The sequence below is a fragment of the Jaculus jaculus genome, chromosome 8 (assembly GCF_020740685.1).
Source record: "Jaculus jaculus isolate mJacJac1 chromosome 8, mJacJac1.mat.Y.cur, whole genome shotgun sequence".
Taxonomy (NCBI): Eukaryota; Metazoa; Chordata; class Mammalia; order Rodentia; family Dipodidae; genus Jaculus; species Jaculus jaculus.
The window spans coordinates 68,609,222-68,681,310 of record NC_059109.1 but is presented as its reverse complement, the minus strand read 5'-3'; the positions used below and the strand labels follow the sequence as shown (position 1 = coordinate 68,681,310).

Sequence of the window (72,089 nt, the reverse complement as noted above, 5' to 3'; positions counted from 1 at the left end):
ATTTCCATTTTCTAGGAATACCATTTTCCAACCTTTTACTCTGAGGAGGTGTCTCTTTAGTGGTGAGGTAGGCTTCATGAAGACAGCAGATAGAAGGGTCCAGTTTTTGATCCACCTTGATAACCTATATCTTTTGATGTGTGAGTTAAGTCCATTAATATTTAAGGTTACTATTGTGAGGATTAAGTTAATCCCTGACATGATTAGGTGTTTTATAGGGCTTGGTGCTTTTTTGTGTGTTTTATACTATTTTGAGCCTTGTCTATTTTGGTTATTGTATTCTTGTTGGCTTTTAAGATTGGTTGTTTGACTCTTCTGTGTGGAGTATTCCCTCAAGTATTCTCTATGTTTGGGTTTGTGCTTATATAATCATAGAATTGACTTTTTTCACTCAGAGAGCAGTTGGTTTCTCCCAGGGCAGACATGCCACTATTGCACTCATTTAGTCATTTGGCCTGTCTGGCCAAACTTAAGGCTTCCAGTGTCCACTGTTTTCACCTCTGATGACACAGTCTCATTGGTTGTTGTGCTTTCATTTTTGGAACAAATTTCTCTATGATTTCATTACATGCTTCCATGGTAGGACTAGGCATCTTTGTTCCAGATCTCTGTTTTCTGACTTTCATTGGCTTTTTTTTTTTTTTTAAGAAAGTATTTTTTTTTATTTTTATTTATTTGAGAGCAACAGACACAGAGAGAAAGACAGATAGAGGGAGAGAGAGAGAATGGGCGCTCCAGGGCTTCCAGCCACTGCAAACAAACTCCAGACGCGTGCGCCCCCTTGTGCATCTGGCTAACGTGGGACCTGGGGAACCGAGCCTCGAACCGGGGTCCTTAGGCTTCACAGGCAAGCGCTTAACCGCTGAGCCATCTCTCCAGCCCTGGCTTTTTTTTTGTGTGTGTGTGTTGTTGTACACCCATTTTAGGGAGACTCTATTTTTGTGAGAAGGAAGCAAGTTTTTGTCTTTGGCCCATTTACCCTCTGACTCAGGTAAACAGTTATGTTGATAACCAGTGGTCAGTCAGAATACCAGAGCAAGAGGCCCATTTTCACAGTTCACTCCTGGAGCAGACATCCCCAAACAAGGCACAATGGGACCTACAAGTAACAGGGGATTGGGAGGAGCTGGGAGGAACCAGGAGACAGGGGTCTGGCCTATTCACTCCAAAACACTATGCCCACCCACGCACACAGAGTCTGTACAGGCAACCAAGAGCAGTGTGCTGGGAGGAGCTGGGGAACAAGGGTATGGCCTGCTCACTTCAGACCACTATGCCCACTGCATGCCGTCCACGTAGCGAACCCAGAACGGTGCAGGGAGCACAATCATTAGTTTCAATGGATGCACTATTCAAGATCAAAATGGCATTCCCAGTGACTCCACATATCCCTATCAATTATTATAATGTATATTTTCAATTTTAATCTATAGAATGTTCAATATTCTCTTATTTAAAGCTTTTTTATTAATGCTATTAGAGTCAGTGCTTATGGCACAGTTTTAGTACATGCTAACAATTTTCATTGTTACTAAATCATATATTTTTCTATAACTAACATCTGTTGTAGAGGTTAGAATTAATAATTTTAGCATGTGTCACTTCTACAATAGTACTTATTTTTATACTCAAAGGTAAGTTTTATGCTCATATTTCATAGGTGTTTGGTTTTTGCTACATCGTTTAACTTTTTATTTATGTTATGTGATTTTCTGAGGTAATGTGTCAATTAAGCTCAGGCTGACCTGGAATTTACTGTGTATTCTCAGAGTAGCTTTGAACTCACAACAATCTTCCTACCTTCAACTCCTGTGTGCTGGGATTAAAGGTGTGCACCACCACCCCAGGTATACATTGTTTATCTTATTAACTTGGCATACTAAGGTATATTATATATGCTATTATAATTTTACCTACTCCAAATATTTTTATCAATTTAAGACTACAAGCAATGTGGTAGTTTCATTGAGATGTCCCCCATAAACTTAGGTGTTCTGAGTGCTAGGGTCTCAACTGATGGAGATTTGGGAATTAACACCTCCAGGAGGCAGTGTACTGTTGGGGGTGGATTTTATGGGTGCTATAGCCATCTTCCCCTTTCCAGTGTTTGGCACATTCTCCTCTTCCTGTTTTCCACTTTATGTTGGCCAGAGGGTGATGTCCACCCTCTGCTCATGCCATCATTTTCCCTTGCCAATGTGGAGATTCCCCTCGAACCTGTAAGCCAAAATAAACCTCTTTTTCCCACAAGCTGCTCTTGGTTGGGTTATTTCTTTCTTTTCTTTCTTTCTTTTTTTTTTTAGCCTCTACTTTTTCTTTCTTTTTTAAAAAAATTTTATTAGCATTTTCCATGATTATAAAAAAAATCCCATGTTAATTCCCTCCTCCCCCACACTTTCCCCTTTGAAATTCCACTCTCCATCATATTACCTCTCCATCACAATCATTGTACTTACATACATACAATACCAACCTATTAAGTACCCTTCTCCAGTTGGGTTATTTCTATCAACAATGTGAACCTGATGCAAAAGGATCTCCATCAACATCGAATTCTGTTCCTATAAATCAACCACAGTTCACACTGTAGCCATTAATTTAGATGAAAACATCTATATTGGTTTTCTTATTTACCCAAACTCCTTGGCCAATTTGACTAATATTTTTTACTCAGTAAGAGTAAATTGAATAACACATTTACTGATATTTTTGGATGTAAAAATATTTGCAATATCATATTTGCTCATCATATCAATGCCATCTTTGAAAAAGGATCCTTGTGGCTCATGGCTATAATGCCAGCATTTGGGAGAGTAAGGCAGGAAGTGTTCTATAAGCCTCAGGACAGGCTCAGTTATGCAGTGAATTTTAGGCCAGTATGTCTAAGGAACACAGATATGCAACTCCTTAATAAAATAGTGAATTTGGGCTGGAGAGATGGCTTAGCGGTTAAGCGCTTGCCTGTGAAGCCTAAGGACCCCGGTTCGAGGCTCGGTTCCCCAGGTCCCACGTTAGCCAGATGCACAAGGGGGCGCACGCGTCTGGAGTTTGTTTGCAGAGGCTGGAAGCCCTGGCGCGCCCATTCTCTCTCTCTTCCCCTATCTGTCTTTCTCTCTGTGTCTGTCGCTCTCAAATAAATAAATAAATAAAAATTTTAAAATAGTGAATTAAAAATGAATTTAAAGCTGGGTGTGGTGTTACATACCTTTAATCTCAGCACTCTGGAGGCTGAGGTAGAAATTTGACTCTACTCTGTGAGTAAAACTGTGAGTTTGAGGCCACCCTGAGACTACACAGTGAATTCTAGGTCAGCTTGGGCTAGAGAGAAACCCAATCTCAAAAATTTTTAAAAATGGTATAAAATAATTATAAACCGTGACCATATTTTGTTTATTCCAAGAGTATGTGACTTTTTCAGCATGGCAAATAATCAATGTAACCTATGACACAAACTAGTAATTAAAATTTACATTAATGTATACCTAGATTCAAGAGACATGATGAAGTCCAAAACCAACACATAATAAAAATGCTTAAGAAGCTAGAAATGGAATAGAGTACCCCACCTTGATAAAGACCATAAAAATTCTATGAGTTATATCAATTTGATAGTAAGAAACCAAATACTTTCTTCCTAAAGTAAGGAACAAGGTAAGGATGTTCACTCTCATCACTGTATTAAACATTGTATTAGGGGTCCTGACCATTATAAAATCATAAAAGAAAAAAAAGTAATCTATCTCTGTTTGCAGATGACATGGTCACTGTCCAGAATGTGCATTAACAATTTTTATCCCAAGGGATATGGGACTGCTATTACTTCTCAGGAATAATAAGTTTTACAAAATCTAAATTCTGGTATTTAAGAGAAATTTGAGTAATGTATAAAATACAAGCATCCAATAATACCTGCTATAGTATTATTTCATAATGTTATAAATAATATGCTAAATGAAAACCCTGTGTGATCAAAAACTGAACTTGTGCTAATAACTAACTTTCTTCTTCTTCTTTTTTTTTTTTTTTTTTTTTTTTTCGAGTGAGGCCTCACTCCCTCAAAATTAGGCAGACATAGAATTCATTATGGAGTCTCAGGGTGGCCTCAAACTCATGGTGATCCTCCTAGCCTTCAGAGTGCTGGGATTAAAGGCATGCACCACTAAGCCTGGCTTCATAAGTAACTTTTTTGTTTGTTTGTTTGTTTGTTTGTTTTGGTTTTTCAAGGTAGGGTCTCATTCTAGTCCAAGCTGACCTGGAATTCACTATGCAGTCTCAGAGTGGCCTTGAACTCATGGTGATCCTCCTACTTCTGCCTCCCAAGTGCTGAGATTAAAGGCATATGCCACCACATCCAGCTTCATAACTAACTTCTTTATTTAGAAAATATTTTTTTTTGTGACAGACATCATTCCTTGATGAAAAATTAATCTGTCACTTCCATATGGTAGTAATAAAAATCTTTCACATATTCTTTACATAGTCATTATTTGGGAAGAAAGCTAATAGGATGGCTCTGGGCAAGTGAAATGTGGATAACAAATAATTTCTTCTATCTTATAAAAGATGTATATATGAAATCTTTTATATGATAGAAGAAATTGGGTCTCTCTCTCTCTCTCTCTCTCTCTCTCTCTATATATATATATATATATATATATAAAATTGAACACTTATTCTATACATTTAATTTTTATAATAAGTATCTTATAGTTTCACTGCCTCAGAGAATTTAGGTAACTTGTTAACAAGTTAGTCAAAGAAGAATTTGGAAGAAATAATAGTAATCATTTTAAATGAATTAACAGAAGAATACAGCATAGCAATATTAGTGGGATGCAATGAGAACCATGCTTAAGAAGCAATTTATGCCATATGTCTACACAGGAAACAATATATATATATATATATATATATATGCGTAATAAATTACACATTGTAAAACTATAAAAGAAAACAAATGTAAATCCCAAGCAATGTAAAGAAAATAAAATTTGCCGGGTGTGGTGGCGCATGCCTTTAATCCCAGCACTTGGGAGGCAGAGGTAGGATGATCGCTGTGAGTTCAAGGCCACCCTGAGACTCCATAGTGAATTCCAGGTCAGCCTGGGCTAGAGTGAGACCCTACCTCGAAAAACCAAAAAAAAAAAAAAAAGAAAAGAAAATTTAAACAGGAATTAATAAGTTAGATAACACAAAATCAGAAGTAAAAAAAAAAAAAATCAACAGCCAAAGAATTTTGGGGACAGTTAAAATATATGTTCTATTTAGAAGACATGACATTAACAAGAATGACAAAAATATAGGATCACCATTCTATGATTGCTCAATTTTGCTTTTTTCATTCTAAGAATATTATCTTTTTCTGAGAATGGGAGCTACCTGGTCACAGTTACACACTTAAATCAAGTATCCACACTTGGCCAGAGATCTCACTCATATGTTAAGTTTAACATTTTCCCAGTTCTACTTGTAAGTCTCTCATTTACCTTGATGCTTAAGAATTGTACAGGCTTATTTTAAGCTTTTTTTTTCTTTTTTGGTGTTTTGAGATTGGGTCTCACTGAATCCCAGGCTTATCTAGAACTCACTTTGTAACTCTAGGTTGATCCCAAATTCATGCTGATCCTTCTCCCTCAGCCTCTCAAGTACTGGCATCAAAGGCATGTGTCACCATATTCTGAAATAAATTATAGAATTTCCGAAGAGTAGAGGTATTCTGGTCAATGATCAAAGCAGTGTGGCCAAATGAAAATCAACATTAAGAATGCAATCCACAAAAAGAATAATATTTTTTCTCAACAAAGTGGCTAGCCATTATTCAAGATTTATCATTTCTAGTTCAAAAACAGCATGGTGCTAGCATAAAAACAAAAGCATAGACCAATGGAACAATATTAAAGACCCAGACTTTAAGTCAAGTAACTACAGCTACTTGAACTTTGATAAAGGTGCCAACAATGTACACTGGAGAAAAGACAGCATCTTCAGCAAATCATATTGGATAAATTGGATAACCATATGTAGAAAAATGAAATAAGACCCACTCATTTCACCATATACAAAAATCAAGTCCAAATGTGTTATAGACTTCAATATAAGTCCTTAAACTGTTCAACTACTAGATGAAAATATAGGAGGCATGCTCCACAATATGTGAGTGGGAAAAGACTTCCTGAACAAAACCTCTGTAGCCCAGGAAATTAAACAAGCACTTTGTCAATGGGATCTCATGAATCTAAAATGCTTTTGCACAGGCAAACATACCATAAGCTGAGCCAATAGGTTACCCACTGAATGGGAGAAAAATCTGTGCCACCTATACCACTGACAGAAGCCCAATATCTAGAATCTACAAACAACTCAAAAAGCTGCACTATTTAAAAAAATCAAAGAATTACTAATGGCTAACACACACTAATAAAATGTTCAACATCCAGGCTGGAGGGGTGGCTTAGCAGTTAAGGCATTTGACTGCAAAGCTGAAGGACCCAGCTTTGATATTCCCGGACCCACAGTAGCCAGCTGCATAAGGGGGCATACACATCTGGAGTTTGTTTGCAGTGGCTGGAGGCCCTGGCATGCCCATTCTCTGAATTTCTCTCCCACTTTCTCTGTACAATAAATAAATAAAAATAAAGTAATTAAAAAAGAGAGAAAAAAATGTTTAACATCTCTAACCATTAGGGAAACGCAAATTAAAACTACTATGAGATTCCATCTTATTCAAGTAAGGACAGCAAATATTTAAAAGTCAAATGAAAACAAATGTTGTCAAAGATGTGGAAAATTGGAACATTCACTACTGGTTGAAATGTAAGCAGATACAACCACTATGGAAATCAATATGGAAACTCCTGAAAAGGATGCACATAGAGTTACCAACAAACCTTACTCTCCACTAAACTCCCTAAACTTTCCACACCTCAGTTCAGAGGTATTTGCTCAACAATGTTTATAGCTATTCAACTCATAATAGCTAAGAACTGGAATCAACCCAGGTGCCCATCATTGGACAAATGCATAACCAGGATGTGATATATGTACACTATGAAATTCTACTCACCAGTAAGAAAAAAAATGACACAATGAAATTTGTAGAAAACTGGTCAATGGTCAAACTTGGAACAGATCACACTAAGCAAACTCACACAGTCACAGAAAGACAATTGTTGCATGGTCTCACTCCTCTGTGGTTCCTAACCTGGATCAGCCTGAGTTGGTGACCTACCTGAATGGCATCTGGAGCCTTGGAAAATAGGGATGGTATGGTTGGGGGAAGGAGAAGGGTGGAGGGAGACACAAAACTAAACCCAAATTGAACATAGAAACCTATATCCTGAACATTATACTAAAAAGGTTGAACCATCAACAAGACCTTGGGGGAGCACCAGAATCAAAGGGCTCTGGAGGGCTGGAGAGATGGCTTAGCCGTTAAGTACTTGCCTATGAAGCCTAAGGACCCCGGTTCGAAGCTCGGTTCCCCAGGCCCCACGTTAGCCAAATGCACAAGGGGGTGCATGCATCTGGAGTTCGTTTGCAGTGGCTGGAGGCCCTGGCTCGCCCGTTCTCTCTCTCTCTATGTGCCTCTCTCTCTCTCTCTCTCTCTGTTGCTCTCAAATAAATTAAAAAAAAAATTCAAAAAAATAAAAAAAAATAAAAAGGGCTCTGGAGAGGGTAAGATGAAGCCTAACCTTAAATACCTTAAATTTCTCTTTTTTCTGTCTGTTTTATTTTCCCTTGGTGCTGGTCTGTAATTCCCTTTAACAGGATATGGTTCACATGTACAATAATAGATTTACAATCTCTCCCAAAACAAACAAAACAGACTTCTGTCAGAACACTTTATTACCTACCAGAGGTTAATGATAAGACCCTACTGTTGAAGACATCCTACACTGTTGGCATGGACCAGGAAAGACTGGGTTGGAATCTGGAAGACAGCCAGTCCCCAAAAAATCAGCCCATCTGGTGCTGGAAGGTGCTGCAAGAGCTACTGAGAGAAAGTGGCCAACATCTGTCCAAGCAACTCAAAAGCTACATGACTCAAAAGCAAACAACCTGACATGATGCTCATACAAGTGTAATAGTGGTGGACAGCCATGGTGGGTAACCAACTTCTCTTGGATTGGCCAATAGATCTGCTCAGTGGAAAGGAAACCATATCTGGAACTGGGAAATAAGTCAAAATAATATCTAGATAACAATTTTACCTTCCAATGTCAAGCTCCCACTAATCTTGGTTTATAAGAGAGTCTACACCCTTTAAATTATTTCTAATTAATAACGGTTATCCCATTTAGCCAGTGCTAACTTCACTCTCTGTTGGAGAATTGGCTTCACTTTTTCAGATGGGAGCAGGAACTGATGAGATAACCAACACATAGCACTTCACTCCAGCCCCATCTGAACCCACAGAGGAAATGGGGAAATGAGCAAGAGTGCTGCTTTGTTAGTGAGGATGAAGGAGATGGACACTGAGGACACTGATCACCTACCAAACCAGAGATCCAGAGGCTCCTGTGAGCCCATTACTGTATTAGAGATAAAACAATCCCAACATGTCTCAGGGTATTTTGCAGGAGAGGGCAGAAAGATTGTAAGAGCCACAAGTTGGGACATTATGCACAGAGATACTACCTCTCGCTCATAACTTACTGTTGCCCTCATAGTGCATGATCTAGAATCCTCATGGGGATGACCTGCATCCCCAAGGAGGGCCTCTTTGGAAAATGGGCAATGAAGAAGGAAAAGATGGTAGCAATATGTGTTGTTTACATATTAAGTATGTCCATATCAAATAAAAATTAATTAAAACAAAAAGATTTATCATTTCCAAGTTTCAGTGAAAGGAACTGAGTAATTTAACAATTTTGTTTTCTACTGTGTGCCTTTAAGTTACCTTAGCATAAAACTGAACAATATTTGCAGATTGCAATATTGATTAACAGTACTGTAGTTGATTGTTACAGACTATTAAACTTCGTGTATTAAATGGTTGCATCTTAATTATTTATGCAGATTGTTGGTCTAATAGCATAAAATAGAACAGCATCTGGAAATTTATTTCATCCAATGTTCAGAGATGAATGGGTTAACAATTCTTCCCATTATTTCTGCAGGCAAATCCTTGTTTACAGTGACATCTGATGGAAATTAAAGTGTTACTTCTTCCAAGCTACTACATGAAGCAGATGCTGAAGGCCATCACTGCACAGCACCCTGTGACATAAGGGCTCTTTCATTCACCAATTCTGGCACACTGGCAAAATAGCCTTAACAATCTGCTTTTATTTATGTTCAGGATTCTAAGTGCCAAGGATTAGATTTAAGCACATGTACAATAAGCAGCAAGATTATGGTCAAAAGACTCTGAAAATTGAAAATGGCAGACCTAGTGAGGCTGGCAGTGCCCCAGCCACATCACTGTCAGATATTTTTGAATATATAAACAAAATTATTTACCCACTGGCCAGGGTAAACAAGAAGAGATAAATGATGCACACCCCCAATATCAGAAGTGAAAAGGAGCTATATTTTTCCATTTGGGCTGCCATAAGAAACATCATAGCCTGAACGACTTATACCCCAGAAATTTATATCTCATAGGTTTTCAGTTTAAAACTCAAGATTTAAATGCCAAATGAATTGGTTCCCATGGAGAATATCACTTCCTGGCTTGAAGATGGAAAATTTCTTGCTTTTTCCTCCCATAACTTAGGCTTTGAGTGTGTGGAAGCAAGTTTCTCTTTCTTTTCTTATAAGGCCACCAATCCTATTTAGTGAATATCCCACAATTATAGATTATTTTAACTTTAACTACCCATAGAAGCCCTTTTCTCAAATGTAGTCTGACTGCAGATTAGCATTTCAGTATAGACAGTTGGAAGGAGTTACAAACAGGAATCATCACTACTGATCAAAGGACTTTAAAACAACAACAAATACTTCAAACAACCATATGCACATATATTTTACAGGGTAGACGTAATGGACCCATCCTTGAAAAGACACAACCAATACCCAGAGGAGAAATGTAAACTTTAAATAAGGCTATGAATGTTAAAGAACTTAGTGACTAATATACCAATATTGCTTCATTAGGCATGACGAGTCTCCATAGTGATTTCAGGTATTAACTGGAGAAACTTGGTGTATGGTTATGGATACTCTATGCACTAAACTTTGTAACTTTTCTGTAAATCTCAAACTATTCTAAAATGAAAACATTTATTAAAAACATCAAATATTACTGACAAAGTAATATCAAAGAATGAGTCCTTGGGTTTGAAATTCATTAGAGATTCACTTTAGGCTATAGCAGACTCTAGATTAATTTATGTCTTTTACCTGTTTTCCTACTCATATTTTAAAATACATGATATTTTAGAAGTACCTTCCCTAATTATTTTCTAACTTCATTAAAATTATGAGATCATTCTAATAGTTTAAGACATTAATAAATTGTAAAATGCTATAAATTGACAAATGATTTACTGCATTTTTGATATTTAATTATTCTAAGAAAAATAATTTTTTAAATAATCTTAACAAATGGTACAAAATCTTTAATCCTAAATTACCAGGTCCAGTAGTAGTTCTGAGCATCACCAAGCAAGGCAAGTGGCTTTGACCATTGTTACATAACAGTCTGCTGCCCTTTCCACATGGGCCATCACACAGACTCTACACGGGAACCAGTACTCTGTAACCCTTTCTTTCTCAGCTGTTGTGGGATTCTGTTCTTATAACTAAGTCCCAGACATGTATCCATACATGTACAGTCCATACATGCAAAGTAAGTGGTTTGTAAGGGACATGAGAGCAGATACTAGGACAACTGGAAGGAATCCCCTGTCTGAGAAAATGGGAGCAGCACCTGTTTGGATAGAACCAGTTACTTCTATGCTTGGGCATAGAATGAATTCTAAAAATCCCTTTTTAATGAAGAAAGATATGTGTATTTTTGAGTGAAATATGTTGGGATTTTAACCAAAGCAGCCAACCACTGCACACTATTTCCACATGGACAACACACATACCACCCTAGTTCTTTACCTTTTTCCGGAACAGACTTCTGGCTACATTTGGCCTTCCAATATAATTGATGGTTATAAAATATGCACACTTATCTCAAATACCTTTATAGATTCATAAGTATTTATATATAATTGCTTGGTAGATGTTTTTTAAGCCCATGCATACATTCTATAATCCAATCATAAAGAACAGCTTTCAGGATTTTGTTCTGTATTTTTAGCACTATCATATTTTTCTCATTCATGAAACTGGCATATTTATTCTTCCTAAAATATAATCACACTTCTTTGTTCCTTATGACATAACCATTACCCATTTTTCTTCCAAAACTAGTTCAAACGTCTGTGACAATTTTACTTACCCCAGCAGCAGATTTTAATGCTACTTGTACAACTGGGTTAATATCATATTTCTAGGAAAGGATATTGATTTTTAAATAAACTAGTTAAGCTTATGGAATTCACTCTTGAACATGGACCAAAATATAAATCCACAAACTTACAATCATGCAAGAATATACATATATCTATATGAATATGCATATATATGCATATACATACATACATACATATATATTCTCTTATATGTCTGTATCTATCTATCTAACCTTATATCCCAGGTTAAAAAAAACTTAGTTAAAATGTATCACTGTGTATTCATACATCTTTAGTCTTATATGCCATCTATTCTATCCATGATATCCTAAACTGTTTGTTATTTTTAATTTTATATTTCTGCTTGACTGAGCTTAGGGATGCTGAATTATCTGGAAAAATAATAGTTTTAGATAGGTCTGTGCATTTCTAGAAAAGATTTACATCTGAGAAGACAGGGTAAAGATCACCTTTGCTCTTATGTATGAGCATTATATAATATCATAAGTACTCAAATAGACCAAAAAGGTAGAAGAATGCAAATTTTTCTCTTTTAGTTTAAGTTGGGATACCTATCTCCTCTTTCTCTGGGACATCATTGTTCCTTCCTTGCTCTTAGGCATTCAGACCTGGACTGAATTATACCACTGGTATTGCTAACTTTCCAGTTTATATTTATATAAGCTTCTTTGTTCCCAATAACCATATGTTTCCATAATTAATGAATGAATTAATTACTTTTATTGTTTCCATTTCGCTGTGAAGAACCTTACATGACATACTCCTTGAGAGTATGGGGTCTGAACTAATCTTTGGCACTGAATGCACTGTAGTTATTAATTATATATATAAATGCATACATATTTGTGGTTGTACTCTTTTGGGGTATATAAAGATTAAGAAATAAAAATCAGTACTTTGAGCGAATTATAGTGGTAATTTTTTACATATATATGTGTGTAAATATATGTATGTACATATACACACACATATTATCATGGTTTATAGATCTTGTCGTTTCTCCCTTCTATCTTGTCTAAACATGACTCTATATATTAAAAATTACTCTTACACCTTATTTACAGTGGCTTTGGAAATATCACCAAACTTTCACTAGAAACAGATAATGAAGTTTTGACAGACTGCTAAAGGACCAAAATCCTTTTCTAAAGCCTTTCATGTACAAAGTCACATGAAGGCTGCTGTGATGGCAGCATATGTGAGCAGTCTGTTCCATAGTAACCAGGGCTTTAGTTTTCATCCACAAAGCCTAAATGAGAAAATGTTAACCATCATGGATATAAATTTATTTGGAAGAAAAATATAGAGAAAATAATGTATGTTATGCAACAAATCAGCTTGGCAAGGAGGATCACCTCCAAAATCTAAGCACTTAAGAAGCTGAAGTAGGAGACTTTTGATGAGCTTGAGGCCAGTATGGTTTACACCGTGAATGTCAGCCTAGCCTAGACTACAGTGACACTCTAATCTTAAAAGATACAATGAAGTAATCTTAGTTGGGCATTATTAAACTGGCTTTAAATGACATTAGTTACCATTGCATTTAGATTTTAGAATGTTTAAGATACTACAAAAAGATAATTCTTGCCCTCCCTATCTTAGTAATTACATCTTAATTAATAAGAGGCCTTTTTGGGTAAATAACTATCAAAAAACCATATTGTATTTGCTTGAATGACTTTGGTAATACCAGAGAAAAATAAGTTTATTAAAGTAAAGACACAGATCATCCTCAACACAACAGTAACAGTTGGCCTTTATTAATAAACAAGTCAGCCTGACGGAAAGTGAGAGAGAAACATCTAAATTAAGTGACATCATAGATCAAATGGACTTAATAGCTATGCTTGTCCATTTCCAAACACTGCAGAATGCAATCGTTCTCAAGCCCATAGTACCTTATATTAATGAAGAAATATAATAATAAACAAAGCAAGTTTTAGTAAATTGAAATAACTTTTGTTCTGTCTTATCACAAGAAATAAAACTAGAAATTGACAGTAAGAGAAACTACAGATCATATGCAAATTCTTGGAAATTGAATAATACCCTGTGAAATGACAAATGGTTCATCACAGAAATTCAGAAGTAAATACAAATTTTCTAGAATTGCATGAAAAGCAAAATCCAATACAGCAAAGTATATACAATGAGATCAATAAGAGGGAAGTCATGATTGGATGTGCCTGCATTAAAAAAATCAGGGCTAGAGAGAGTGCTTAGTGGTTAAGGTGTTTGCCTGTGAAGCCAATGAACCTGTGTTCAACTCTTCAGATCCCACGTAAGTCAGATGCACAATGATGAGGCAAAGGCAAGGTTGCACATGCCCACTAGATGGCACAAGCATCTGGAGTTTGATTGCAGTGGCTGAAGCCACCAGTTCTCTCTCTGTGTCTCTCTCTTTCTGTCTCTTTCTAAAAAGTAAAAATAAAATAAAATAAATTACAGATATTGCAAATCAATAAGTTAATGAAGCACAATGGGCCTTGAAATAAAAAGTAAGAACAAGCCAAAAGCAGTAGCTCCAAAGTAAAAAATTAAAATCAGGACAATTCTTAGGCAAACTAACCAAAAGAACCAGAGAAGACCTAAATAAATAAAATTTGAGGTGGATGAGGAGATATGATAAGAATTATCAATAAAATTCAGAAAATTATGAGGACACAAGTTAAAGACATATATTCAACTGAATTAGAATATAGCAAAAATAATAAATGTTTTGGCACATATGACATACCCATTTAAGCCAAGATGAGATGAAAAGTTTTAAAAAGATCTATGACAATGAACTTAAATAAATAAATAAATATGTACTTTTTTCCCAGCAGGGGGAAAAAAAATCTAGGCCCAGATATAACATAGATTCACTACTAAAGTCTATCAGATCTCTAAAGGAGAAGAAAGACCAATGCTTCTCAATGAATTAAATAAAGTAAGCAAAGGAAGGAACATTACCAAACTCTTTTTATGAAGCAAGTATTACCATGTTACCAAAACTGGGAAAAGACACAACAGAAAAGAAAAATATAGACCAATTCCCCCAACATGTACAAAAATTCTCAATCTAATTTAATCCTACTCTCTTGGAAAATAAGGCCAAAAATGGACAAATGAGATATCATGAAATTAAAAAGCTTCTCTACATCAAAGGAAAATTTAATTCAGCGGAGAGACAACCTACAGAAAGGAGAAAATCTTTGTCAGTTATCCATTGACAGGGGATTAAGATCTATAATAACCATATAATACCTAAACATTAAGAAAACAAGCAACTCCATCAATAAAAGGCAAATGAAAGAAACAGTTTATTATCAAAAGATAAAATAAAAATGGCTAATAAACATCAAAAAAGTTCAACCTCACTTTCCACCAGAGAAAGGTAAATTAAGACTACATTGAGATTCCATCTCTCCACCTCCCCACCATCAGAAAGGCAGTCATTAAGAAAACAAGTAACAACAAATGCTAGTAAGGATGTGAACAAAATGATCCTTATACATTGCTGATGAGAATGTAAACTATGCCAGCCTCTATAGAAATCAGTATGGAGGTTTCTCAAAACTAGAAATCTAAAAGTAGTTCTACTATATGAACCAGCTATACCACTACTGATTAAATACACTCTGAACTCTAGCAGATCACAGAGATGCTTGTAAATCTATATGTATTTCAGCACTATTCACAATAGTTAGGCTATAGAACCAACAAACCTATCCAACAACAGACTAGATAAAAAAAAATCTGCTATATACATACACAATGTAATGTTTTCACCCATAAAGAAGAAAGCTATATCAATTACAACTGAATCTAAGTGGAGATAATCATACTAAGGGATTAAGTTCATTTTAGGAAGACAAAAATCATATGTTTCCTACTATTCGTGCTTTCTAGATTTTACATAGGTACATAAAATCATGTATGGATATATGACATGAAAGCAGAAGTGAAACTGTCTAGGTGAGTAAAGATAACTGATGAGAGGATGGAGCTGTGACAAAAGGAGTACAAAAAGTATGAGGTAATGTGCTTAACACTCAATGCATACCTGTAGGAATGCAAACATGTAACACATTGCTATGTGCAATAGACATATATAATAGAAATGTAAATAAATTAATAAATATCAACTTCCCATTCTTTATTCAACATTTAAGGGCTTGAAAATCATCACCCCCCTCTTTCCAAGGGGAAAAGATGACCACCAGCAATTTCTCTTAGATCTATCAGAGTGTGGCACTCATGGGGAAAACTACTGTGCTGAAAACTGGAAACAACTCCCAGGTGGAAACAAAGAACCCCATCCCATCTGCAATAGAAGCCAATGCTCATGGGAACACAGAAGTCAATCTGATGTATCTGTGGAGGTTCTCAGTGGACTAATTTGATAGACAAAGGGATCAATGGAGTGATAGGAGAGCTCTATACTTTTGTTAATTTTACCATTAAAAGCCCTATCAGGGGCTGGAGAGATGGCTTAGCGGTTAAGCGCTTGCCTGTGAAGCCTAAGAACCCCAGTTCGAGGCTCGGTTCCCCAGGTCCCACGTTAGCCAGATGCACAAGGGGGCGCACGCGTCTGGAGTTCGTTTGCAGAGGCTGGAAGCCCTGGCGCGCCCATTCTCTCTCTCTCCGTCTATCTGTCTTTCTCTCTGTGTCTGTCACTCTCAAATAAATAAATTAAAAAAAAATAAAAATAAAAATAAAAAATTAAAAAAAAAAAAAGCCCTATCAGGTTCTCACTGTGAAGATCAGAGAAAAATCCCTTTATCCTCATGGCAGGGAGAGTAAAAATGTCAAGAGAATTAAGGGACTATAAAAGTTGTTTGTGTAAAATTGGGATAAGAATTATTTTTTAAATATGATCCAAAGAAGAAGCTATAGAGAAAAGAAAAATAAGTTTTTAGCATAAATTATTCCCATCTTAAAATGCCATGAAGATTTAAAAGGGAGAAATATTTTCAAAAAATATGACAACAGATTATTGTTCTAACATGTGATTGTGTGTTAATTAACAGGGATATATTATTAGAATACATTAATAGGTATTTTCAAAATTGTAAGAATATCTTAGAGTACATTTAAATAATGGAGGTAACATAATTCAGTCACCCAATGTTACACTTTGATGAAGTCAGGAGATATGAACACCAGATGGATATGACTGCTACCAGCACAGACAGCACCCTAGAGTGACTTCACTTTGAAATGACAGAAAATGAATACCACATCATTAACACAGTAATGATTGTCAAATAGTATGTGCTGTACTTTTATACAATTGTCAGCATGGCAGGTCTGTTTACAATAGCTGTTCCACAATATGAGCTATTAGCTGTGTAGTGAAATCACAGTGACAATAAGAAGTATTTTGTTCCATTATAATCTTGACAATCATTGTTGTGCATGTGTTCTAACACGAAAAATATGTTATCTGACTCATGAATTAAAAACACACACAGATCAGTATGAAAGCAATGCAACTTCCAGGGAAAGTAGACCAAGGGATAAATTAATGTTTATAAATAAAAATAAAATTATTAAGTTATAATGAGTTCATGTTTGTTTTATGAATATGGAAATTGTTAATTTAAATATGATGACATTTTTATTAAGCAATTCTATAAGGATCAAAATACATGATTACCATTCATTGTTATAAAACATATGACAATATATTGTAAAAACATTCTATAAATAGTAGTTTAATTTAAAAATACTTGCAGGCTGGGGAGATGAATTATAGTTCATTGCTCACAAAGCCTGCAACTTAGCGTTTGATTACCCAGTACCAATGTTGAGCCAGATGCACAAAGTGGCATGTGTCTAGAGTTTGTTTTCAGTGGCAAGAGACCTTGGTGTGCCCGTATTATACATTCTCTCTTTCTCTCAAATAAGTAAAAATATTTTAAAAAGTAATTGCATAATTACATAACAATGTTAAAAGTTTATAGCACTAAGTTTTGACAGTAATATTTTGGAAATATATCCAATGTAAGCATTCATTTAAAAATCATATATATTTGGGCTTGAGAGATGGCTTAGTAGTTAAGCTGTTTGTGTACAAAGTCAAAGGACCCAGGTTGGATTCCCCAGGACCCATGTTAGCCAGATGCACAAGAGGGCACATGCATCTAGAGTTCATTTGCAGTGGCTAGAGGCCCTGGTGTGCCCATTCTCTCTTTTTCTCGGTCAAATAAATAAAAATAAAATATTAAAAATCATATATATTCACAAACTGAACTTCTGTAACCCACTTAAAAGAAAAACTGATGTGAAATGTTTCTCTAATTTACTGCTAGGTGTCATTTAAAAATATAGTTTTTTAGATTACAGCTATTGTTTACCTATGTCAATGTGTGATAACACTTATATGCTTTTCTTTCTTACATTTCTGCCCACCAATATTAATGAACCTGACTGCCTTTGTCAGTACACAACTTGTAACTATAAGTTATATGAACAGTTCTCTTATGATGTGTCAGCTTTGATTACTACCTTCTTTTTTTAACCTTTCTTTCTTTACTAGTTATGTACATACTGAGTGTGTAAACAGCATATGTTGGTACATCTTTACTTTCATCCCCGTCCTCTGCCCTCCAGAGGAACCCTCCTTATTAGGGATGACAGTTATCCCTATAGGGATTGTGGGTTGTGCATTGTAGGGGTTAGCCATCAGTTCTGGGGAAGAGGCAATTCCTCTGTGAAGAATGTCCCAACTTGTGGCTCTAGTTGAATTTGCATTTCCCTGATGATTAAGGATGTAGAACAATTTTTTAGATGTTTATATGCCATCTGTATTTCTTCCAGTGAGAACTCTCTATTTAGTTCCACAGTTCATTTTTTGACTGGATTGTTTGATTTCTTATCGTTCTGTTTTTTTTTTTTTTTTTTTCATTTTTTAAAATTAGTTTTCAATTCAGCAAATACAGGCAGTTTGGTACCATTATTAGGCTCATCTGTGACCTAACCCCTCCCCATTGGCCACTCATTGAGGTATATGAGTTGTGCATTGTGGAGTTAGCCCACAGTTATTGGTATGATAAATGTCTCTGCATATAATGACCCAACATGTGGCTCTGATATACTTTCCGCCCCTTCTTCCACAAAATTTCCCTGAGCCATGTTGGGTTCATTTTTGGTCTGCTTCAGTGATGAAGTGTTGGGGGCCTCTGATGCTCTGGCTCTCTGGTTTTGTAGGAGTTGATTTGTCTCTGTGTTTGTCTCCTTCCCCCTTGTGCTGGTATCCAGTTCATCAGGAAAACAGCACCCTTGCTTGTTTTGCCAATTTTCCTTAGTTTCAGCCGGGGCCTTTTTGAGGTATGATGGGATGGCTCTCTCCTTAGGATCTGCATCTATCTGAAAAAGAGAAGCAGATTCTCCAACGGAGAGTAAGTTAGCACCAGGACAAATGAGATAACCCTTACTTTTATTTTTTAGAGAGTTTAATAGGTATAGGCCCTCTTGTAGCCCATAATTGCTGGTAGCTTGATATTGGAGAGTGGGCTTATGTTTGGATATACTTCTGAATTGTTTCCCAGCTCCAGCTATGGCGTCCCATACCACTGAGGGGATCAGTTAGCCAAATTAAGAGCAGTTGGTTCCCAACATGGCTGTGTGCCACTATTGCACTTGTGTGGGCATCACAACAGGTTATTTGCTACTGAGTAGGTTGGACCATGAGTTGCTTGGACAGATGTTGGTCGTGTCCCCCAGTAGCCCATGTAGCACTTTCTGGCACTAGACACACTGACTGTCTGGGGACTGACTCTCTCCTGGCTTCCAGCCATGCCATTCCATTTTACGTGTCAGCTGCATATGGTGTCTTCAGCAATAGGGTCTTACCACTAACATTTGGTGGGTCATCAAGTACTCTGACAGAAATCCATCATTCTTTTAGGAAACCTTGTAAGTTTCTCTGATCAAAAGCTCATTGTGAGTGATAGCCCCATGCTGGTTCTAGGAGTTATAGGCCAGTGCCCACTAAGAAAATGAGGAAAAAGATAACTAATATACAAGAGTTAGAGAAGAGAGAGATTGAGAGAGGGAGAGGGAGAAGGAGGGAGGGAAGATATAGAAGATTTAAGTTAGACTTGATCCTATCCTCTTCCTTGTCTTGTGGTTCAGGTGTTTCCTGTAAGGGCCTGGTGAAGGTTCAGCCATTTGGTCTGCCTTTTAGGAAGTAGAATTTTATGGTACCATTGCCGTTTGGATCTAGATTAGTGTTTCCCACCCGTTCGATGCCGTCCCCTACCTCCCCATCCATCCTAGTGTCTAGTCCATGAGATGCTTGCTGGGTATGTAAGGCATCTTGGGTAGATTCGGGTTCAGTGCTGTAGATGAGTGAGACTATGTGACGATTTTTTTTCTGTGATTGGGTAAGTTCACTGAGAATGATTTGTTCAGGTTCAACCATTTTTCCTCACATTTCTTTGTGTCATTTTTTTCTTACTGCTGTATAGAGTTCCATTGTGTAGATATACCACATATTAGTTATTCATTCTTCTAGTCATGGACATCTGGATTGATTCCAGCTCTTAGCTATTATGAATTGAGCCACTACAAACATGGTTGAGCAAATCTCTCTGGCTTGCAGTTTGAATGTTTTAGGATTTTTGAATTCTTTGTATGTTCTGGATATTAATCATCTCTCCGATGTGTAACTGGCAATGATTTTTTCCCATTCTGTACGTTGTCTCTTTGCTCTATTCACAGTGTCCTTTGCTGTACAAAAGCTCTGTATTTTCATGACATCCCAGTACTTGATAAATGGTTTTATTTTCTGAGCAATTGGGGTTACATTCAGAAAGTCATTACTTATGCCAATATGTTGAAGGGTTTCCCCTACCTTTACCTCTAGCAATTTCATAGTTTCTGGTCTGATATGAAGGTCCCTGATGCATTTTCATTTGATTCTTGTGTATGGAGAAGACAAGGAGCTAATCTCATCTTTCTAAATGTAGATATTTAGTTTTCCTACCACCACTTGTTGAAGAGGCAGTCTTATCTCCAATAAATATTTTTGGCATTTTGTTCAAAAATCAGATGGCTGTAGCTGCCTGGATTAATATCTGGGCCCTTTATTCTGTACCATTGATCAACATGTCTGTCTTTGTGCCAGTACCATGTTGTTTTTGTGACTGTGACTTAATATAACTTAAAATCAGGTATGGTGATACCACCAACCTTATTTTTGTTGGTAAAAATCATTTTGGCTATTCGAGGGTTTTTGTGCTTACAAATGAAATTTAGATTTTTTTTTCTATTCCTGTTAAGAATGCCACTGGGATTTTAATGGGTATTGCATTATGTGTAGTTTCCTTTTGGTAAAATTGACATTTTCACAATACTGATTCTTCCAGTCCAAGAAGATGATGTCTTTCCTTTCTTTGTGTCTTCTGCAATTTCTAGCTTGAGTGTTTTAAAGTTCTCATTGTAGAGCTCCCTCACATTCTTAGTTAAGTTTATTCCAAGGTACTTTATTATTTTTGAGGCAAGCATGAATGGGAGAGATTCCCTGATTTCATTCTTAGTTCATTTGTTGTTAGTATATGCCAGGCTCCCCTGGCAGGTACTGCTGAGGAAGGACCAGGCCCATTCATTCCTCCCAAGGGGTTGAGGAGGAGGATGAGTGTCGATGGCTTAGAACCTCTCCTAGTCACCAGAGAAAAACCACACTGAGTCGGGAGTATTGTCAAAGCAGGAACTCGCTTTATTGTTACAGGTATTTGCCTATATAATGTTGAGAATGATGGTGGGGATTCTAGGATGGGGGGAGAGGTAAGGGTCAAGAGCATACCGTGACTTTTGAGATGATTAGTTCTAAGCGTGTGCAGGTGGGAACTCTAACTTTCTATGCAGAGGTAGCAGGCCAGAGGCCATTTTCACCCTGCTGAGTCCTAGCTGGCCAGAGATAGGTTGTCAAACTTTAGCTAGGCTCAGGAAGTTCCACTAGGCCTCACTCCTGTGCCTTTCAGGGCCCCAAATCTCCCCCTTTTGTTTTTGTAAGAGCACTAGTCACCATAGCCCCTATCTTTGGTTGTTCCCTTCTGGGAATCTTACCCGTCACTGGGTACCAGGTGTTTAGCTTGCTGATAACTCTCTCCATGGCCTGTCTTAGATTGTCTCAGTCAGTCAGAGTTCTTACCTGTCATTGGTAACATGGAGGGCAGAGAAGGTGGCAGTGGGTCATCTGAGGAACTTAATTCCTTAGTTGCCAGCCTGTGATAATGTATCTCAACCTGATGGATCTTTATTGCCTCTAGCCGCTGGTGAATGAATTGTGTAATTTTGTTAATTACATAAGGCCTGACAGTGAGGATAAGGTAAAAGGATAAGGGAAAAGAGAAGAGGAGGTAGAGGGAGGAGATAGGGTAAGAAGCCATGCAGGCCCATCCACAGTGGGTTGTCCTGGAGATCCCACCATCTCCTCTCCAGGTCCTCTTGAAGCCTTTTGATCTTGTCCTGAATGATTTGTGATCTATTGGTGTAGAAACAGCATTTTTCCTGTAAAAACAAGCATATGCCCCCCTTTTCAGCCATTAGTAGGTCTAGTCCCCTCCTGTTTTGTAGGACTACCTCAGTCAGGGAATCTAGCTGTTGTTGGAGATAGGTCTCCCTCTGATATAATCAAAAGAGGGCATAGGAAGGGCCTCATTTCCAGGAATGCTATCTACATCTGGGATTAAGGTGGCTGGGGCACAAAGGCCCATCCAATTAGTGTGCAGAATGTCATAGGCCATCCCACCTCCACAAACATAAACCATTCCAGAAGGCAGGCAGTGTTGAGCACTGGGCTCAGTTGTGTTAAAAGTACATATAGAAGGATGAATGTATCCCACATCTGTATTGGAGTTTATTAGGGGAAGGCAGGGCCGAAATGCAAGTTCCAGAAGGAGACATTGGAAAAAGCTGGATGGGGGTAGGGAAGGTGGCTGAGCAATATTTTAGGGTCATATGGGCAACTTTACTTGTATCATTGGTGATTACTGCAAGCAGCTGGGGAGGACCAGATCAGAGGCAAAGCCAGCAATCTTCCGCAAAGGAGGGAGTTGCTTGTTTAGCAGGGTGAAAACCATTTTTGGAACAGTCCTCAGGGGTGGGACACTCCCTGGAGAAGTGATTGTCAGTGTCCCCTTGTTGGGACAAATAATTTAGGTCTCTTGATGGTACCCAAATGGATCTTTTTTCATCTAGAGGGAAGACACATCTAAACATTCTCCCTGCTGTGAGGAGTGGGTCTGGTCCTCTCCAGGCCCCAGTCAACGGGTCTCTCCATTTGACCTTGATTGAGCTGTATGTGACAGAGGATGGCCAATATTTTTGAGATGGAGACATTTTTTCATTTCTAGAAAAATTTAAAATATTTAAAGTGAATAATCATTTCTTTAGCTGATCATGCGGGTGGGTAGTGATTCCCCCTCTTGTTTTTGTAATTTTGATTTAAGTGTTTGGTTATATCTTTCAACAATAGCTTGACCTCAAGGGCTACAAAGCAGGGGCGATTATCTGTTTTTAACATTGAAGCATATGACTAATGGCATGTTTAGATTTCTCCCTGGTGTGCAGATGCCCAACAGGCATGGGAGAAAATATTAACTTATAAGAAGATAGAGCCAAAAGCCACTGCACACTTAAGGAACTCCTGCTAGGCACACTTGTATATATTTAGGTTGAAATCTGAAACCCACCACCATACCTTAAGATCCACCCAGTGACATTGCCTCCAGCCAGGTAGCTGCAGAATGTAAACTATAAACAAATAAACAACTGAATCCCCCAGTCTTGACCAATTTAAGATATTAAGACCTTTAAAAACAAACAAGTTAAACACTTCTAACATACAAAGGCACAGAGTAAACATTTTTAACTGGTATAAGGCATAGCGAGGAGAGACTGAAACAATGCAAACTCAACCACCATCCAAAAGTGTTTGCATTTCTATGATAGTCTTCCCTTAGGCATCCTTTCCATGATAAAGTAATTGGACCACCTTCCTTAAGATTGCTAATGCATTGACAATAGCAGCTTTAGTGATCTAAAGCCAGTCTCTGTGCCAGTAAATTTAACTTGCTTAAAGTTTTCCAGCTTAAAATCTTAAATCTCTCAGTCCAATATCTCTAGCCAAGCACATCAGTCCATTACAAATTTAACCTTGATCAAACTCTCTGGGCTTGGGCAGCAGGATGCAGCCACCCCTTATGCCAGTATCCCAGTTCCAACAAAGTCCTCGATAGTCTTTCCTTTCCCTTGGAAAGTTCATAAGCCAAGCCTTGAAGTTTAATGTTATCTGTATATAGCATTCTCAGACTCTCATCAGAATAGCCCATAAAATTTGCCTTAGCACTCCAGAAGACACCTTAAGTTGCAAGTACCAAGTCCATGCCTATTTCTCCAAAACAAAGGTACCAAAAGATCAACATCTACATGGTCAGGTTCATCTCAGTCCACTCTTCAGTTCACTGAGATGAACTTCCAGACCAAGCACAGTTATGGAGGAAGGGATATTTATTGAAGCCTACAGATCAAGGTGAAGTTCCATAAATGGCAGAAGAAGCTGGCCTGCCTTCACAGACCCAAGGAGAGAGAGAGAGAGAGAGAGAGGGGGGGGGGAGAGGGAGAGGGAGGGAGGGAGGGAGGGAGGGAGGGAGGGAGGGAGGGAGGGAGGGAGGGAGAGAGAAACACACTCCCTAAGATCAAAAGGCACACAGTGTGTCCACTAGATACATATGACCCATTCAGAAATACAAAAGCCACAGATGTAGCTTGCCACTGAACCAAAAGTGAAAGGAAAGAGAAAGGGAATGAAAAGATGTTGACAAACAAGCACAGGTTACAGAAGCAAAGTTTAGCTCATTAAATATGAAGACTGCCTCATAACTTATGAGGGTACTCTCACCCGCATGCTGCTTGACCTTCTCAACGAGAATGCCTCTCATGGGGCACTAATCTGCTGGGTTTCCATCACCCCACCTTGGGTGCTAGATGCCAGGCTCCCCCGGCAGGTAGTGCTGAGGATGGACCATGCCCAAGGGGTTGAGGAGGAGGATGAGTGTCGACTGCTCAGAACCTCTCCTAGTCACCAAAGATAAATCACACTGAGTCGGGAGTCTTGTCAAAGCAGGAACTCGCTTTATTCTTACAGGTGATTGCCTATATAGTGTTGAGAACGAGGGTGGGGACTCTAGGATGGGGGAGAGGTAAGGGCCAATAGCATACCACAACTTTTGAGATGATTGGTTCTAAGCGTGTGCGGGCGGGAACTCTAACTTCCTATGTGGAAGTAGCAGGCCAGAGGCCATTTGGAGCCCTGCTGAGTGCTAGCTGGCCAGAGACAGGTTGCCAAACTTTAGCTAGGCTCAGGAAGTTCCACTAGGCCTCGCATCCGGGCCTTTTAAGGCCCAAAAATATATAGGAAAGCTGCTGATTTCTGTGTGTTTATTTTGTTTCCTGTTATGTTGCTAAAAGTGTTTATTAGCAATAACAGTTTGCTGGTAGATTTTTAAAGGTCTTTTATGTATAGAATCATATCATCTGCAAATAGTGATAATTTGATCTCCTCCTTTCCAATTTGTATGCCTTTTGTGAAGTGACTCTTCCTCATTGCTATAGTTAAGACTTCCAGTACTATATTAAATAAAAGTGGGGACAGCGGACACCTTTGTTTTTCCCCTGAATTTAGTGGAAAAGCTTCTAGTTTTTCACCATTTAGTATTATTTTGGCTGTAGGTTTGTCATAAATATTTTTTGTTATGTTGAGATATGTTCCTTTAGTCCCAGTATCTATAATACTTTTACCATGCAAGGATATTGTTGAATTTTGTCAAATGCCTTTTCTGCATCTGGTTGAGATGATCATGTGATTTTTGTCTTTCAGACCATTTATATGATGTATTACATTTATTGATTTGCGTAAGTTGAACCTTCCCTGCATTTTTGGGATAAAGCCAACTTGGTCAGGGTGAATAATCTTTTTGATATATTCTTGTATTCTGTTTGCCAATATTTTGTTCACAATTTTGTATCTGTGTTCATGAGGGAGATTGGCGTGTAATTTTCTTTTTTTGGTTCTGTCTTTTTGCCTTGTCTTGGTATGAGGGTGATGCTGTCTTCATAGAAGGAGTTCAGTAGAATTCCTTCCTTTTCTATTTTATGGAAAAGTTTGCAAAGCATTGGTGTTAGTTCTTCCATGAAGGTCTGGTAAAATGCACCAGTAAATCCATCTGGGCCTGGGCTTTTTTTAGTTGGGAGACTTTTTATAACTGTTTTGTCTCTGTACTTGTTATAGGTCTATTTAAATGGTTTGTCTCATCTAATTTAATTTTATTAGGTCATATGAATCAAAGAAATTATCCATTTTTCAGATTTTCAAACTTAGGGGCATATATAATCTTAATGTATGTCCTTATAATTGTCTGAATTTCTTTGGTATCTGTTGTAATCTTGCTTTTTTCATCTCTCATTTTAGTATTGTTAGGTTTTTTTTCTTTGTTTGTTTGTTTTTGCCTTTTCTCTGTTTCTTCTGGTCAAATTTGCTAACTGTTTATCAATCTTGTTTATCCTTTCAAAGAGCCACCTCTTTGTTTTGTTGATTCTTTGGATTATTTTTCCTTTGGCAATGTATGCAATTGTGGGGAATAAAACAGATAGTCATATAAAGCCAAAATCCCTAAGGATATGTGTTTTTTCTACACCCTTAATCTTGTTAGGAGGAGATACAGGTTTCTGTTCTGAATTGGGTTCCAGGTCAAACTGGATCTGCCCTCAATAATGACAGAAGCAAAAAACAAAGGCTATATATATACCAAAGTCAAGAAAATTCAACCCCCAGATGCAGGTTACTTGAAAATGGTAAAGCCAACCAAGAATATATATCCTATAACCTTCCCTGACAAGGAAAGAGAGATTAGCTCCTGCAGGACTGTGTATCTGACTTTTTGTTTTTTTCCAGTCAGCCTCATTTAGGATGGCTTCCAATCTCACCAATGCTGCATGCCTGCCTCAATCCTTCTGTGTTGTGTTGTGTAACTGTTCCTTTGATCCGCTCTTCTGGCTGTCCTGCCACGGGGGGCTGAATACTGGAGTTTCGCCATTCTGATGGTGGGGTATGGGGAAGTTCAGACTTGTGGAGTTGCTCTTACTTTCAGTAGCTCTTTAGTTGATCTCAGCTGTCTTTCCTGTCTTAGCTTTTTGAGAAGGCTGATGGAGTTGGAAAATCTGTTGCTTGGTCTCTGCTGCTGCTGCTGGAAGGAGAGCCTGGCCAAGAATGGGTCTTGGTCCCTCTGGCTTCTCTGCTGAGTCCAAGAATAACATATAGTCCTTCACTTTTCAAAAGAAGAGGGCATTTTCCTGGGGTTTTGCTTAAATCCCTCCTTAGGCTGGTTTGGCATAGCTCCTAAGCTGCCATCTTACCTGGAATTCCCCCCATGCTCATTTTTATCTTTTGTGGTCATCACTTTCAATTTGCATATCTAATTTTTTTAAAGGACAACCTAAAACATCTTTAAATATTTTTAATTACATATTTTCTATTGTTATAGCTTTGCATTTATCCTTTCTGTTTTCTCTAAAAGTCAGCATCCCATTTGGTTTTAATCCCTTTGTAAAGCAAATTTCTTTGAAAACTTTTTGTCAGTAAACCTTTAATAATCTTTTAATTGACAAGAGTTCTAAAACTTTCAGCTGTCTTAACAGTACTAAATAGTGTTTACCACAATTCTCATCTGATTCCAAAGGTCTTATAATAGCTATTAAGTTGTGGTTTGTAGTCATGTTATGACTAACATGCACAATACATGAACAATGAAAGTCCACATGTTGTTAATAAAGAGTTACATTTTGCCTTCAGATTATATCAAATACTGGAAATCAAACCTTAGTATTGAGTCTGACACCAAAAGCATGATAGGTGTACTTTATTTGACTATATATCATCATCATCAATACTATTTTATGGGGGAAAAACTTATAGGATCTTTTCAAAATAAATTATTAAAGTAAAAAACTGAAGAATTGGTCTGGAGTGAGGGCTCAGCAGTTAAGGCACTTGCCTGCAAAGCCTAATGGTATGGTTTGCAGAAATCAGAATGTTAGGCTTTGTTGGCAAGTGCCTTAGCCATTGAGTCATCTCTCCAGCCCTCAATAAAAACTTGTTATAGTAATAAAAATTAGAAGGAAACTGAAATACTAAACGATGCATAGTATTTGCAAGCAGTAGAAGCTCATATAGTCATAGAAAAATGATTAAAATTCTCAGTATTTTAGAAAAAGTCTCACATTAAATTTACAAGTAAAAAACAAACTGATAACTACAGTTTCTTGTCAATTTAATATCGTGTGTAAGTGCAAATAAAACACAAATTAAAGGAAATGTAGTAAATTTGTTTATTTTTTATATTTGTGTGTGTTTATACATGTGTGTGTCATAGTGTGTGTGTGGAGGACAGAGGACAACTTTGTGGTGCCTCTGTTCCACATTATTTTAAACAGAGTCTTTTTCCATTGCAAATTACTAGGCTGCAAAACAAAGCTGGACTGGCTGTCTCTCTTGTGGATCTACATCCCATTTTTGTAAGTGAGTTGGGATCACAATGCATATGCCATTTTGCACCCAGCTTTAAGTAGGTATTGGTAAATTGAACCTGCTCCAGTAGGCTTTGCATGCAGGTTCCTTTAGCCATTGAGCAAGTGCCACAGCCTGAAATTTAGTAAAATATTTTGTAGGTATTTCTATGTGATGTGAATACTTCCAGTTTTTGTTTGTATTATTATGTATTCTTTAAAAATATATAAGACATTTTTATAATTTTAAGCATAATAATGCAAATATAATTTAACATTCTTAATTCTGAAAGATAGGAAACTCATCTCTGTGTTAAGCCTTTTTTTCTTAGTAAAAGTCAATATTTTTAATATCATCAGCTCTTTCTACCCAATAATTTATGTGTAATTTGTATCTTTCAAGTATCTGATTTAACAGTAAAACTCAATCATCCCCCATCACTGAATTATCCACCTGTAATTACTGTGATCAGATTCTGAACATGAGAAGCTATTAAAGCTACAGTACAACTTCCTTTCCTGTGGCATTGAAACAGATTCTCCCCTATTGATTTGTGAGGTATGAGCCACCTTTTCTGGGGTACTAATCCCATTCTAAAAAGGTGGGGTTGTTAATTAGTGTACTTGATGTCATATATAACACAATGAGACACATTACATGAACAATTAATGCTTGCCTATGTGGATAACGTTCTTGCTCTATTTTCTAAATTTATATGGTTTTAAAGAGTTTTTTAAGTTAAATAAGCTGTTATGTAGTTATACTGGACCTTAAACCTGTAAGTAGCTAGAATCTTATATCCATTGACCCCCACCTTCCAAGGTGCATTTATTTTCAACCTAAAGGAGTGAACAATATTATTAGAGAATTTAATTTTTGAAAAATCAATTGTGTGTAATTACTGGTAGGTTCAATGGAAGCTACAGACACAAGTAAGATATTTCAGCTATTATTCTAAAGCAAATAATCAAGGAGAAACATACAATTAATTCAAATATAGAAAAAGAATGTTGAGAACTATAACAAAAGTGAAAATAAGATTTTTTGCAAAGGTGGGGAAATTACATATTATTTCTGAATTAGTGAAGGCATGTGAACTTCATTAATGGCCCAGATGGATTAACTTTTGCAGTCTTTCTCTCTTCACTATGTGGGTGCTGATAAACCATTATTCAAGCTGAACACATGCTGAGTCCCAGCACTCAGATTTGCTCTAGTAGCCCCTGCTTGCTTGGAAGAAAGGGTACTGACAATTTGCTATTTGGTGTGGGCCCCAAATGTGAGTTGAAGCATAGTGGTATGAGATAACCTCAACTATTCCATTCATATAGCAGTACCAAGTTACAAGACTGAACTCTGTGTAACACAAACCATAGCAAAGACAAGAAAACATCAGGAAACACTAAGCATTGTTCCAAATATTCACCTAATGCAGGTGTGCAAGAAATACCTGACCAATGCACTATCTCCACATAGGTAAATCTTAAAGCAAAATGGATAACTTAAAAAAAAATCAAGGCAATATGTCTCTCCCAAGAACTATCAATACCATAGAAGGAGACCAACAGGAGAACTGCCTACAGGAAACACTGGCAAATAACTTAAAAGAATGATTATAAGTGTATAGAACTCAAGGAAGACACAGATAAAAGCAACAATGAAATCCTGAATAAATTCAAAGAAGACACATAAACATCTAAATAAATTTCTAAAGAACTGAAGTTGCAAGAAGAAATGAGGGAGACAAACAAGGATGTGAAAATGGAAATCCCAAAGGGGGGATAAATGAAATAAAGCTAGAAACAAGAAAATACAGTAAACTGAAGAAAAATGTCAGTGAAAAGCTATACTAACAGGACAGAAGAGATGAATGACAAAATATCAGGACTCAAGACAATATAGAGGAATTAAATTATTTCAAGACTTCAAAATAACAAGCAAAGGGAAAAAGGAGATATGTAGGAGACTGTGTAAGAAATATTGTAATAATGGGTATCAAGAAGTTGAAGAAATTAATAAAAATGAAGTTATGTAATTTGCAGGAAAATGGATAGATCTGGTAAAGATTATACTAAGTGAGGTAATCCAGGCCCAGAAAGCCAAACATCACATGTTCTCTCTCATATGTGGATCCTAGCAACAAATTATTGGACTTCTGTGTGAGTAGGATGAAAGCTCAGTAGCAAAGGCCAGTAAGCTAGAAAAGAGAGATAAAGGGAAGAGAAAAGAAGGGAGGGGGGTACTTAATAGGATGGTATTGTATATATGTAAGCAGAAGAATAGATTAATGGGGGTGCAAAGGCCCAAGTGAGGTTGGGGGAAGAGATTGAGTAAAGGAAATGTGGAGGGAGGGCTAATCAAAATCTAAGAGGATATAAATAGATCATATGGAAACCTACTTGTTTGGACAATGGAACACTCAGGATGCATAGCTTGTTACTAGAAAATTTTCAGTGCCAGGATGGGAGTTGTTGGCAAGGAAGGTCCCTGATACCCCACAAACATTACAGGCCATTGCCGAGGCCCTTGGTTTCCCACCGGAAATAGATGGTAAGACCCTAATGCTGATGACTCCACATACTTGGGCTGCAAGGCCACTGGGAAATCCTGCTGGAACTGAGCTGATAATCTTCTCCATGTAAACGAGCTGATAGAAAGCCATGCTGCATGCAGTTCAATAGGAGAGAGAAAACTCATCAGTGGAGATAGTCAACAGTGGACTCTACAAGCCTTATATTTGGCCAGCTAGGCCAAATGAGCCAATGGGTTCAATAGTGGCATGTCTGTCTTGGTGGAAACCAGCTGCTCTCTTATTGGACTGGAAACCTGCTCCATGGGAGGTAATACATCCTTAATACTGAAAACTTAAAACAGGGGTAGTCATGAGCCCTAGGGGAGTAATGTCTGCTGTTGTCTGGCTAAATTTATATATACTATACTCATCAAACTGTCCAGTAGGCACTTCTCTGAATGTTGATATCCATATATTAATGCTACTCTCACTTTTGGTAGAGAACCTTCTCTTTTCAGATGGAAGTAACCTTGGGATGACTCAAAACCATATAGTGCTGGGAAGAAGTGACAGAGGAGTACTCACTCAGCAGTTAAATATCTCTAGCACACCTTCCAAGGCTCAGGGTCCATTGTGGAAGAGGTGGCTGAAAGAATATAAGAGCCAAGGGAAGTGTTGGACTCCTTACAATGTGCTCCTCCAGACAAAAAATGGCCTGGATATCCATGACCTCACAGTGCCCACACAAGACCATCATAAAAGGAGGAAAAGATCGTGACATCAAAATAAAAAAAAAAAAAAGACTGATTGAGAGGTGGGGGAGATGATGGAGAATGAAGTTTCCAAAGGGAAAGTGGGGTAAGGAGGACATTACCATGGGATATTTTTTGCAATAATGAAAGTTGTTAATAAAAATAATAATAATTTTTTTGAAAAAACTCAGTTAAGTGGCACAGAATTTTTTTAATAAAATTATATGAGACAGCTGGAGAAATAACTGAGCAATTAAGAATACTTCCTGTATAAGGATGATGGCTTTCAGGCCTGAGAATCTTCTTGAGTTTAATCCTCAGTACCCACATAAATAGCTGGGCATGGCCATGTGTGCCTCTAACCCCAGTCCCATAGGGAAACAGAGACCCAAGCCTCACCAGAGTTCATTGAACAAAACAGGAACCTTTAGGATCATTAAGAGACTCTGGGTCAAAATGAATGGATGGAAGAGTGATGGAGCACACCACCTGATGTTCCTCTATGGTCACCTAGGGTAAGCACACCTTAACACAGGTTAACATGCACAGGGCACTTCATGGACACATACATGTACATGCACCACACCCTCCACACCCTCCACACACATATGCACACACAAATTGGAAATCAAATGATGGAGAAAATTGCCCAGATGTAGAGAAAGAAATTCCCATTCACATAAAAGAATTATGGTCTAAATATTAAGTTCATAGAATATGAAAGCTTCAGGAGAGAAACATCTAATCATATATGAATAAAGACCAATAAGACTAACAGCTATTATTAATGAAAACTCTCAAATCCAGAAAGGCTTGAAATGATGTATTTTAAGTACTGAAGGGTTGTCTACCAACCCAAGCTACTATCTCTCATGCATAATAGGAGAGAAAATGGAAGGAAAAAGGCCATGGATAAAACAAAAATAAAGGAGTTTATAAGCCCTAAACTAGCCCTGTGTAGGCTATTAAATGGAATACTTTACATTAAATAGCAGAATAAGTATATTGAAGATCCTACAGGAGTTAAAAATAACTTGATAAATGTTTGAATAGTTGTTAATCAAATTAAGACAAAGCAATCACCAAACTCTAAGTCATCAACATGACAGGAATTAGCTCATACTTTTCAATAATTACTCTGAATACTAATGGTCTTAACTCCCAAGTTAAAAGACATAGAATAATGGCCTGGATCAGAATACAGGATCAATCATTAGCTGTTTAAAAAAACAAAAAAAAAACTCACCTAACTATCAAAGAAAAACACTACCTTAGGGTGAAAAAATGGAAAAAAACAATATTCTAAGCAAATGGAACCAGAAAGAAAGCAGGTGTTGTTATAATATCTGAAAAAAATTCTTCAAATCAAAATTAATCAAAAGAGATAAAAGTTACTTCACTCTAACTAAGAAAACAACCTGTTGAGACTGCATTCCAATTCTAAACATATACACCAAACAGAGGTACCTAATTTTATAAAGCAAATTCTATTGAATATAAATTTGGAAAATAAATAATAACACATTAATAATGGGAGACTTCAATATCCCATTATCACCAATTGGCAGGTCATCTATATAGAATTAAACATAGAATTAAACAGAGAATCAATGGAATTAAATAACATCATAGATAAAAGGGTACTAATAGACATTTGCAAAACATTACATCCAAACATTATAGAGAACACATTCTTCTCAGCAGCCCATGTAACTTTCTGTAAACTAGATCAAATATTAGGATGCAAATCAAGTCTCAAAAACAGGAAAATTAAAATAACTCCTTGTGTCTTTGCTAATTACATTGCAATAAAGGTAGAAATTAGCAATAGGGTCAATACAGAAAACTGTAAAAATTAAACAGTACTATTAGATAATAGGTTCATCATTAAAGAAATCAAGAAGAAAACCGAAAGTTTCCTGTTATTAAAAAAGCTATAGTGTAGGACTGGGGAAATGGCTTAGCTGTTAAGGCATTTGCCTGCAAAGCCAAAGGACCCAGGTTCTATTCCTCAGGACCCATGTTAGCCAGGTGCACAAGGGGGTGCATGCATCTGGAGTTCATTTGCAGTAGCTGGAGACCCTAGTATACTCCCTCTCTCTCTCTCTCTCTCTCCCTCTCCGCCTCTCTCTCTCTCTCCCCCTTCTTTCTCTGTCAAATAAATAAATAAAAATAAAATATTTTTAAAAGCTATAGTGTAACCCACTTCCTGGTAGCTACTTAAAAATATAATCAAGATCAAAAAATGAGATACCAAATTTGGGCAAAAACTTCCTATGAAAGTGGGTTGATTAAATGTCACCCAGTATCAGTAGTGGGATACCTTCCAATAAATTATTGGTCAGATAAGTTTCTTAGGTCCCCCAAATAATATAGGCTATTGCCATGCCTCTTAGTCACCCACAAAAACTAGATGGGAAGACCATGTTGCTGAATATCCCACATACATTGGTGGCAGGACACTAATTAATCAAACTGGAACTGAACTGAAGCCTCTTCCCTGCGCGCTAGGTGACATAGTACTGAAAAGCATTATGCAGTTTCTGGTGTAGAAGTCATCAACAGTCTTATCTAATGGTGGACCCCCTGCTTTCTGCAATATTGACAAGGCAAACAAAATATACCTACTGGTGCAATAGTGGCATAAATATACAGGGGTTAACCAATCTTTTTTTTTTTTTTTTTTAAATTGGATCTGAGGCCATGCTCATGGCAGTAAATTCATGCATTGTACTGAAAATAGGGCAGAATGTGCTAGTTTGAATGTATGTCCCCCAATAGATTCAGTAGTTTTATCCCAGCTTGTGAAAAAGCTGGAGGTGTCAGGTGTCATTGTGGGCAGATCCTAGAGTCCAACACTAAGGTGTGTTTGGGGTTGAATGTAGAATTCCAACCTAAGGTATGCAGAGTGCTTGAGCTCTGCTTGGGGTTTCTGGAGTGTGCTTACTTGTGGTACTGGTGGCAATATATTTCTCTATGCATGGACCTGTGAAAGGGGTCTAGCTACTTCTGCCATTATGGAACTTCCCCTGGATCTGTAAGTGTCAATAAATCCTGTTCCTCCCATAAACTGTGCCTGGTTTGAAAGTTCATCCAAGTAGTATGAAGTGGCCTACTACAGAATTGGTACTAGGAGTAGAGTCTTGTTGCTTGATGAATATGACCATGTGATTTTTTTTTTTTTTTGGAACTTTTCTTTTGGAGTAATTGGCATGGATTTGGTACTTACAACTGAAGATGCCTTCTATAGTAGTAAGCAAAGTTTTATGGACTATTCTGGTGAATGTTTGAAAATTCTAAGTACTGAGATAATTGTATTTGGAGGTTTTGCTTATGAACTTCATAAGGGGAAATAAATACAATAGATAAATTTGTGGGAACTAAGCCACTGGCAGGAGAACTGGCTATGTTCTGGTGCTCTTGCCTATAGAGCTTAAACAACGTTAAATTTGTAATGGATTGATGTGCTTGGGTAAAGATATAGAAATGAAAAATTTAAGATTTAAAGTTGGAAAACCCTGGGGCTGGAGAGACAGCTTAGTGGACAAGCACTTGCCTGTGAAGTCTAAGAACCCTGATTCAAGGCTTGATTTCCCAGAACCCACATAAGCCAGATGCACAAGGGAGCACATTCATCTGGAGTTCATTTGCAGTGGCTGGAGGCCCTGGCATGCCCATTCTCTCTCTCTCTCTCTTTCTCTCCCTCGCTTTCTTTCTTTCTCTCACTCTGCCCTTTTCGCTCTCTGTCTGTCTGTTGCTCTCAAATAAATAAATACAAATAAACAAAAACATAATAAATAAAATAAAGTTGGAAAAATTCAAAGAAGTCTAAAATACTGACACTGATATTGGTTGCTGAAGCTACTGTTGTTAAGGGATATTACCATGACTAAGGATGTCCCATCTGCTTTACATTCAAACAATGGAAAGGATGCCTGAGGAAAGACCAAATGGAAGAATTACAAACTTTTGAAAGGAGTTGGCTGAAAGGAAGGAACTTGCTCTTCTAGGCCACAATTTATTTCATCCCTGATTTAAAGATATGGCTCTGTTGTGCATTCTTGGTATTGGTTTCAGAAACATGAAAAATTCATAGAGTGTGTCATGAAGTGCGCATGGTTCCAAGAGCCACTGCTGAGATATTGCATGAGAATGGGTGTAATGACCCTGATGAAAGAGTCTAGTGAAACCATGAAGGAGGGACCATGGTTTGCAGTGGATACCCAAGATGTTTGACATATATCAGGACTGTACAAGGGCTGCCATGAAGTGCTATTGGTTCAGGATAGAAGTTTTTCTGTGGCTGTTTAGCCCAACTGGAAGCATAGAATTAGTAAATGCAGAGAGTGTCAGTCACTGGCTATGATATCAGACAAAAACTACAGGTGTTCCATGTTTGTTTGATAGTTATTGGGTTTACATTGGTCCAGTTTCTTCTTGTTATGCCTTATAGCAGTTAGAAATGTTTACTCTGTGACACTATATGTTGGAAGTATGTAACTTGTTTGATTTTACAGGACTCATACTTAAAAGACAATCTGAAGACTCAGATGAGAATTGGAACTTTGGAGCAACCTTAAGTTGGTAAAGACTGTGGGGACCTTTAAAGTTGGACTAAATACAATACACAATGTTAGATGGTTATGAATATATTGGGACCCAGGTGTGGAATGTGCTTCTTTGAATGGATGTTCTCTAGTAGATTCAGAAATTTTATTTGTGTTTGTAACTTGGGTACAGGAGGAGTCATTTTGGGAAGATCCTAGGGTCTATCCCCAAGGTTGTGGTGGTGGATATAGAATTACACAGTAAGGTATACAGAGTGTTTAAGCTCTGCCTGGGGTTGCTGGTATGTGTTTGCTTGTGGTACTGGTGTTGGCATTTGTCTCTCTGCATGGACTTATAAAAGGAATCCAGCTTCTTCCACCATTTTATAACTTCCCCTAAATTGGTAAGTTTCAATAAATCCTGTTCTTCCCATAAACTGTGCCTTGTTTGAAAGTTTATCCCAACAGCATGGAACTGTATACTGCAGAGATTAACGAAATTATTTTTTATTGGATTTGAGGCACATTCCAGGAGAGGAAATTTATGGCTTGTACTGAAAATCTACTTAAAAGCTGGGGGCAAGGAAGGTCAGAGACCCTCAGGGGTAAATTTACTTCTGTTGTTTGACTAAATGGATATTTGGTGCTCATCAAATTACTTCCACAAGTTTCTATTGTGTTCACACACATAGGTTTGCGCTGTTTGTACCATAAGCCAGAAAAAGCTTCTGTAGAAGGAAGTGGATTCCGGGAAGACTAAAACTTGTCAAAGTGTTAAGAATAAGTTGCTATTGAATGTTCAGTGTTAAATGAGATATTTCTATTATGCCAATCAAGGCTCAAGCAACATCATGGAAGAGGGAGTAGAAAGAATGTAAGAGCCAGAAAGTGAGAAAGAATACTTTGGGAGAGTATCCTCTGAACATGATGTGACCTCATAGCAGCTATTGGCCTTTTCCTTCACAAGACCTACATAATATTGAGTCCGTCAATATTTCAACATGAATGATGGAAGAGGACAACAAAAGAGACATCAACATAGAAGAGGGACTAGTTGCATAGAAGAAACGGTTAAGTGGAATGGTGTTGAGGGAGAGGGAATAAAATAAGGCAAGGAGGGCTGGAGAGATGGCTTAGCAGTTAAGCGCTTGCCTGTGAAGCCTAAGGACCCCCCGGTTCGAGGCTCGGTTCCCCAGGTCCCACGTTAGCCAGATGCATAAGGGGGTGCACGCGTCTGGAGTTCTTTTGCAGAGGCTGGAAGCCCTGGCGCACCCATTCTCTCTCTCTCCCTCTACCTGTCTTTCTCTCTGTGTCTGTCGCTCTCAAATAAATAAATAAATAATTAAAAAATATATTTAAAAAAATAAGGCAAGGAAAGCTGAATATGATTCATTCACAGAATATTTGTATGTATGATTTCTAATTTTAAAACTCAATAAAATAGCTAAGATACCTCTTTATAAATGATAGACTCCCCATGCCTTAATATAAATTGAAATTAATCTCAAAGTGATGGGAATGAGATTACATTGTAAGATTAGTCTACATAGACCAGCTGCTTTCTCTGTATTCAGCAACCTACTGCTACAATACCTTTGGCAAAGAGTCCACAATGAAAGAGCCCAAATCCATTTCCATTTCTGGAAAACAAGACAAAAACTACTTTCTGGTAACTTGGAGATAGTCACCAGAGCTTTAAATACGGAGAATGTAAGTTTGCTCACTGGGTTGATGGCTCCATTCATCATGCTATATTGACAATATTGCATCAACTAATTACATTCATCTATAATTACATGGCTTACCCTGCCACCATGACTTCACTGGAGTTTTCAAAAAGTTTTAGGAGACAAAATTTGATTATCAATATTTAAGAATGGTATCCAAATAAAAACCTTGTTGAATAGAGTATGTCTTTGTTCTGGTTAGAGCATTTCTGACATCTAATTCCTCAGTTAAGCAAGGGAATCTGAAGCTGATTAGCATTTTGCAGATGTCTGAAGTTCACTGATATGCATTCATAAGTCCTGTTCATATCTGCCAACTTTATTATAAGCAGTTCTCACAATGTAACCAGACCTGACTAAAGGAATGTTCAGCAAAAATGGAAAAATGGGCTTTAGAACACAGCTGATTCCAGGAAAGGTTGGAAGAAATATATTTTGGAAAGCATTTCAGAATCATAATTCATCTATTTGATTAAAAAATCTTCCTGTAATAAGTAACAGTAATCCATTTAAATAACATATATAAAAAAGAATTTACCATAAGAACAAGGAACTGTGCTGCCGGATGCAAGAGAAGATACATTATCAGGAAACAAGCATCAAAGATCAAACCAGAATTCTCACTGTACATCATCGTTTTTTGTTTGTTTGTTTTTTGATTTTTTGTGGTAGGTTCGCACTCTAGCCCAGGCTGACCTGCCTGGAATTTACTATGGAGTCTCAGGATGGCCTCGAACTCACAGCAATCCTCCTACCTCTGCCTCCCAAGTGCTGGGACTAAAGGTGTGTGCCACCATGCTCAGCTGTGCATCTTCTTAATTAATGATCTCTTGCTTTTCTCTTTGGTATTCAGGCTTCATTTGCATTTTGTACATTATTTTATGTGTGCCTGAACTTAACAATGAACTTACATAATCTCAATTATAAATTGTGCTTTTCTTTCAAGTGGGAATGTTATTTGACACTGTTATGTGTGGCCTAATCTCAAACTTTTGAGAGAATGAGCCAAACAGCAATAAGCTGAATCATGTCCACCAAAGCACTTTCAAATAGGGCCAGCTTTGCAGACTCATGTAATGAATTAGGACTGTGCTAGTGATGAGTGCCTATGAAAATATCTCCTCTGTGAGGAACCAGGCTTGGGCATCTCTACCATAATGTGCTCAGAAGGCTATTTCCTGAACAAGCAGGATGAGCATTTGCATGCTTGTGGAACATCTTATAGCCACAAGGTAAAATTGGGACAAACATGTTTGTCTCATGCTACAGCTGCTTCCCCTTGTCAGATTTGGAGGTTAAAGGAAGACTAGCGCTATGTTTGTTCTGTGTCAACTGGGGGAGGGGTTCATACCAGTTTGAGGATCAATTTTCTGAGTATCTTTGAATACAGTAAGGCTGTGAAAATCATGGAACTTTGCTGGTCAAAATCTGGAGGAGAATATCAATAACACACAGCCCCTTCCAGAATCATCTCTGAGTTTTCACAGAAATCATAAATTTCTCTTACTGTTCTCAGCCAACAACTAACCATGGCAAATGGGGAGTGGTGGAGATCATTCCTGTAGAAGGTGTTACTCCTCTAACAGGTATCTTTGGATCAATGCACACCTTACCTGATATTCTCTAAGGACTGTTATAGATGAAAACTCTTCTGCCTGGTACCCTTCCTACGCTCCTAATCCAGTAGTCAAACCAAAAAGAACCCAAACCGTAGAAGACTCCTGTCACTCCTCCAGGGGTCTGTGGGTGGCTTCCTCAGTGAATATCTCCTGCATATATAGGTTGATCTTTCTTGGCATGTGCTTACTAATGCACAGGACCAAAAATGTTCAAATTGAAAATAGATGCATTTGAAAAGTGACTTAAAATAAATTTATTTGTATTGTTGGGTATCATTAGAATTTTAATTTATTTCATTTGACTTTTAGGATAGCTTGTTCTTTTCCCCCCTTGGGAAAACACTTATATAGCATATCTAATAATTGGTTAAATTTAAATGTATATAAAGGACTTTGATTGGTTGATGAGTTAGGTAAAAAATACAAAACTGTAAAAAGGATCCCTCTATGGGAAAAATAGCCCACCAAAAATTTCTAGGATGAGAAAGAATCAGGAAGTAAACAGAAAAGAGGCTGGCCTTGATAGCAATCTTGGTCAGGTTCAGGTTCACAGTGGAGTTGCTTCCTATTCTCACCAGAGGAGGTTGATGATTATGTCCTTCTGGGCCTCGGCACTTAACTACCTACAAAATAAGAGCACCTCACTCATTTATTTCATTAAGACTAGACAGCAAACCAGGCATGGTGGCACATGCCTTTAATCCCAGCACTCAAGAGGCAGAGGTAGGAGGATTGCCTTGAGCTAAAGGCCACCCTGAGTCTACATAATGAATTCCTGGTCAGCCTGAGCTAGAGTGAGACCCAGACTAGGAAAAAACAAACAAACAAACAAACAAAAAAACTATACAGCATTTGTTTTATGATGTCAGAAGAAGACAACCTGTCATAGGGAATTTGAGGTGAGAACAGAGCTTGAGCACCACATCTCATTGGATACCAGAGTAAGTAGGGGCATTAACAATATTTCATCTTTTAGAACAACCCCTGAAGCTTTCCAAAGGAAGGAAACTATAGGAAACCTTTCCAGATTGTAGCAGTGACTTCACTATATCTGATCACGGGGTGGTTTCCACCACATGGCTCTGACTATAATTTGATGGCCAGAGAAAACTATAAGAAATAGTATTGGTGGGCTGGAGAGATGGCTTAGCGGTTAAGCACTTGCCTGTGAAGCCTAAGGACCCCCCGGTTCGAGGCTCGGTTCCCCAGGTCCCACATTAGCCAGATGCACAAGGGGGCGCACGCGTCTGGAGTTCGTTTGCAGAGGCTGGAAGCCCTGGTGCACCCATTCGCTCTCCCTCCCTCTATCTGTCTTTCTCTCTGTGTCTGTCACTCTCAAATAAATAAATAAATAAAAATTTTAAAAAAAGAAATAGTATTGGTGGTGCTAGTTTCTTTACTACCACCCATATTAATTACATGGGGTTGTTTTCTGAATATCATCCTTATCCATTTTGGAGCAAACAAAGGTCACCACACTGGTGTGACCAAATAGGAGAAGTTCGTCTGACCACCCTTAAGACTGGAGTCATGAGAACTAGACAGTGTTCTCTAGATGGAAATGGGAACCTCAATGCCTGCCAGCTGTCAGAATGCCACATCAAAGGCTTTGTCAACCTGCATGCTGCTTATCTGCCTTAGGGAACCACTCTGAAGGGAGAGACAGGGAAGCTTATAAAGCACACTATCTTTCAAGAGGCAACATGTGTGTTCTCTGGGGATTTTACTTCTGTCAGGAAGCCAAACTGTAGTTTCTTTCAGAGAATACTGTGATTTGTAACTTCTTCAGCCCAGTGAAACATTACAGAGAGTCCAACTTACAGGGTTTATAGTAATTGCCTTAGATATATTTTTATGGGCTAAGATGATGCTGTTCAATTTTTTTATATGTATACATTCATATGTAAATTTATATAAATGGAGTGAAATATAGATACAATTTATACATAGCTTCAGACACAACAACTTAAGGAACTTAGACAGTAGCCTGAGCATTATCATTTGTGTGGCTTGGGTTGTGAAACTTAATTTTTCTCTGTTGGATACCACCAGGTCTGGAGCTGACTGTAGGCTGGCACCATCCCATGTGATGTAGATTCTTAACCAATGTTTGTTATGGCTTCATTTAGAATTGTACTGGAAAAGCTATCCATGTGTCAAAAAAAAAAAAAAAATCCCTGCAGAAAGGTAACAGCAGTTAATATGGGATAGTGAGTCCTCAAAACCAGAAATGGGATAGACTCAAATAGTGTAAATACTTGACTGTCAAAATGCTACTAGATGATGAATTGTACTTTCAAGGATTTTAGCTCCCCGCTCTAAAAATATGTGGCTTTGTCTATTGAGTTCTATCAATATCGTGATTGGCTACTTTTCCAAGTAGTAAGATTTCAGGTGTTAAAAATATTTTCCACCTCCCCCTCCATACCTTGATAATTTTTCTTAGGTTTTAAAGTGAAAGATTATTAAGTGGTTTCTTAACCAGAATTTTGTATGCCCCCATGAAGTCACTTGAGACATGCTGTAGTGGATGTAAAAGAAGTAGGTAGGAAATGTCTTGTGAAGTGGTATAATATGTGGTTAAGGTCCCTACCAAAGTAAACATTCCTCCCTCAGTCTGTTCATGGTGTGCTAGTTGACCTTGGGAGTCACGCAGGGAAGACTTACCAGTGCTGTGTCCAGACTTAGTGAACCAAAACTTGAAGCATGTTCTATACTGGGTGTTATACCTCTTCCAGTTGTTGATAGAATTCATGGCTACTACTTACTGAGCTCCTCTGCTTCTGAAATAATCACATACCTAATTGTAAGGGCTTACTCCCCACAAAACTGTGCGTTGCATAGGAGCTTTCTTGGGACCTCTACCCCAAATATACATTATACAAAGACATGCACTGTAAAATTGTATCTTGGGCTGGGCGTGTTGGCACATGCCTTTAGTCCCAGCACTTGGGGTACTTAGGCAGGAGGATGGCTGTGAGTTCAAGGCCACTCTCAGACGACAGACTGAATTCCAGGTCAGTGTGGGCTAGAGCGAGACCCTACCTCTAAAGACAACAACAACAAAAAAATGATACTGGGATGGATGGATGCCTTAGTGGCTAAGGCGCTTGCCTGCAAAGCCCTAAAGGACCCAGGTTCGATTCCCCAGGACCCACATAAACCATATACACAAGTGGCGCATGTGTCTGGAGTTTGTCTGCAGTGGCTGGAGGCCCTGGCGTACCCGCTACTTTTAGTCCCTGTTTTTCACCTAGTGTTTCAGGAATAAGTCACTTATTGGAAGGAGTAAAACTATGGTTTGAGGGACTAAATCTCTGGCTCCCACATTCATGCTGTTTCTACAGAGACCTGTAATGAAAGACATAAATTACTGATACAATAGCTAAATATTTTACCTTATAACTATTGTAATAAACATTTATTTACTTTTGCTTGTGTGTTCATGTGTGTGTGTGTGTGTGTGTGTGTGTGTGTGTGTGTGTGTAGTTTCTGCATATAGACATGCCTATGTGGCACACCAGGTTGCTGGTGAGCAGATGGGTTCTTGCTTACCTACAGCCAGCATGCTAGCCTAAGGTGGCTGGAGCGGAACCTTGGGTGTTTATCTCCATTGTTCTTCTGCCCATTCATATTTGAGGCAGGGTCTCTTACTGTTCTTGGAATTTCCTAATTTTTCATGAGCTCCTGCTGTTTATGTTGGTCCTATAGATTGAGCTCAAGAAGCCTCTCAGGCCTCCCTGGACTCCCATGTTTGTACAGGAAGTGCTACTAACTTCTGAGCAATCACTCAAGCATGACAAACATTTTAATATGACTCAGAAAATTTCCAAGTATACATACTCTGATCTCAAAAAAAGACAAAAATAGAAGAAAACAGTTATGACTCAAATTTTTAGATATAGTTATCAATTGAGATATCTAAAAATTGAGCATCCTATAGATAGATACAAGGTCAATTTGATATTACATAATAAACATGAAGTGATGGAAATGCCCATATCTTTATAGTCTGTGAAACAAGTGCTTAAATTTCACAGACTAATGACTTAAATGGCACTAGTTTATAAAGACACACAATCTAAGCTATGGTTCAATTGTTCATGTTTTTCCAAAATTCATGCAGAAACATAGTTCTCAATGTAATAATATTAAGAGTTTCAGTCTTTGGGAGTTGACTGGTCATGGGGGTACACTAAACAAATGAGATAACTTTCTTATAAAAGTACTTAAGGGAGCCTGTTAGTCCCTTTGCCCTTGAAGTCCAGCAACTCCCCTTGCCCCAGGAAGACATATAGCAAGAGGTATATATTGGAAGTAGAGCACAAGATCAATTTTAATGTACAGTTCTATAAATTTTAACAAATATATGCTGCACTGAGTTTTCAAAACACAAAGCAAATTTATCCACCCAGAAAACTCCCTTGTACTCCTTGACAGAAATACCATATTCCTTACCAAGCTCCTCCATTTTATTAAGGTGATAAAGGTTGCTTCTTGCATATACCACTGAAATGGTAGCTATCCAACAGTGTATTGATTAATTCTGTATAGTTATTTATTGTGTTGGAGTAGTAAGAATATGTTGTATCTGCTTGAGGGAAAGGTATTTCATAATCAGGGGAAAAAGTATATTTTTAAATGCTTGCAAATTGTTTCTGATAAATATCTCCTTTATCCTTGGGAGGAACACATTCCTTTCCATCTGATATTTGAAAATCACACAATCACCATACTGTATATATAAAATGATAACTTTGGACAGCAGAAAACTATGATGCCTATGAGAAGGACACAAATAAAGAAGGCAAGCCTTAACAGATATCTATAGAACATTTCATCCAAATGTTGCAGAACACACATTCTTTTCAGCAGCACATGGAAAATTCTTTTAAATACATCATGTATTAGGACACAAAGTAAATCTTAACAAAGATAGGAAAATTTAAATAATTCCTTGCACTATATCTGATTATAATGAGATTAAACTGCAAATCAACATCAAGAAAAGCTACAGGGAGTACAAAAAATATGGAAGCTAAACAATACATGACTAAATGAAGAATGGGTCAATAAAGAAAACAAGAATGAAATAAAAAAAAAAATTCATACTAGCAAATCTATGTGAGTGGAAGAAAACTCAGTAGCAGAGGCCAGTAAGCTAGAAAGGAGATATAAAGGGAATAGAAATGGAGGGAGGGAAGACTTAATAGGATGGTTTTGCATATATGCAAGTAGAAGAACAGATTAATGGGGATGAAAAGGCCTAACTGAGGTAAGGGGAAGAGACTGAGTAAAGGAAAGGTGGAGGGAAGGCTAATCAAACTCTAAGAGGATATAAATAAGTCATATGGAAACGTACTTTTCTGGACAATGGAACACATAGGAGCCATAGGTTGTTTATAGAAAGTTTTCTGTGCTCGGCATGGGATACCTTCCAGTGAGTTGTTAGCCAGGAAGGTCCCTTGTGCCCCCCAAATTACAGGCCATTGTTGAGGCCCTTTGTTTCCCACCAGGAATAGATGATAAGACACTATTTCTGAAGACTCCACATATTTGGTCTGCAAGGTCATTGAGAAATCCTGCTGGAGCTAAGCTGAAATGTAGACTAGCTGACAGCTTGAAAAAGCCACGCTGCAAGCAGTTCAATAGGAGAGAGAGAAATCACCAGCAAAGATACTCAACAGTGGACATTGCAAGCCTTATTTATATTTGGCCATTCAGGCCAAATGAGACAATGGGTGCAATTATGCATGCCTGTTATGGAGAAACCAACAACCCTCTAATATGACTGGAGGCCTGCTCCATGTGAGGGAGTACATGCCTGATACTGAAAACCTACAATAGGGGCAGTCATGAGCCCTAGGGGTGTAACTTCTGCTGGTGTCTGGTTAAAAGTATATACTATGATCACCAAACTGTCCAGTAAGCACTCCTCTTAATGTTCATACCCAGATCTTAATGCTACTCTTACTTTTGATTAGAGAACATTCTCCTTTCAGATGGCAGTGACCTTGGGATGACCCAGAAGGCACCATAGTGATGAGAAGTGACAGAAAAGTGTACAACATTGAAATGTGTCTATCACACCTTCCAAGGCTAAGGGTCCATTGCAGAAGAGGTGGCAGAAAGAATGTAAGAGCTAAAGGAAGGGTAGGACTCTTTACAATGTGCTCCTCCAGATTCAAAATGGCCAGGATATATAACGTCACAGTGCATCACACTACCTACACAAGGTCATCATAATAGGAAGAAAAGATCATAACCTCAAAACAAATGAGAGACTGATTGAAAGGTGGGAAGGGGTATGATGGAGAGTGGAGTTTCAAAGGGGAAAGTGGGAGGAAGGAGGAAACTACCATGGGCTATTGCACACAATCATGGAAGTTGTCATTAAAAAATTATCATGAGAACACAACATACCAAAACTTTTGGGACACAATGAAAGCAGCCCTAAGAGGGAAATTTTTAGCTTTAAGTGCCTATATTAAGAAATTAGGAAGATCACAAGTAATCAAATTAATTCTTCACTTTAAGGCTTTGATAAAAGAGGAACAAGACACACCAAAACTCAGTATCTGGAAAGAAATAATGAAGATTAAGGCAGAATTTAATAAAATAGAAACAAATAAAATGTAAAATATCAATGAAACAAAGAGTTGGTTCTTTGAAATGGTAAACAAGACTGATAAACCCTTAGCAAATCTGACTAAAAAAAAGAGGAGACATAATTTAATAAAATTAGAGATACCAGTAGAACATATAACAAAGAAATCCAGAAAACAATAGGTACAATACTGTAAGAAGATATACTCCATTAAGTTTGAAAATCTGAAAGAAATGGATGATTGATTTATATGACCTACAAAAATTAAATCAAGATGATATTGACCAGCTAAATAGACCTATGGAGGTCCAAGCAGTTATAAACAATCTCTCAACTAATAAATGTCCAGGCTGGACTTCTGGTCAAGATGGCATCTGCCTAACCCTACCACCTTCCCACCGAAGGCAAGGCAAGACTTTAGGGTTCATTGGATTTTTTCAGGGTTTGCAGATTCTAGTAAACCTCCAGTGGGAGGAAACGGAGGAGCAAAGTCGGGAATCTGCTGATTCCCAAGCTGTCATGTAGCCTGCCAGTCCCCCAAACCCTGAAGCAGCCATCCTAGCAGCAATCCCAGCTGCAGGCTCCTCCTGTTTTAACTGCAAGTTAAGTGGACCCAGACCAGCAGGGCAGCTAGCTACATGGGTGAACACCATCCCACTCACTACTGTCCCTCCTACTCCCATGTGCAGACCCAGGCCAGCAGGCTAGTGTTACCCCAGGGGACTTTCACATGTAAATGCATGCCCACTCACCACCAACCCCTAGTGAGCCCAGGTGAACAGGCTAGCATTCCCACAAGGGACCTCCACAGGTGTGATATCCACATATCCCCAACCCTGCCTTGTCACAGAATGCAGCAGTCCCATCCAACCCCTAGTACTGGTCCTCAGGTGCCAGTTGGCCCATTCCCTCACTCTAAGGCATCTTGGAACCACCACACATTCCTATCCTTGCCCACTCTGCAGTCAAGCTCCAACAGCAGTCAACTTTGTCCCATTCCCCTCTACCCCTGTCCTCCTGGGGCCCATGACCACAGAACAACAAACCCCTTCATCAGCTCCCCATGTCCCCACTAGAGCCTCATGAGCTCCTTTCCTCTGAGCAGGCAGACCCCATTGCCATCAGAAGCCTAGTGGATACAAACATAAAAGGGAATAAATAATCACTGAAGACACTTCAAGGCTAGACTGTACCTTCCTCCTAAGTTAAATAAGATGCCTACACTGTGATGGGAAGACCACAGTGCAAAGGAATAACATGAAAAATCAAATGCAAGTAAATCCAACAAGAATGCCCAGTACACTTCCGGTTAAGATGGCGGCATAGGTACCACGCCAAAGCAGCCTAGGGGGGAAAAAGACCAAAGAAACTCAGGAAAATACACACTTTTACTAAAAAGTGAGGTGTATAGGAAATTGAGGCGGCAGCGGAGAAGTAGAAGAGTTATAGAGCATACAGAGCTTGCACAGGGGGGAAAAGCGGCTCCGGCAGCTCGGCCAACCGCCGCAGCCGCGGCGCAGCAGAAAGCTGACAGACTCTCGGCTCGAGCCGCAGGAAAAGCCAGGTGCGGGATTTTCCCCTCACACCGCGCTCTACGCAACTCGGGAAACGTGAGGGGGAGAGCGGCATCCAGCAACGGAGGAGCAGACAGCGAGGTAGAAGAACACGTGGAACAGCAAAACAACCAGAGCAGCCGCGGCTCCCTCCCCTCCCCCAACGCCTGAACCCAGCTCCAGCGAACACAGCAGCGGCCCGGGACCTGGCCATGCCAACTTGGGCTGACAGCGGGACCCAAGCAGGAGCAGAGTTCGGCAGCAACTTCAGCAGCTCCAGCACCGGTTCCAGCGGCCCCAGCAGCAGCGGACCCAGGAGGGGCAGCAGCGGCAGATCCCGCAGCAGTGGCTTCGGGGGGAGCAGCGGCGGTGGACATGGCAGCAGAAGCTTCAGCAGCGGTGGTGGCTCCGGCGGTGGCAGCTACGGCAGCAGCAGTGGCAGCAGCAGCGGCTCGGTTTGCCCCGTAGGAAAAGCAAGTGCCCAGCTCCAGAAGTCAGAACAGCAGCCCGACGACCCAGGCAGCAACTTGACTGAGACCAAAATCACCCAAGGTAAATGGGATTGAACCAGGGAAGGGTCTCACTTGGTCACAAGCTGACTTGGATCCCTCAACAGACCAGAAATCTAAACCTCTTTGTTGATAGAGGATCTGGTCATTATAATAACTACTCTTGCATACATACTCGGGGCTGTTTTTGATTGAATGTGTACAGTGTTTAGTTAAATTTTAGAATCTACCTGTATTTTATTCCACTCAGCCTGCTTGAATACTCCTATAGCAGGGAAACTCAACCCCTAAGAACATCTTTGTAGATACTCTGAGAGTCTTAAGAGCCACACCTAATACCTTAAGGTCCTACCCTGAAAATATATTACATCAAATCAATTGATACAGCTAAGAATACACAGCTAGCTAGAAAATCCAAGCATTAACTTAATCCAAGATGCAAAAATATATACATTATAACACAAGAAACACTAAAAGGCAAGACGATATAAATCCACCTAAAAGTATTAATGCATCAGAAATGTCCTCCAGAGAGAAAGAGTTAGAGGAAATGCCTGAGAAAGAGTTCAAAAGAATAATTATAAATATGTTCAAAGAGGTCAAAGAACACATGAAAACAATCAAAGAAGAAATCAAAGAGGAAATCAAAGGAATCAAAGAAGAGGCAGGACACCAATTTAATGAAATAAAGAAGGCAATACAAGACATAAATAGGGAAATAGAAATAATAAAGAAAAACCAGTCAGAATTACTAGCAATGAAGAACACAGTTAATGAAATAAAAAACTCTGTAGAAAATCTCACCAGTAGGATGGATGAGGGAGAGGACAGAATATCTAAGCTAGAAGACCAGGTGGCAGACCTAATGCAGTCCAACAAAGAGAAAGACAAACTTATAGAAAAGTATGAGTGGGAATTTCAAGATATTCGGGACACTATGAAAAGATCCAATATAAGAATTCAGGGCATAGTAGAAGGAGAAGAACTCCACTCCAGAGGCATAGTAGGCATCTTCAACAAAATCATAGAGGAAAATTTCCCCCAAATTGGGAAAGAGGTGCTAATACAGATACAGGAAGCTTTAGAACCCCAGCCAGACAAAACCCAGAAAGAACCTCTCCTCGCCATATTATAATCAAACTTCCAAACACACACACCAAAGAAAAAATATTGAAAGCAGTTAGAGAGAAAAATCAAGTTACCTACAAAAGCAAGCCCATCAGGATTACAGCAGATTATTCAACACAAACTTTTAAAGCCAGAAGGGCTTGGAGTGATATATTCCAAGTTCTGAAAGATAACAACTGTCAACCAAGGTTACTTTATCCTGCAAAGTTATCCATTCAAATAGATGGAGAAATAAAGACATTCCATGCCAAAAGCAGGTTAAAGGAGTATTTGAAGACAAAACCAGCTCTACAGAAAATACTTGATAGAATCCTCCATGCTGAACAAAAGGAAAAGCACACATATAAGGAACCTAGAAAAAACAAGCTATACTCAAATACCAGTTAACAGAAGAGAGCACAGGTAGAACCAGAAACACACACACAGAAAAAAAATGGCAAACATAAATACACACCTTTCAATAATATCTCTTAATATCAACAGTCTCAATGCCCCAACGAAAAGACATAGATTTGCAGACTGGGTTAAAAAGCAGGATCCTACAATTTGTTGTCTCCAAGAAACTCACCTTTCTACAAAGGATAGACATTATCTTAGGGTGAAAGGTTGGAAGACGGTGTTTCAAGCAAATGGGCCTAAAAAACAAGCAGAGGTTGCTATCCTAATATCAGACAGAGTAGACTTTAGTCCGATGTTAGTCAAGAAAGATAAGGAAGATCACTTTATATTGATTAAGGGCACACTCCAACAGGAGGACATTACAATCCTAAACATATATGCACCTAACATGGGGGCTCCCAAATTCGTCAAACAAACACTATTAGAACTAAGGTCACAAATAACACCAAACACAGTGGTGGTGGGTGACTTTAACACCCCACTCTCATCAATTGACAGGTCACCCAGGGAAAGAATAAACAGAGAGGCATCTGGACTAAATGAGGTCATAGAAGGAATGGACCTAACAGATATATACAGGACATTTCATCCAAAGGCTGCAGAATATACATTCTTTTCAGCAGCACATGGAACATTCTCTAAAATAGACCATATATTAGCACACAAAGCAAATCTTAACAAATTCAGGAAAATTGAAATAATTCCTTGCATTCTATCTGACCACAATGGAATTAAACTACAAATCAGTAGCAAGAAAGCCTATAGAGCATACACAAAATCATGGAAACTAAACAATACACTACTAAATGATGAGTGGGTCAATGAAGAAATCAAAAAGGAAATCAAAAAAATTATAGAGTCAAATGATAATGAGAACACAACATACCAAAATCTCTGGGACACAATGAAGGCAGTTCTAAGAGGTAAATTTATAGCCTTAAGTGCCTATATTAAGAAATTAGAAAGGTCGCAAGTAAACGACCTAATGCTTCCCCTTAAAGCCTTGGAAAAAGAAGAACAAGGCAAACCAAATAATAGTAGATGGGAAGAAATAATAAAGATTAGGGCAGAAATTAATGAAATAGAAACAAAAAGAACAATCCAAAAATTAATGAAACAAAGAGTTGGTTCTTTGAAAGGATAAACAAGATTGATAAACCCTTAGCAAATCTGACCAAAAGAAAGAGAGAAGAGACACAAATTAATAAAATCAGAGATGAACAAGGTAACATCATAACAGATTCCAGAGAAATTCAAAATATCATAGGGACATACTATAAAAGCATATACTCCACAAAGTATGAAAATCTGAAAGAAATGGATGATTTCCTTGATCTATATGACCTACCTAAATTAAATCAAAATGAGATTAATCACTTAAATAGACCTATAACAAACATGGAGATCCGAACAGTTATCAATAATCTCCCAACTAAAAAAAGCCCAGGCCCGGATGGATTCACTGCTGAATTTTACCAGACTTTTAAGGAAGAGCTAACACCATTGCTTCTTAAGCTTTTCCAGGAAATAGAAAAAGAAGGAATTCTACCAAACTCCTTCTATGAGGCCAGCCTCACCCTGATACCAAAACCAGGCAAAGATAGAACAAAAAAGGAAAATTACAGACCAATCTCCCTCATGAACATAGATGCAAAAATTCTCAACAAAATATTGGCAAACAGAATACAAGAGTATATCAAAAAGATCATTCACCCTGACCAAGTAGGCTTTATCCCAGAGAAGCAGGGATGGTTCAACATACGCAAATCTATAAATGTAATACATTACATAAATGGGTTGAAGGAAAAAAATCACATGATCATCTCATTAGATGCAGAGAAAGCATTTGACAAAATCCAACATCCCTTCATGATAAAAGTCCTACAGAGACTGGGAATAGAAGGAACATATCTCAATATAATAAAGGCTATTTATGACAAGCCTACAGCCAACATATTACTAAATGGGGAAAAACTGGAAGCTTTTCCACTAAAATCAGGAACAAGACAAGGGTGTCCACTGTCCCCACTTTTATTTAATATAGTTTTGTGAGTCTTAGCCATAGCAATAAGGCAAGAGACACACATAAAATGGATACAAATTGGAAAGGAATAAATCAAGTTATCGTTATTTGCAGATGACATGATTCTATACATAAAGGACCCTAAAGACTCTACCAGCAAGCTGTTAGAGCTGATCAAAACCTACAGCAATGTAGCAGGATACAAAATAAATACACAGAAATCAGTAGCCTTCATATATGCTAACAACAAACACACAGAGGATGAAATCAGAGAATCACTCCCATTTACAATTGCATCAAAAAAAATAAAATACCTTGGAATAAACCTAACCAAGGAAGTAAAGAATCTCTACAATGAGAACTTTAAAACACTCAAGCGAGAAATTGCAGAAGACACTAGAAAGTGGAGAAACATCCTTTGTTCCTGGATTGGAAGAATCAATATTGTGAAAATGGCAATCTTACCTAAAGCAATCTACACATTTAATGCAATCCCTATCAAAATTCCAAAGGCTTTCTTCATGGAAATAGAAAAAACAATCCAAAAATTCATTTGGAATCACAAAAAACCTCGAATATCTAAAATAATACTGAGCAACAAAAAAGAGGCTGGTGGTATCATCATACCTGATTTTAACCTATACTACAGAGCCATAGTAACAAAAACAGCATGGTACTGGCACAAAAACAGACATGTAGATCAGTGGAACAGAATAGAGGACCCAGATGTAAGCCCAAGTAGCTATAGCCACCTGATATTCGATAAAAATGCCAAAAATACTCATTGGAGAAGAGACAGCCTCTTCAGCAAATGGTGTTTAGAGAACTGGATAAATATCTGCAGAAGGATGAAAATAGATTCCTCTCTCTCGCCATGCACAAGAATTAAGTCCAAATGGATTAAAGACCTTAACATCAGACAGGAAACTTTGAAACTGCTAGAGGAAAAAGTAGGGGAAACCCTTCAACATATTGGTCTTGGCAAAGACTTTCTGAATACAACCCCAATTGCTCAGGCAATAAAACCACAGATTAACCACTGGGACCTAATGAAATTACAAAGATTTTGCACCACAAAGGACACAGTGAAAAAAGCAAAGAGGCAACCTACAGAATGGGAAAAAATCTTCGCCAGCTATATATCTGATAGAGGATTAATATCTAGGATATACAAAGAACTCAAAAAGTTAAATAATAAGGAATCAAACAAGCCAATCAAAAAATGGGCTATGGAGCTAAATAGAGAGTTCTCAAAGGAAGAAATACGAATGGCATATAAGCATCTAAAAAAATGTTCTTCGTCACTAGTCATCAGGGAAATGCAGATTAAAACTACATTGAGATTCCATCTCACTCCTGTCAGATTGGCCACCATCATGAAAACAAATGATCATAAATGTTGGCGGGGATGTGGAAAAAAAGGAACCCTTCTGCACTGCTGGTGGGAATGCAATCTGGTCCAGCCATTGTGGAAAACAGTGTGGAGGTTCCTAAAGCAGCTAGAGATTGATCTACCATATGACCCAGCTATATCGCTCCTAGGCATATATCCAAAGGACTCATCTCATTTCCTTAGAAGTACGTGCTCAACCATGTTTATTGCTGCTCAATTTATAATAGCTGGGAAATGGAACCAGCCTAGATGTCCCTCAACAGATGAGTGGATAATGAAGATGTGGTACATTTATACAATGGAGTTCTACTCAGCGGTAAAGAAAAATGAAGTTATGAAATTTGCAGAAAAATGGATGGACCTAGAAAGTATTATACTAAGTCAGGTAACCCAGGCCCAGAAAGCCAAGCGCCACATGTTCTCTCTCATATGTGGATCCTAGCTACAGATGACTGGGCTTCTGCGTGAGAATGAAAATACTTAGTAGCAGAGGCCAGTAAGTTGAAAAGGAGTCATAAAGGGTGGAGAAAGGAAGGGAGGAGGATACTTAATAGGTTGATATTTTATATATGTAATTACAATGATTGTAATGGGGAGGTAATATGATGGAGAATGGAATTTCAGACGGGAAAGTGTGGGGGTGGGGAGGGAGGGAATTACCATGGGATATATTTTATAATCATGGAAAATGTTAATAAAAATTAAAAAAAAAAAGAATGCCCAGTCCCAAAATGCATGTCTCTAAATAAAACGTAAGAAACAATAGGATCATAACCCCAAAATGAAGATACAATCTATCCAATTCTGACCAAACAAATGGCAGAATTTGCAGAAAATCAACAAAAGGCTAATAATTGTATGAATTTGTCTTTGCTAGATTAGATCTAGTAGAAAAGAACCAGGAAGGGTTCCAAAAACAGTTAAATAATTTGAAGGAGAGCAAAAACTAAAATAAAAATAAAAAATAAAAATAAAAAAAGAGAGGAGCTCAACAACCAGCAGGCTAAGCTCAATAAAGACATTAAAAAAATGCAAGGATGAATTCTGAGAAAAATCAAATAATGACATGAAAAGGGAACTCACAGAGGGATGGAAACTAAAACTAAAAATGCAGTAGAAAACACACACCAAGTTGAACAAACCCAAAACTCCATAAAAGCTCTGAAAAATAGAATCAGCCACATGGAGGATAGAAACTCAGAACTGGAAGGCAAAACTGAAGAAACAATTCATAAGCCCAAAAGTTTCAATAAGTTCAAATTTTTTTGTGAACAGAACATGAGGTAAATGTAGGATACCCTTAAACGTCCCAACATTAGGATCATGGGAATAAAAGAAGGGGAAGAAACTCAGACCAAGGCATGGAGAATTTATCCAACAAAATTACCTAAGAAAAATTTTCCACTCTCTCCAAAAACAGTCCTATCATGTTATAAGAAGCTAACAGAACTGCAAATAGACTGGATCAAAGGAGAAATTCTCCAAGACATATTATTATTAAGACTCTAAACATCAATAACAGAGAGAAAGTCCTAAAAGCAGCTAGGTAGAAACAACACATTACATATAACAGTAACCACATCAGAATTACTTCAGACTTCTAAATGGAAGCCCTGAGGGACAGAAGGGCCTGGCATGGATCACTACAAAGTCTAAGAATGTATGGCTTCTAACCCCAATTAATTTCCCCAGGAAAAATATCCCTCATAACAGATGGTGAACAAAAAATTTTTCACAATAAAAATCAGCTTTACAACTACATGAACAGAAAGTAAAACTGCAAAGAGTACTACAGGACATTCTCCACACAGAAGAAGCATATAACCAACCTCAAGTGCCTATAAGAAGCAGGTCACAATAGCCAAACTCAAAGAAGGCACAAAAAATGTCAAAGTCTAAGAAAACACCAAAGCACATAAACCACCACAGTATGGCAGGGATTAAATCAAACCTCACAGTTATTACCCTAAATATCAATGACCTTAATTCACGCATCAAGAGACATAAGCTAACAGAGTGGATAAGAAAATTAGACCTCTCAATCTGCTGACTTTAAGAAAACCACCTCACCACTAAAGACAGACACCTGCTCAGGGTGAAAGGGTAAAAAATGATATTCTAAGCAAAAGCACATAAGAAACAAGCAGGCATAGCTAAACTAACATTGGATAAAATAGACTTCAAAAGAAAAGTAATCAAAAAAGACAAAGCCACCTCTTACTTATCAAGGGAACAATCCAACTAGAGGATATCACAATTATCAATCTTTATGCACCAACACAGGTACACCACAATTCATAAAACAAAACCTACTTGACAAAAAATAAACAGAAATAACCACCAACATCATCATAGTTGGGGACTTCAGTACTTCACTGTCAGCAATAGATAGATCATCCAAACAAAAAATTAACAGGGAAGTAAAAGAGCTCAACAAAACCATAGATCAATAAAACCTAATGGACATCTATCCCAAATCCACACATTACACATTCTTCACAGCAGCCTATGGAATCTTCTCTAAAACAGATCATATACTGATTCATAAAGACTGCCTCCATATATTTAGGAAGATCAACATAATTTCTTCCATGATATCAGATCACAATGCAGTATTGCTAGAAATTAACAGCAAAAGATGCACCAGGAATCCCATCAGGTCCTGGAAATTGAAGAACATGCTTTAAAAACTAATAAAAGGGTAGTGTATGAAATAAAATAATGAAATTGAAAATTTTCTAGAAATAAATGACAATAACACAACATACCAAAACTTGCAGGTTACAATGAAGGCAGTCCTCAGGGGAAAATTCATAGAGGTAACTGCTTTCATATAAAGAGATCCAAAATCAATAACCTAACCATCCACCTAAAGGCACTGAAAAAAAACAAGAAGAATCCAATCCAAGAGAATCTAGACAGAAGACAATAATTAAGATCAGAGCAGAAATTAATGAATTGGAAACAAAGAAAACAATTAACAAAAAATAGATGAAACAAAGAGCTGGAATCAACCCAGATGTCCATCATTACATGAATAGATAACCAAGATGTGATACATCTACACAATGGAATTCTACATAGCAGTAACAAAAAAAAAAATGACACAATGAAATTTGGAGAAAAATGGTCAAACCTAGAACAGATCATTCTCAGTGAACTCACCCAATCACAGAAAGATAATCATTGTATAGTCTCACTCATCTACAGCTCCTAACCTGAATCTACCTGAGATGCTGACATACCTATTAAGCACCTCAAGGACCAGAAAATAGGGTTGATGGGGTGGGTGGGAAGGGTAACAGTGGAGGTGGGAGACACAAAACTGGACCCAAATGGCAATGGTACCATAAAATTCTACATCCTAAAAGATAGACTAAATGGTTGGACCTTCATCAGGCCCTTAGAAGGAACAGCTGAATCACAAGGCCCTAGAGAGAATATGATGAAGACTGACCTTAATCTTATCCTGTTTCTCTCTTTTGCTCTCTCTCTCCCTCTTCTGTTTTCTCTATCTCTTTTTATTACTTATATGTTTTTCTTCCTTCTTTTCTTGGGTATTGACCTGTAACTCCCAGTACCAGCATTTGGCTAATATCCACAATGACCTGTTGATCAGAGAGACTTACAAGGTTCCCAGAAAGAAAATAGATTTATGTCAGAGTACTTGATGACCCACCAAAAGTTGGTGGTAAGACCCTACTGCTGAAGACACCATATGCTGTTGGTACATAACATGAAGAGACCTGGCTGGAATCTGGAAGAGAGTCAGTCTCTAGACAATTAGCTCGTCCAGTGCAAGAAGGTGCTACATGAGCAACTGGGAGAAAATGACCACCATCTGTAGAAGCAACTCGTGGTCTAAGTTACTCAGCAGCAAACAACCTGACTTGATGCTCATACAAGTGCAATAGTGGTGCACAGCCATAGTGAGAAAACAAATTCTATTGATTTGGCAAACTGATCTGTTCAGTGGAGTGGAACCCACAGTTGGAGCTGGGAATCAAGTCAGAAACATATCCAAAATGAGCCTTCTTTCTTTTGTCAAGCTCCCCCAATTGTGTGCTACAGGAGGGCCTACACCTATTAAATTCAATCTAAAATAAAAGGTTATTCCACTTATCTGGCACTGACTTCACTGTCTGCTGGAGATTTTCTTCTCTTTTTCAGATGGACACAGATTCTAAGGAGAGAACCAGCCCATCACACCTCAAAAGGTCCCCAACTGAAACTAAGAATAATTAGGGAAATAAGCAGGAGTGTTGCTTTCTTGGTGAACCTGGTACCAGCACAAGGGTGAAGGTAATAGACACAGAGAATCCTCAACTCCTACCAAACCAGGTATCCAGAGACACAGAAGCTCCCAAGATCTCATCACTGAGGCAGACCTAAAATGAGCCAAACATGGCTCAAAGAAATATGCAGAAGAGGGGATGGAAAGAATGTCAGAGCTACATGTTGGTTCATTATGCACAGAGACATTGTCTCTTACCCATAACAGATGGCTAACCAACCCCACAATCCACGACCCATATTCCCCAACCAGGAGGGTCCCTTTGGAGGGCAGAGAATAGGGAGGAGGCTAACAATGGTACCAGCATGACTATATACATTGTGTACATAACTAATTTTCAAAAAAGTGAAAACAAAGCAAAACAGACAAACAACAACAAAAAAAATCCTACCCCAAAAGAAGAGTCCAGGACCAGATGGCTTCTCTGGTGAAATCTGTCACCAAACCTTAATGGAAGAACTGAAACCAATTTTTATGAAACTGTGACACACAATTGGAGAATAGGAAAGCTCCCCAACTCCTACTATGAAGCTATTATCACCCTAATACCAAAACCAGGCAGAGATGCCACAAGAAAAGAAAACTACCAGCCTATTTCCCTGATGAACTTAGATGCAAAGATCCTGAACAATATCTTTGCAAATCAAATTCTAAACCATGTCAAAAGCATTATCCACCTTGAACAAATAGGCTTCATCCTAGGAACACAGGGGTGGTTCAACATATGGAAATCTATCAATGCAATACACCACATAAATAAGCTTAAACAGGAAAACCACATGATTATTTTGATAGATACAGAATAGGCCTTTGACAATATCACTTCATGACCAAAACATTGGATAGAATAGGAATAGATGGTTTATATCTCAACATAAAAATGCTATATATAAAGATCTGAAGGCACAAGTAATACTTAACGAGGAGAGAATGAAGGAATTCCTATTGAGATCAGGAACAATACAGGGGTGTCCATTCTCACCTCTGATATTCACCATAGTACTGGAAGTCCTAACTCAAGTAATAAAGCAGAAGAAAGAAATAAAAGGGATACAAATTGGAAAGGAAGAAGTTAAGGTAGCCATACTCAGAGATGACATGATTCTATACATAAGAGACCCAGTAACCTCCATCACAAAACTCTTGAAGGATATAAAATTAATGTACAAATGCAGTAGCCTTTCTAAATGCAAAAGACAAAGATACAGAGAAAGAAATAAGTAAGATAATCCCATTTTCAGTTGCAATGACAACAAAAAAATATCTTGGAATAATATTGGCCAAGGATGTGAAAGACCTATACAATGAAAACATAAAAAACATCCCCCAAAAAATTGAGAACATGAGAAAATGGAAAGATCTCCCATGCTTCTGCATAGGCAGAAATAACACTGTGAAAATGACAATCTTACCAATGGCAATATACAGATTTAATGCAATACCAATAAAAATACAACATTTTTCTTCACAGAAACAGAAAAAAGTTCTCAAAATTCATATAAAGTGGCAGAAGGCCTTGGAAATCCAAGTATATCAGCAAAAGAAACACCTCTGGAGGTATCACCACACCCAATCTAAAGTTATATTAAAAAGCCATAGTAATAAAAACAACATGGTGCTGACATAAATCCAGGATTATAGACTAATGGAACGTAAACAAGGACCTGGACTTTGGGTCAAGTAACTACAGCTACTGGATATTTGAGAAAGGCCCTAACATTGCAGGCTGGAAAAAAAGAGAGCATCTTCAACAAATAGTGCTGGACAAACTTCAAGAAAATGAAACTTGAGCCACACATCTCACCATGCACAAAAATCGAGTCCAACTGGATCAATGACCTCAATATAAGTCTGGAAACTGCTACTAATGGAAGAATAAATAGGAGGAAATTTTCATGATATAGGAGTGGGAAAAGGCTTCCTGAAAAAAAAAAAAAAAACCTCAGTAGCTCAGGAATTTAAATAATCACTCAACCATTGGGATCTCATGAAGCTGAAATGTTTCTTCACAGATATACAATCAGCACAGCCAATAGATTACCCACATAATGGAAGAAAATATTTACCAGATATACAACTAACAGAGGCCTCGTTTCTAGAATCTACAAAGAAGTCAAAAACTTAAACAACAAAAAAATCAAACAATCCACTCACAAAATGGGACAGAGAACTGAAGAGGGAGTACTCAGAGGAAGATATACAAATGGCAAACACACACTTAAGAAAATGTTCACTATCCCTAATCATCAGGTAAATGCAAATTAAAACAACTGTGACATTCAGCCTTACCCCAGTAATGGAAGCAAACTTTAAAAAGTGAAATGAAAACAAATGTTGGAGAGGATGTGGAAAAATAGAAACCCTGATTCACCATTTGTGGGAATGTAAGATGGTACAACCACTATCAAAAGCAATATGGAGACTCCAAAAAGGTTGACTATAGAGTTACCAACAGACCCAGTTATTGCCTTATGGGGCATTTACCCTAAAAGCTCCATGCCTCATTTCAGAGAGATTTGCTCAACCATATTTATATCTGCTCATTTCATAATAGCTAAGAACTAGAATCAACCCAGATGTCCATCATTGGACAAATAGATAACCAACATGTGGTATATCTACATGATGGAATTCAACACAGCAGGAAGGAAAAATAAAACAATGAAATTTGAAGAAAAAATGGTTGAACTTTGTACAGATCATTCATAGTGAACTCAATCACAGAAAGATAATCATTGCATTGTCTCACTCATCTGTGGCTCCTAACCTGAATCTGTCCAAGTTGCTGATGTACCTAAGAAGCATCTCAGGTACTGGACAATAAGGAGAGTGTGGTGAGAGGGGAGGGTAAAATTAGGCGGGGGGCACAAAACTGGACCCAAATGACAATGGTACCATAAAACTCTATATCCTAAAAGACAGACTAAGTGTTTGAACCTTCATCAGGTCCTTAGAGGGAACACCTGAACCACAGGACCCTGTAGAGGGTATGATAAAGACAAACCTTAATCTTCTCCTGTTTTACTTTTTTTTTTTGTTTTCACTCTCTCTGCCTCCCTCTTGTCTCTCTTCTCTATTTCTCTTTTATATTACCTACCTTTTTCTTCTTTCTTTTCCTTGGTGCTGGCCTGTAACTCCCAGTACCTGTATGTGGTAAACATGCACAATGAGCTATTGATCATAGAGACCTACAATGTTTCCCAAAAGAAGGCAGATTTCTATCAAAGTACTTGATGACCCACCAAAATTAAGTGGTAAAACCCTGTTGCCAAAGATACCATATGATGTTGGTACACAACGTGGAGTGACCTCTCTGGAATCTGGAAGTGTCAGTCCCCAGACAGTTAGCTTTTCTAGTGCCAGAATGTGGCACATGAAAGACTGGGGTAAAATGACCAACACCTGTCTAAGCAACTCATGGTCTAAGCTACTCAGCATCAAATAACCTGATGTGATGATCACCCAACTGCAATAGTAGCACATAGCCATGGTGGGTAAACAACTGCTCTTGATTTGGCTAATGGAGCTGCTCAGTGGAAAGGAACCCATAGCTGGAGCTGGGAAAGAAGTCAGAACCATATACAAAACATGAGCCCAATCTCCATTATTTAGCTCCCACTAATCATGGGCTACACCTATTGAATTCAATCTAAAAGAACAAAGGTTATCCCATTTATCTGGTGCTGACTTCACTCTCCATTAGAGAATATGCTTCTCTTTTACATATGGATACAGATCCCAAGGAAAGAATCAGCCCATCAAGCCTCACCAGGGCCCAGCTGAAACCATAGAGTAATTGGAGAAATGAGCAAGAGTGCAGCTTTCTTCATGATCCTGATACCAGCACAAGGGTGAATGAAAGAGACACAGAGAACACTCAATTCCTACCAAACCAGACATCCAGAGACACAGGCTTCCAATTCCTCACCACTGAAATATACCTAAAATGAACCCAACATGGCTCAGGGAAACTCAAGGAAAAGGGGGTAAAAAGATTGTTAGAACCACAAGTTGGGACATTATGCACAGAGACATTGCCTCTTTCCCATAACTTGTGGCTACCCCCAAATGCATGACCCACAATCCCCAGCCCAGGCTGATCTTGTACTCACTCTGTAGTCCCAGGCTGGGCACAAACAGCAGTCCTCCTACCGCTACCTCCTGAGTGCTGGGATTAAAGGCATGAGATATCATGTGTTTTTGGTTTTTCAAGGTAGGGTCTTGCTGTAGTCCAGGGTGGCCTCAAACTCATGGCTATCTGCCTACTTCTGCCTCCCAAGTGCTAGGATTAAAGGCTGTGTATCCCTCTTTTTCTTAGGTTGACAGAGCAGGCAGGACATTACACACAGAGACATTGCCTCATCCCCATAACTGATGGCTAACCGCACAATGCACAACCCCCATTCCCTAATTATGAGGGTCTCTGTGGAGAGGGGAGGAGAGGTAGGAGGCTAATGATGGTACCAACAAGGCTATATAAACATTGTGTACATAACTAATAATAATAATAATAATAATAAACAGCTGGGCATGGTGGTGTACATCTTTAATCCCAGCACTGTTGGGAGGCAGAAGTAGGAGGATCACCATGAATTTGAGGCCACCCTGAGCATGATTTTCAGGTCAGTCTGAGCTACATTGAGACCTACCTTGAAAAACCAATAATAATAATAATAGTAATGATAACAAACAAAAAAAGTCCAGATCCAGGTAGACTCACCAGTGAATTTTACCAGTCCTTCATGAAAGAAATAAGGTCAATGTTTCTCATACTTTTCCATAATATAGAAAGGGAAAGAATTTTACGCAACTCTTTCTACAAAACCATCACCCTGATACCAAAACCAGACAAAGACAGAACAGAAAAGAAAATTACAGACCAATCTCCCTCGTGAACACAGATGCAAAGCTTCTCAATAGAATATTGGCAAACTCAGTACAAGAATATATCATAAAGATCAATCACCCCAACCAAGTAGGCTTCATCACAGAGATGGAGGGATGGATCAACATATGCAAATCAACAAATGTAGTTTACTATATAAATGGGCTGAAGGACAAAACTCACATATTCATCTCAATAGATGCGATGCAGAAAGGGTATTTGAAAAAATGCAGCATGCCTTTGTGTTAAAAGTCCTGTAGATACTGGGAATATAAGGAACATATCTCAATATAATAAAGACTATGACAAACCTATAGCCAACATAATACTAAATGGAGAAAAACTTGAAGCTTTTCCACTAAAATCAGGAACAAGACAAGGGTGTCCACTGTCCACACTTTTATTTAATTTAGTACTGGGAGTCTTAGCTATAGCAATAGACAAGAGACACACATAAGAGGGATACAACTTGGAAAGGAAGAGATTGAATTATCATTATTTACAGATATGATTTTCTACATAAGGGACCCTAAAGATTTACTAGTTGATAAACATTTATAGTAATGTAGCAGGATACAAAATAAACACACAGAAATCAGTTGCCTTCCTATATACTAACAATAAATATGCTGAGGATGAAATCAGGGAATCACTCCCATTCAGAATTGCCTCAAAAAATAAAGTCCATAGAATAAATGTAACCAAGGAAGTGAAGGAACTCTACAATGAAAAATTTAACATTCAAGACAGAAATTACAGAACACACTAGGAAATAGAAAGACATCCTATGTTCTTGGATTGGAAGAACCAATCTTGTGAAAATGTCAGTCTTAGTAAAAGCATTCTACACATTAATGCAATCCCCATCAAAATACCAATGGCATTCTTCAAGGAAATAGAGAAGAGTTTCTAAAATTCATTTGGAAGCACAAAATCCTTGAATATACAAAACAATTTTGAGCAACAAAAATAAGGATGGTGGTATCACCATAGCTGATTTGCACCTATATTATAGAGGCATAGTAAATAATAATAATAATAATAATAATAATAATAATAATAATAATAATAGTACTCACACAGAAACTGAGACATAGATCAATGGAACAGAGTAGAGGACCCAGATGTAAGTCCAGAGAACTACAGCCACCTGATCTTTTACAAATTGCCACAAATTCCCATTGAGAAAAAGACATCCTATTCAACATATTGGCATATGAAACAACTTTCTAAATATATCCCCAGTTGCTCAGGGAATAAAACCACTAATCCACCACTGGGACCTTGTGAGCTTACAAGGCTTTTGTACAGCAAAATAGAGCAAAAAGGCAACCTACAGAATGGGAGAAAATCTTTGCCAGCTATACATCTTACAAAGTATTAATATCCAAGATTCATAAAGCCCTCAAAAAACTTAAATAAGAAATCTAATGCCCCAATTAAAAATAGGCTATGAAACTAAATAGAGAGTTCTCAAAAGAAGAAATACAGATGGCATGTAAACATCTAAGAAAATGTTCTACACACTTAACTGTTAAGAAAATGCAAATTAAAAATACTTTAAGATCAATCTCACTCCTTTCAGACTGTCTACCATCAATAAAACAGATGACAATAAATGCTAGCGAAAATGAGGAAAAAAAGGATCACTTCTATACTGTTGGTGCGAATGTAATCTGGTACAGCAATCATGGAAATCATTGTGGAGGTTCCTGAGACGGCTGAGAAAAGATTTAGCATATGTCATAGGCATATATCCTAGGCACTCATCATACTACCTTAGAGATACTTGCACATCCATGTTTATTTTTGCTATATTCACAACAGCTAGGAAGTGGAACCAGCCTAGTTGTCCCTCAGCATGGGTGGCTAATGAAGAAGTGGTAAGAGAAATGCAATTCTGAAATTTATACAGTAATGGATGGCCCTGGAAAGGATTATACACAGTGAGTTAATCCAGGCCCAGAAAGCCAAGCACTGCATGTTCTCTTTCAGATGAGGATCCTAGCCACAAATGTTTGGATTTGTATGTGAGTCAGAATAAAACTCATTAGCAGTGCTATTAAGCTAGAAAGGGGGGGGCATCAAGGAATGGTATTACATATATGTAAGTACAAGAACATATTACTGTGGGTAGAAAGGCCTAAGTGTACTGAAGAGTCTGAGTAAAGGAAAGGTAGAAGGAGGGTTAATCACTCCTTAAAAGTATGGAAACCTACTTTTTCAGACAATGGCACAACCAGAAGAAATAGATTATAACTAGAAAATTTTCAGTGCTAGGGATGGGATACCTTCCAGTGATATGTTGGCTAATGAGGTCACTGATAGCCCCAAAACACTACAGGCCATTGCTAATGCTCTTGGGTTCCCACCAGGAATAGATGGTAAGAGTCTATTGCTGAAGATTCCACATACCTGGGCTGCAAGGTCACTGAGAAATCCTGCTGGAGCTGAGCTACTAACAACCTTCATGTAGACCAGCTGACACAAAGCTGGTAAAATCTATACTACATGCAGTTCAATGTGTAGGAGAGAAATCACCAGCAGAGAAAAATAACAGTGGATGCTGCAAGCCTCAAATTTGGCCAGAGAGGCCAGATAAGCCAATGGATGCAACAGTGGCATGTCTGTTATGGAGCAAATCAACTGCTTCATAACTGGACTGGAGGCATGCTCTATGGGAGGGAATAAAAGCCAGATATTGATAACCTATGATAGGGGAAGTCATGAGCCCTAGGCGCGCAACATCTGCTGGTGTCAGGCTAAATGTATATACTATGCTCATCAAATTGCCCTGTAAGCATTTCTCTTAATGTTCATACTCATATATTAATGCTACTTTCACTTTTGGTTAGGGAGGCTTCTCTTTTCAGATGGTGGTGATCTTGGGATGATTCAGAAGGCATCATGATATTGAGAAGTGACAGAGGAGTGTTCAACACTGAAACATCTCTATGACACTTTCCAAAGCTCAGGGTCCATTGTGGAAGAGGTTTCAATGCAAAGACATGCAAAATGTGCCTACCTGGAGTTCCTGAAGTATGCTGTGCTTTGTGGCTTTTGGCTGTGCATCTCTCTCACACATTCTTTCTCTGTTTGGACCTGTGAAGGCAGGACAGCTTCTTCTGCCATTATGGAAATTCTCCTGGATTGGTAAACTTCAATAAATATCTCTTCCTCCATTACTGTGCCTGGTCTGAAAGTTCATCTTAGTGAAACTGAAGCTTTCTGCTGTATTGAACTATAAACCTCTCACAGAGAACAGATGTGCATTCTGTGACCTTAGGCTTCCGCTGACCCAGAAAACAAGAAGTGAATTGTTTTTATTATAAAGACACATAACAATAAGTTTCTTGTTATAAATGTTGTTTATGAGGGAAACTACCACTCTCTAATTGGATTGGAGGCCTGTTCCATAGGAGGGAATACATGCCTGATACTGAAAATCTATAATGGGGAAAGTCATGAGTCCTAGGTGTGTAATGTCTGTTGGTGTCTGATTAAATGTACATCTTATGCTCACCAAACTGCCCAGTAAGCACTTCTCATAATGTTTTTACCCATGTATTAATGCTACTCTCACTTTTGGTTAGAGAACCTTCTGTTTTCAGATTGTGGGGACCAGAAGACACCATAGTGCTGAGAAGAAGTGACAGAGGAGTTCTCAACACTAAAACAACTCAAACACATCCTTCCAAGGCTCACAGTCTATTGTGGAAGAGGTGACAGAAAGAATGTAAGAGCCAAAGTAGGGTAGGTCTCCTTACAATGCACTCTACCAGATACAAAATCGCCTGAATATCCATATCCTCACAATGTCTGACACTACAAGACCATCATAATAGGAGGAAAAATATGATGTCATTAAAAAAATAATAGAGAGACTTATTGAGAGGGGAGGGAATACAATGGAGAATAAAGTTGTGAAGGGGAATGAGGGTAGAGAATTACCTTCATTTATTTTTTTGTCTATGATTATGGAAGTTGTCAATAAAGAAAATTTAAAAAATTTAAAAAGGGTGGGGGGTTCTGGAGAGATGGTTTAGCAGTTAAGGTGCTTGCCTGCAAAGCTAAAGGACCTGGCTTCTATTCCCCATGACCCACGTAAGCCAGATACACAAGGTGGCACAGGCATCTGAAGTTTGTTTACAGTGGCTAGAGACCCTGACATGCCCATTCTCTCTCTATCTGCACCTCTCTCTCTTTCTATCTCTCTCAAACAAATAAATGAAAAAAGTACTAAAATAAAAAAGAAAGTGAGGGCTGGAGAGATGGCTTAGCGGTTAAGCGCTTGCCTGTGAAGCCTAAGGGCCCCGGTTCGAGGCTCGGTTCCCCAGGTCCCACGTTAGCCAGATGCACAAGGGGGCGCACGCGTCTGGAGTTCGTTTGCAGAGGCTGGAAGCAACTGGCGCGCCCATTCTCTCTCTCTCCCTCTATCTGTCTTTCTCTCTGTGTCTGTCGCTCTCAAATAAATAAATTAAAACAACAAAAAAATTTAAAAAAAATTTAAAAAAAAAAAAAGAAAGTGAAAAGTCAACTCACAATATCTAAGTGCTTGCTAATCCTATGCCATGAGGGACCTATTTGCAGTTAAAGAACTCTTAACAACTTAGCCAAAAACAAAATCAAATTGTCCAGATCAATTGGATAGACATTTTTCCTGAAAAGATAAATGAATGTTCAATAAACACATGACAATGGTCTTACAATCATTCATGTGATTTGAATAAAATACCACATTAAAATGTTATGAGTCCCTAGGATAGTTATAATTTATCAAATTGACCATAAGTATTATGGAGGATATGGAAATTTCCAAACAATATTACAATGCTGATTGGAATTTGAAAAGTTCTAGCTACTTTGGAAATTGTCATGGGAAGTTCTTCAGAGCATTATTTGCGTTCTTTCAGCATATGTGAAAATTTTGCTCAAAATGAGTTAACATATGACAAAACAATGCTATAACTAGATATATACTAAATAGCATTGAATGAATATTTCCAGGCAAAAAATGAACTTGTATACAGATATTCACAGAAGTCTTCTGTATTATTTTCAACAAATAGAAATGGCCCAAATGGCAAGCCTATTAAGTAGATAAAATATAGTTCATCTATACAATTGAATAAAACTCATTCATGAAAAAGAATTAAATATGGATGGGGAAGATGGCTTAGTAGTTAAAGGCACTTGCTTATAAGCCTGTTGGCCCAAATTTTCTTCTCCTAGAACAGTGCAAAGCCAGATACAAAGTAGCACCCTTGGTTGTAATTACAATACACCTATGACAGTGGGAAGTGGAACAGGAAGAATCTGGAAGCTCATGGACCTACTAGACTGGTGCATGTGTAGCAGCAATACCATGAGAGACCTTGTGTCCAAAAGAAAGTGGAAAGAGAGGTCAAAAAGAGATGAACTTCCACACATGGGCTGTTATATCAATACACACACAGAAAAAAAATAATGAAGTACTTTCACATACCACAGAATGATTGCAGCATGCTAAAGTACTCTCCAGGAAAGAAGCAGACACCAAAAATCATACACTGTATAATTTTGTTTATAGGAAATATATAATAACAAGTAAATCTGTAGAAACAGGTGATCATCATTGGCTTGAGGTATGAGGGGATTTTTTGGGTGGGGTAGGGAAGATGAAATGTTTTGGAATATATAATGTTTATAACTTGATACTAATAATCATTAGCTATGTATTTAAAAGAGTGTGCATCATATATGCAAATTATAAGTCAAGTTGGATATGTTTTATAGAGAAAGACAGAATTGGCATGTCAGGGCCTCAGCCACTGCAATTAAACTCCAGATGCATGTGCCTCCTAGTGGGCATGCACAACCTTGCTCTTGCCTCATCTTTGTGTGTCTGGCTTATGTGGAATCAGGAGAGAGATCAAACATGGGTTCTTAGGATTCACAGGCAAGTGCCTTAATTGCTAAGCCACCTCTATAGTATGATTGTGTTTTTTAAATATGAACAACGTAGAGCTGAAGAGATGGCTTAGAAGTTAAGGCATTTGTATGCACAGCCAAATGACTTAGGTTCAAATTTCCCAGGACCCACAAAGGCCAGATGCACATGATAGCACATGTGTCTAGACTTCATTTACAGTAGCTAGAGGCTCTGGTGTGCCCATTATCTCTCTCTTTTCTTCTGCCTCTCTCTCTCTCAAATAAATAAAATGTAAACTTAAAAAATGTGGATGTACTAAATAATCTATTAATAAGGCAGAAATTGTTAGACTGGAGTAAAAACAAGATTCTTGTATATGTTTGTAATACAGATATAACTACTGAGGCTACAAAATACTTCTAACCTGATGTTAAAAGCACTTGAAAATTATGAGCATTGTACCAGATAAGATATGTATTTGTAATCCCAAACATAACATATATACCAGGCTTGCTTATAAATGCTCCTTAAGGGGCCAAAGAATTATCTCCTGCTGGATTGTCCTTGGGTCAATCAGGTAGTAGACTTTTCCCATATAAAATTTTAATGAATGTATTTGGGAAGCATTTTGTGCAAGTGTCATGTGAATTGTAACTCTTCATGAGCTTATATAAATGGGAAAAGTTCACTTGAGAACAGCTGAAATACTGATTGCCAATTTTTCACTATGAACATGATGAACATCCTGTTTATGTTTATGAAAGGCTCAAAAGAAATATTTAAGATAAATAAAGTGGCCTGTCCAAGGTAAGCTACAAATTTAAGTTGAATGAGTAAGTCATACTTATTTAAGACAGATTTTTTTGAAAATATTTATATAATGCTGAAGGAATATAATATATGGTCCTTCACTTACAAACTTGATTTTTGACACATCTTTTTTTTTTTTTTTTTTTTTTTTTTTTTTTTTTTGTATGTTGTTACTCATTTGACAACAGAGTCTGTACAAAATGTGGGACTATGTTTTGGACTCTATACTTACCTTTGGTGTGTATATATCTTTTGTGTTGGGGAAGTTAATATTCCTTTCAGGAGCCTCTGCACACTTGAAACCACTGTCACTGAGCCCTCTATTCACGTTTACCGTATATCTCTAAGTTGTCCAAGCTGGCTTTGAACTTACTTTATAACCCAGATGACCTTAACTTGTGATCCTTCTTCCAATTTTAGGAAGCTGGGATATCAGTCCTGTACTACCAGGTCTGGCTTATTTATTTGTTTAGCTGCAGATACATTAAAGTGTTTTTTTTTTTTTCTTCTACAAATGCTACCCTGAACCTCACTGGGGATGTTCTTAAATGCATACTGTACAATATTTCTAAAATTTTAAACAAATCTGAATTCAAAAGCCCATTCATCTACCATGGCTTTAGAAGGGGAATAGTTGAGCTGTGTGTGATTATCTTCCCCAAAGCTAATAATCCTTTCTCTGTACAAAGAGGATAAAAAGTAGGAAAGACATAGATCTACTGGGAAATTGTGCCACCTGTAAGGGAGATGAAGAGCTAACATTGAATGTAATTATAGCTTTTTGCTAACAATGGCACATTCACACCCATATGTCTAGGATAGAATAAAAGACAGAAAGAAAGGTAGAAACAGTTACAATCTAAAAAGAAAGGACTAGAATGGTACTCACAATTTATTGCACCATTAAAACAATGGGTTTTGTTGTTGTTGTTGTTTTTCTTCAAAAGGGCAGATTCATTTTTATTACATAGGAACAGGGGAAACATTGTGAGGTTAGATAAGTAAGTACTGTTCTGGTTTTCATTGACAATTGGAATTCGAGATAACATGTGCATGTTTTTCTGAAATCCAGTGTGTATATTTCAATGAGTCTTTCTGGTGTTTCTATTCACACATGCATTTTGGCTCAAGGAACACATTAAAAAGCAAAACTCAAAACCACAACTTGTCTTCAACTGGGGTCTGAATTAATCACCAAGGGGCTAGTGACCTAGCTCAGATGTGCAGTGTTAGCCTAACACAAGCCAAGCCCAGGGTTTAACCCCAGTGCCATCAGAACAAACGAAAACCCCAAGGAACAACTCAGCAACAGCAGTTTCCAACCCCTAAGTAGACCATGACATCAGTACAGGATAAGAAGGGAGAATCCTTATTCAGGGCAAAATCTCTCTTCACTTGTAATATCGATAAACCAAGTAGGCAGACAAGCATGATATGAATGATGTTAAATAAAAAGTGCACACAAAACTCAGGAGTATTACTTGCATTACTTCTGTCACTGATTCCAGTTCGGTAAAATGCTCATAAGGAAAATAACCACTTACGGCAGAGACTGGTTAGAGCATTGCTATACACAACGGCTTGAGAGTGAAAGAACAGAACGCCGGTCAACTTCCCGGGTTTAAACTTAATTATTTGTCTTGACATGGGCTATTCTGTAAGATGAACGTCTACGTTGTACCTTGAAAATTCAAGGCAGAAAATGAAATCAAAGAAAGCCCCTACACGGAAGTCTGTTTGTAGTTTTTGGTATCCAAGACCTTTTTGCCACACATTGCACAGATGCCTTTTTTGTAGGCGCAGCCCTGGCAGTAATGAGAACTGGGTTGGTGTACAGAACTTTTACAAATACTGCAAGTGGAGAACTTATTCTTTCCATATGGATCAAAAATTGCTTTCTTTGAAGTCAAAGCTTTGTTTTCATTAAGCTTTCTTCCACCACTTTCTGTGGTATTCCTTGCCCCATCTTTCCATGTATCTGGAGTGATAACCGTGCCGAGTTTCTTTTCACATTTCTCACACACCATCCTTCCGCTAACGGTCCGCTCAGCCAAGCTGGCGGCGGCAACAACAGCAGCAGCTACAAAAAAACGTCAACACTGAGCTTTTTTTTTTTTTTTTTTTTTTGTTTGTTTTTCAGTGATAGTCAAATACTTCTTTTCCCTTTCCAAATAATGACAGGACAACATAGTGAGGTGCAGGTTACCATAAAATCAGTAGTGTCTGTAGGCAATAGAAGATTACTTTGCAAAATCACCCCCAATTGAGATGTCTAGAGATTTAAACAAAGTAGCACAAGTCAAAAGAAAGCCAATAGCCTCATCCTAGCCCAATGTACTCTTTGGCTTTATCCAAGTTTGGGAAGTTTGAATCTTGATTTTTGTAAGATAATTCTAACATTTTCATCCAATAGAGGTGAAAAGAATTTCTTATCCATAGAACTAACAGCTTCAATCCCACAGCTTAGTGCCCTGCTGAACATAAACTGGCATACCACAATCTTACCTTTACAATTATTTTAATGTGTCTTCATTTCTCTGTTTACTCAAACTTATTTTTTCTGTAAATTTTTTAAACTCTTAGACACATGTTCACTTTATACTTCCATATTGGTTATGATTTTAACCTTTTGAAAATTATTATTTTTCATGTCTGTGTTATATGCCTATAATGTATGAGTGTGTATTTTTGCAGGATTTTCCAGTCTCCACCATTTGCAGGACTGAACTCACAGGTATTTGTGATCATGCCCAGGTTTTTACCTATGTGATAGGGATTGAACTCAGGCTGTCAGATGCCTTCTCCAGCTCTTATGCTTGTGTGGTGAATTCTCTTACCCACTTACCCACTGAATCATTTTCCAAGTCTTGGGAAGTAATTTTAAAGATTTCTTGAGAGAACAACTAGAACACTGCTATTTTTTAAGAAAACTTCATATTTGTGATTAATTTATCACTGATTCTTGCAGAAAATATGAAATAACAGATTCCATCATAGTCAGTGTAGGCATCTATCAGTTTATGTAGCTTGACCTTCAGTAGTCATTCACAGAGCCTCAACAATTTCATTTCTAAGTCAACTTAGCAATTATTCAACTCTGACTGAGCTTATTTACCTTCTTAATCAGCTAACCATCCCATAACTTACCTGAGAGAACAGAGAACGTACCCTTCCTAAGTGTGTGCGCAAGTAAAATTGGTTGTATTTTCTAATATTTTGCTTTCCCTTATCCTGGTGTCCCAATAATAATTATTGCTAAGTTTCAAGATGCCTTTGGTTGTAAAAGAAGGATCCAGTTCACATCTGAATGGGGTGTGGAGCCTCAACCTTGTGCCTAGAGGAGAAATTTCAACATTCAATAGACCTGAATTAGGAACCAGCCTGCTGGGCTGAGATCTGCTGTCATCTGGAAGCTGCAGATTTTGCATGA

At 38.0% G+C, this 72,089-nt stretch overlaps 1 protein-coding gene across 1 annotated transcript; it reads right to left on the bottom strand.

Annotated features, from left to right (window-relative positions):
* Nucleotides 1-70,089: 70,089 nt before the first annotated feature.
* On the bottom strand, nucleotides 70,090-70,730 carry LOC101605855 (cysteine-rich PDZ-binding protein). The gene has a single exon (XM_045157545.1). The coding sequence runs from the start codon at nucleotides 70,684-70,686 to the stop codon at nucleotides 70,381-70,383; it is 306 nt and encodes a 101-aa protein (XP_045013480.1). The 5' UTR covers nucleotides 70,687-70,730; the 3' UTR covers nucleotides 70,090-70,380.
* Nucleotides 70,731-72,089: the final 1,359 nt, after the last annotated feature.

Bases quoted from the DNA above. Each gene is read 5' to 3' on its own strand.
- LOC101605855 (XM_045157545.1), bottom strand. From the start codon at position 70,686: ATGGTGTGTGAGAAATGTGAAAAGAAACTCGGCACGGTTATCACTCCA.